Here is a 72089-nt window from a genome sequence, read left to right as displayed (position 1 = left end):
GGAACGCAATGTGCTCGTAAGTTGAAGTACCACTCTTTGTAATACAGTACAGTACTTGCAGATGAGACACAGAAGTGTAAGACAACAATACTGAACTGAACTGCAGCGCTTAGTATTAAATGTGTACTTAAAAAAAATAAACGGATTAACACAGACACAAAAGAACCAAAAATTGGTAGTTGAGTACCGCTATGGATTCATAAGTGAGAGGTTCCCATCCCTAACAGTGAGAAGTCACATTGCCTTTCATCTTGTACTTACACAATTAGATCATGTGACACAGGTATTGTATTTGTTTACATATTTGGTAACAAATAATAGATCACGTGATGCCAGTATTGAGCCTCAATTTCCCTGCACAATTATGCTATCTTTCTTTTATACCAGGGGTGCCCAAACTTTTTGACTCGGGGGCCGCATTGTGTTAAAAACATTTGGCCGGGGGCCGGGCTGTATATATATATATATATATATATACATATATATATATATATATATATATATATATATATATATATATATATATATATATATATATATATATATATATATATGTCACGTTATCGATGGGAAAATGCATTTTTAGACAATATGATTTGCCTGAGCGGCTATGAGACACGGAGAGTAACAAGCGGTAGAAAATGGATTAGAAAGGACAGATTAAAAAAAAAAAAAATTTAATGATTAGTTGTTGTTTTTAACTTGGGACTTCCCGCGGACCGGATTTTGGACGCTGGCGGGCCGGATCCGTCCGTAGTTTGGGCACCCCTTTTTTATACTTTCTTTTCATTTCTTTTTTGTTTCTTCCTTTTAATGTAAAAAACAAACAAAATACAACACTTTTTTTTTTCACATTTTGGTTCAAAATCTGCCAAAAAAAGAAAAAAAAATAGACCTACTAGTCAAAGCCTAAATGTCCACTGCAGAGGACGCTGGTTCTCAAGGGGATGTACGATCCTAATAGTGCAGTGGTTCTCAACCTTTTTTCAGTGATGTACCCCCTGTGAACATTTTTTTAATTCAAGTACCCCCTAATCAGAGCAAAGCATTTTTGGTTGAAAAAAAGAGATAAAGAAGTAAAATACAGCACTATGTCATCAGTTTCTGATTTATTAAATTGTATAACAGTGCAAAATATTGCTCATTTGTTGTGGTCTTTCTTGAACTATTTGGAAAAAAAGATATAAAAATAACTAAAAACTTGTTGAAAAATAAACAAGCGATTCAATTATAAATAAAGATTTCTACACATAGAAGTAATCATCAACTTAAAGTGCCCTCTTTGGAGATTGTAATAGAGATCCATCTGGATTCATGAACTTAATTCTAAACATTTCTTCACAAAAAAAAGAAATCTTTAACATCAATATTTATGGAACATGTCCACAAACAATCTAGCTGTCAACACTGAATATTGCATTGTTGCATTTCTTTTCACAGTTCTTTTTGACAGACATTTAAAAAAAATCTCACGTACCCCTTGGCATACCTTCAAGTACCCCCAGGGGTACACGTACCCCCATATGAGAACCACTGTAATAGTGGAACATGTCTTTTGAGCGGCACTTCGCAGGAACACACAATATGTTGAACGCCAGTACTGGTGGGTTGTGGTATGAAAATGCAAGTTAATGTTAAAATGATTTGCAAAAGTGCCCCCGAGCACTTATATCATTGGAGGGATGATATCATATCCTATTTGACTGACCATTTAGTACTTGGAGATTATGTCATCATTTGTGCCATTACTGATTTATTGACCAATGATCTCACCTTTGATTATCTTTCTGGACAATGTCCAACATTTTGGGAGTCATAAAATTGAGAGATGGTGCTTCTTTCAAGCACTTTATTAAACATTAAGAATTAGAAGATGATTAGATTTTATGACAGACTGCCATTATAGTGTGAATACTTTCCAATGCAAGTGACTAATAAAACATCTGTCTTAGCCCCAGCTCAATCAAATGCTGTATGTCTGCAAAATTAAGCAAGCCATTACAAAAAGCCTCTCGGTCCACCAGATGCTGTCTTTTTGTTTTTTCTCTTTTTTTTTGTAGATTTTATGCAGGATTTACTATGCCACAAAAATCAACATTAAAGGGGAACTGCACTTTTTTTTTTTAATTGTGCCTATTATTCACAATCCTTATGGAAGACAAGAACAAATATGTTTTCTTTCTTTATGCATTCTAAGTCATAAAATATGGCACATACAAGGTGGCTAATGCGAGTACATTATTCCTCCCATAAAGCCCTCTAAAACCATCCAAAAAACGCTAACAATAGACCATATACATCTCGTTACCTAAAGATGAACCAAGTATTAGTGATATTGTTATTATAATCGCTAATGTACACAAACTACTTTTTGTGGTGCTGTGATCAAAGAGCGCTAACTAGCTTGTGCTGCTATATTGACCTATTCAGCAGGTAAGCTCCTGCATCACCACTAAATGTCAGGACTTGGTCCTTGGTGTTTGTTTTTCCGGAAGGCAACGGAAAGTTGGCTCGAGCGAGACGGGAATGTGAGTACATGATTTAATATAACGATGATAAAAAGGAACAAACAAAAGGCGCTCACAGTGGAGGTACAAAACTTGGCTATGAACACAAAACTTGCACAAAGGCAGAAACTATGAACAATGAAACAAAAACACTAACTGTGGCATTAATAAACAAAAACTTACTTGGCATGGACTATGAAGCAAGCAGCGTGAACTGGGCATGAAACGTAAACATGGCATGAAGCAGAGTGGCAGGGGTGTGATGTTGCCAGACAGACAGCCTGGCAACTCGAAGCTTAAATAATAGTGACATGATTAGTGAAAACAGGTGCGTGACTCAAAACGTGAAACAGGTGCGTGACGTGACAGGTGAAAACTAATGGTTGCTATGGTGACAAAACAAGAGAGTGAAACCAGGAACTAAAAAGCGTCCAAAAAACAAACAGCACACGGCCAAACAAAAACATGATCAACACAGACATGACACTAAATTGGTGAAAGTTAACTTTAGATTATAAATCATGCCTTTCACTTGTGTAGTAGAAGGTTGTGGCCATAAACCAAAATGCGGGTAAACTTTGACATCCAATTTAGACCAGGAGATGGCAAGACAAACACAAAAAGATACTCGTTTGCGGTACTTTTTTTTAACCCTCAGTGAGGATTATGATCAATTCTTCAACTAAACGAGAACACATAAACATTCCTTCAGTCGGCATCCCAGTGAGAGCAGACATTGTACAGTAAGTGATGGTTTGAATATGTTCCTAGTTTGTGTTTCTTGTTTAGCACTTAGCAACAGTGCTACATTATGCTTCTTTAACTAAAGATGGATCTGCTAAGTACACAGCTTCTAAAACTTGTTGATCATCCTCCTTATATTCAGGCTCAAAAATACAAGGTTCTGGATCATTATTTGTCTGAAAGTAATTGTTGTTGGCTCTCATGAAGTCTGCATGAGTAGCGGGTTTGTTGAAGGGAAAAGCAAACCTTGGGATGCACCTGTGAAACTAATATGCCACCATATGCTTAAAATGACTAAAATACGTAAAAGTTACATGTCATGAATGTGCATGTTACTAGACAACATATAAACTCACAGCGTGTTTATAAAATATTGATGGATGTTTTTTGAGTGCTTTAAAGGTGGAAGAGCTAGTAGTGGGTTTGTTGAAGGGAAAAGCGAACCTTGGGATGCACCTGTGAAACTAATATGCCACCGTATGCTTAAAATGACCAAAATACGTAAAAATTACTGTCATGAATGTGCATGTTACTAGAAAACATATAAACTCACAGCGTGTTTATAAAATGGTGATGGATGTTTTTTCAGTGCTTTAAAGGTGCAAGAGCTAGCAGTGGGTTTGTTGAAGGGAAAAGTGAACCTTGGGATGCACCTGTGAAACTAGTATGCCACTGTGTGCTTAAAATGACCAAAACACGTAAAAATTACATGTCATGAATGTGCATGTTACTAGACAACATATAAACTCACAGCGTGTTTATAAAATATTGATGGATGTTTTTTGAGTGCTTTAAAGGTGGAAGAGCTAGTAGTGGGTTTGTTGAAGGGAAAAGCGAACCTTGGGATGCACCTGTGAAACTAATATGCCACTGTATGCTTAAAATGACCAAAATACGCAAAAATTACATGTCATGAATGTGCATGTTACTAGACAACATATAAACTCACAACGTGTTTATAAAACGGTGATGGATATTTTTAGAGTGCACAATGGAGCTACTTCCATTACCCCCATTATTATTAGCTTTATTTACATGTTAGAATGCATAAAAAAAAGAAAAACGTTTTCTTGTCTCACTGATAAGACAAAATTCCAAAAACGTGCAGTTGAGATTGAAAATACATCAAATGTACCCAAAACAAACAAGTGTGGAAAAAAAGATCAATGCATGAGGACTTCAGGTATAAGATGTAGTAATTCAAAGTTAATCAAGAATGCAAGAGGAGAAAAAAACGTGTCTGTTCAAAATCTAATTATTGACGATCCATACATGTGTCGATGTGTGAGGGTATCATTTTTCATTGTTGAAGCAAACAAAGTCTGAGGGGCAGAATCCATTTACAAAATCAATTTCATAGATTGATCCATAATTCATAGTCTGTGCTACATCAACAGATGGTTAGACAGAATATAGCTGGGACTGGAAACTTTCCAAATGTTATGGCTATTTCTAATGTTTAAGTTATTAACACTAATTCAATCGCATGAATGGTTTTGGCTTCATTTTTAAAGCGGACGCCCTTCCTGATGCAAAACTAGTCTGGAATCCAAGCCATTGCACCTTCAGGGACAGCAATTGTGTATCTAGTGTGTCTTAATACATATTATAAAATCATAATGTCCTCCAACAGGTTTTTGGTGAAAAGCTGACAAGTTTTCCTACCCCCTCAGCATCTTCTATATTAATGTATCCACCAACTTGCTGAAAGGCCAAGCGGATGTCAGGACAGATTGTCCCTGTAAGAAAGAGGGTTTAAATGTTAATGACTTCATTTAAATGTTGCATGTCAGAGCGAAGGGTTCCCTGAATCGGCGCCATAGATCAGTGTCGAGGGAAACGGCTCCATCGCCCTGCTGCCGCTGAGCACCGGCTCTTTGGAATAACAGCCACTTCACTGCTACAATAACAAAGCGTCTATTCCACAAAAACAGCCCGCGGCTTTTCTTTCTAACCGTCAATTTTGGAGTTGTGTGCTTGGAAGTGTTCATTCGTTGCCGCATTATAGCAAATGCCAGCAACAAACCTAGCGGAGCCGCACGTTCAAATACTCTATCAAACAACATTAGGGGTGCTTAGCCCCAAGTTGAGCACCTTGCAATTAGTGTATTAATAAACCAATGCTATAATAAAAAATATGCATACGTTTAAAACCACAAGATATTTTTCCCGAGAAAAGAAGTAGTGGAATTTGCTGCAACGTGCATTGTTACTTTTCTCGAGGGCTGTCAAAAATATTGAGTCAACTCATTAATCACACAGAAAATATTGCATTACCGTATTTTTCGGACTATAAGTCGCAGTTTTTTTCATAGTTTGGCCGGAGGTGCGACTTATACTCAGGAGCGACTTATATGTGAAATTATTAACACATTACCGTAAAATATCAAATAATATTATTTAGCTCATTCACGTAAGAGACTAGACGTATTAGATTTCGTGGGATTTAGCGATTAGGAGTGACAGATTGTTTGGTAAACGTATAGCATGTTCTATATGTTATAGTTATTTGAATGACTTTTACCATTATATGTTACGTTAACATACCAGGCACGTTCTCAGTTGGTTATTTATGCCTCATATAACGTAGCTTGTTGTTCACTATTATTTATTTATTTTAAATTACCTTTCAAATGTCTATTCTTGGTGTTGGGTTTTATCAAATAAATTTCCCCAAAAAATGCGACTTACACTCCAGTGCGACTTATATATGTTTTTTTTTTCTTATTTATTATGTATTTTCGGCAGGTGCGACTTATACTCCGGTGCGACTTATACTCCGAAAAATACGGTAATCACATATGTATGCACACTATTCATGCAATTTATTATGACCTCACGTGCTCTTTTATCTTAATCGCGGATGGTTACCTGAAAGGTGGCGTGGGTTGTCATACGGTCAGTGCAAAGATGAGCGAGGAGACACTCAAATGTTACCAAGTTGAGCAATTAAATGACCTGCATTCAAGGGAAACATGTTCAAAATGTTCCTGTATGACATTCTGACAATAAAATGACATTTGTGTCCAAATATTGGGCTTATTTAAAAATAATGCAATTGTGATTATCCATCCATCCATTTTCTACCGCTTCTCCCTTTCGGGGTCGCGGGGGGTGCTGGAGCCTATCTCAGCTGCATTCGGGCGGAAGGCGGGGTACACCCTGGACAAGTCACCACCTCATCTTAGGGCCAACACAGATAGACAGACAACATTCACACTCACATTCACACACTAGGGCCAATTTAGTGTTGCCAATCAAAGGAGGTATTTGACACCTAGAGAGTTTACATTAGAGATGTCCGATAATGGCTTTTTTGCCGATATCCGATATTCCGATATTGTCCAACTCTTAATTACAGATTCCGATATCAACCGATACCAATATATACAGTCGTGGAATTAACACATTATTATGCGTAATTTTGTTGTGATGGATGCATTAAATTGCTGGATGCATTAAACAATGTGACATGGTTTTCCAAAATAAACCAACTCAATTTATGAAAAAAAAATGCCAACATGGCACTGCCATATTTGTTATTGAAGTCACAAAGTGCATTATTTTTTTTTAACATGCCTCAACACAGCAGCTTGGAATTTGGGACATGCTCTCCCTGAGAGAGCATGAGGAGTTTGAGGTGGGCGGGGTTGGGGGCGGGGGGTTGAGTTGGGGGAGGGGTAGGGGGTGTATATTGTAGCGTCCCGGAAGAGTTAGTGCTGCAAGGGGTTCTGGGTATTTGTTCTGTTGTGTTTATGTTGTGTTACGGTGCGGATGTTCTCCCGAAATGTGTTTGTCATTCTTGTTTGGTGTGGGTTCACAGTGTGGCGCATATTTGTAAGAGTGTTAAAGTTGTTTATACGACCACCCTCAGTGTGACCTGTATGGCTGTTGACCAAGTATGCATTACATTGTCAAAAGCCGTAGGTATTATGTGACTGGCCCGACACGCAAAGGAAGTGCCTTTAAGGTTTATTGGTGCTCTGTACTTCTCCCTACGTCCGTGTGCACAGCGGCGTTTTAAAAAGTCATACATTTTACTTTGTGAAACCGAAACCGATAATTTCCGATATTACATTTCAAAGCATTTATCGGCCGATAATATCGGCAGTCCGATGTTATCGGACATCTCTAGTTTACATGTTGTGTTTTTTTTGTTCGATCCCAGAAAGACTGTGACTTAAAGTTTAATCCTGGCTTTGTAGATACACTATGACAAACTCTAAGCTCATTGTGTTTTTGAAAGTGCACCAATTTCCTCATAATTTTCAACAAACTTGAAGTGTTTTGTCTAGAGCATTAGTTGTGATTAATATGTTTTTATAATGTGCTTGTTCTATTTTGGGCCAAAGTAAATGTAAATGGTAAATGGGTTATACTTGTATAGCGCATTTCTACCTTCAAGGTACTCAAAGTGCTTTGACACTATTTCCACATTCACACATTCACACACACATTCACACACTGATGGCAAGAGCTGCCATGCAAGGCCCTAACCACGATACATCAAGAGCAAGGGTGAAGTGTCTCGCTCAATGACACAACGGGCATGCCGAGGTTGGTAGAAAGTGGGGATCAAACCAGGAACCCTCAGGTTGCTGGCACGGCCACTGTACCAACCGCCACACCGTCCCCAAAGTAAAACAAAGAAAACAACATGGAGTTGTCATTATTTTCAAGTTATCATGCCATGATTTTACCATTAAGGCCCACTTCCGGCCCCTGAGCTAAAATGAGTTTGACACCCCTGCTTCATTGGCTGTCTTTTTTACACGTAACTTTTGCGACACTTCTGCCGCGTAAGAGTTGTGTGTCTGTACAGCGATCTGAACGTGTACAAGGTTTTGTACATAATCTCCCCTTGCCTTTTCTTATACTCGCCACTAGTCGACGCCTTGCAGCCACTGAACATGTTATTCTGCATTGAAGTCAACAACAATGGACCACGCTGGAACACTTGGCATGGGTAAAAGTTCATGTTTTAGCTGTAACTTTGTTGTACTTTTGTCTTCTTCAAATAAGTAATTTCATATGTGAACAAGTTAGGTTTTCTCAGCGTGTGTGTTACTGAGCAAACACATAAATGTAACGTTAGCATTCAAGCAAACTTCTGAACTGCTCCCTTAACTTTTGGCTGAAAAGGCTGGAGCTTATATACGGCGTGTCAAATGAGGGTATTTTTATTATTGAGAGTGGTATCTTAAAGTGGAACACGCGGTAGACAATGGATAGATGGATTGATTTTATAGTTTGTTGATGATTTGGCTGATATAAATGTTGACCACACATGAGATGAATGCTGAAACAGGCCAGTCGCCTGGATCGTAGTTTTTTTTTTAATTAATAAACGTTATAACTCAACTGCTGTTTGTCTTGTACAGTGGTTCTTAACCTGGAATCGATCGAACCCTGGAGGTTCAGTGAGTCAGCCTTAGGGGTTCGACGGAGCCTCCGCCGCGGAGGTCAAGACACACCCGACTCATCGTGTAAATAAAAACTTCTCTATATCAGCGTATTGTGGATACCCCCAAACAATGTTCCCTCTAATTTTACATATGGTTTAGCAAACGCAAAAACTCCTTGTACATTCAGTGGAGCACATGTGAGCGACGTCAGATGTGCACATGAACTGTAGCCACACCAGCAGCACACCTGTCCCAAACCTGACTAAATAACAAGTTACATGTTTTATTATTATAATCAAATGACAGCAGTCATTTCCATGAAGATTATTTTCTTCTTTTGGCCCACTTACAATGACAATAACAAAAGATATTGTTTTTCATGAGCTGTGTACTAGGTCCCACTAAAACATTCACATGTTGCACAATGAGATGTAAACATGGGATCATGTATATATTCCTGTAACTTTGTTTGTAAAATACAGTATATCTTTATTAGTATTTCTTTAATATAATAACATCTGTTCATAAAGAAATATTTACAAATTAAGATTAAATTAAGAAAAAACATTTTATTTTTCACTAAAGAAGGGTTCGGTGAATGCGCATATGAAACTGGTGGGGTTCGGTACCTCCAACAAGGTTAAGAACCACTGGTCAAGTATCAGTCATCAACACACGTCACCTTAATCCAGTGCTTCTCAAATATTTCTGTTACGTCCGCCCTAGGAAGATAAAAATATTTTGTGTCCCCCACCACTCTCCACCGTGTCTATAAATAGTCTAATTTGTCTATAAAATTGTTATAACTATACCTCTGCATAATATTGTAAGCTTATTAACATTAAAGGAAACAACACACTGGTCTTTCCTTGTCTCCCACCGTGGTTACAGTTAAGCCAAGCGCTTCATACACTTCATCATATTCTGGTGCGGGAAAAAAAAGCATGTTCCCCGAGGTCACATTGCACTGCCTTAATCCAAAAAAACTGCCAACTTGTCTGTGGAATAAGATGCATACTGTATGTACATCATGACCAAGTCCTATTTTCATACAGCTAATATTCGTTGGCCCTGCGATGAGTTGCTGACTTGTCCAGGGTGTACACCTGTCTTCCTCTCGAATGCCACCCTGCGACCCCAAAAGGGACAAGCGGTAGAATATGGATGGATAATTCAATATATAACACACACAGATACATAGATAAATAATGGTATTAATTTATCAACAATCTAATTTAGATGCAGATTTCTTACAATACATAATTGTGGTTTTAATATAACGTATCCTCCGGACCATAGGGTGCACCGGATTATAAGGCGCACTGCCGATGAATAGTCTATTTTTGATCTTTTTTTGTTATATTAGGCGCACTGGATTATAGGGCACATTAAAGCAGTCATATTTTATTTTTATTTTTTCTAAATGGAAAACACTTCCTTGTGGTCTATTTTTGATTTGATTTTTATTAAGGATCCCCATTAGCTGGTTGCCACAACAACCCACTAGTCTTCCTGGGCTCCACAAACTTAATACAATTACAAGTAAAATCATATAATTATAACTTGCCAATACAGAAACAAATAAAAATCATCAACAAGCAAACAATTCACAGTCTCAGAATATTAATTACCATATAAATATAACTACAAAATAAAAAAACGAACAAATAGAGAACAAGAAGAAGCTTATCGACTACAAAGGCGGACGCGCACAATTTTTCAGGATTTATGCAGATCCCATATACAGATCAGCAGGTACCAGAAGGTAAGAAAAGTTGCTTTTTCACATACTTGTCAACCCTCCCGGATTTTCCGGGAGACTCCCGAAATTCAGCGCATCTCCCGAAAACCTCCCGGGACAAATTTTCTCCCGAAAATCTCCCGAAATTCAGGCGGACCTGAGTGACGTGTCGACAGCCTGTTTTCACGTCCGCTTTCTCACAATATAAACAGCGTGCCTGCCCAATCACGTTATAACTGGAATGATGGAGGGCGAGTTCTTGGTTTCTTATGTGGGTTTATTGTAAGGCAGTTTCATTAACGTCCTCCCAGCACGGCAACAACACACAACAGCAGTCACGTTTTTGTCTACCGTAAAGCAGTTCGTCTGCCGTAAACAGCAATGTTGTGACACTCTTAAACAGGACAATACTGCCATCTACTGTACATGCATATGTGACAATAACATCTAGGGCTTCTAGAGAGTGCAGTGCACAACTGCGCACACAACAAGGAGACGAAGCAGAATGCATCATCAGAGAGGGTGTGCAGCATGGTTAGAAAAATAGTGACAGAGAATAGAACAAGGATGGACAATTCAACCCTTAACTCAACAATGAGTAGATGAGTGTTTTGTGTGTGTATATGTGTAAAATGAACACTGAAATTTTATATGTATATATATATATATATATATACTGTATATATATATATATATATATATATATATATATATATATATATATATATATATATATATATAGCTACAATTCACTGAAAGTCAAGTATTTCTTATATATGTGTATATATATATGAAATACTTGACTTGGTGAATTCTAGCTGTAAATATACTCCTCCCCTCTTAACCACGCCCCCCACACCCACCTCCCGAAATCGGAGGTCTCAAGGTTGGCAAGTATGCTAAATACTGCGCATAGTGGGATGGCGGTAGTGTTACATGATGGGTATTGCCACACCGTCTGGTTGCTCCTGTTTTTCCATCTCTCTCTCCAGACGTACTCAGGCCTTCAGGACGCACCTGAGGCCGATTGTCTCATCAGCTTCCAAAGCCGGGGGGTTGCAGCTGGGAGACGCCCGTCTTTTCTCCAGTGTCGTCCACGCTTACTCGCGAACAACACTACCTTCCTGTTGCTGTTTTCAGCTCCACTGGCTCATGTATTACTGACTTCTCTTCGCTCCGGCGTCTCCCCTGCGTTGGTGCTGCTTAGACTCGCCTCCAGCCGGACTTATTGATTTAGGTTGTTTTGTGTCCTTTTGATATTCCTGAGTTTTTATGGTGCTTGTTTTTCTGTGCCATCTATTTTAGTTACTTGCTAACTTGTTGTCTTTTTCATGCATTATGACAGAGGTCTGCATCCTGCGGCTCTAGAGCCGTTTAGCGCCGTAGTGGCTCCCTGGAGCTTTTTCAAAAATGTATGAAAACAGAAAAAGATGGGGGGAAAAATATATTTTTGTTTTAATATGGTTTCTGTAGGAGGACAAACATGACACAAACATCCCTAATTGTTAGAAATCGTACTGTTTGTATTAAACATGATTCTCTGATGAGAGTATTTGGCGAGCGCCGTTTTGTCCTACTAATTTTGGCGATCCTTGGACTCACCGTAGTTTGTTTACATGTACAACTTTCTTCAACGATGCCAGAGAAAGACATATTTTATGCTACTCATTCTTTGTCTCATTTTGTCCACCAAACTTTTGATACTGTGCATGAATGCACAAAGGTGAATTTTGTTGATGTTATTGACTTGTTGGAGTGCTAATCAGGCATATTTGGTCACTGCATGACTGCAAGCTAATCGATGCTAATATGCTATTTGGGCTAGCTGTATGTACATATTGCATCATTACGCCTCATTTGTAGGTATATTTGAGCTCATTTAATATCCTTTACTTCTATCCTCTTTGTATATAATTTAATTTTGCATGTCTCATGACACATTACCTGTATGTAATATTGACTGCATTTTAGATAGTTGTTTGTGTGCCATGTTGTTCCAGACCACAGCAAACATGACCTAGCTTGCCAAAGATTGTAATAAATATATTAATAGAAGACAGCCTTAACTTGGACACACACATCTATACCTTTGACCATTAAAAGCCAATAATTTCCAGGACTTATCTCACTTTCTGAGTAGCCTCTGACTCTACTAATGGTTTCTAATGTTGTAAAAATGTGTAGAATAAATATTACATTTCAACATTTCTGTCAATGAAGATTTGCTTCAGCCTGTGACACATAGTTATTTTGATAGATGTGTTGCCTTTCATTATAACACTTTATACGGCTTTTCCGTTTTTGCGGCTCCAGACAGATTAGTTTTTTATATTTTTGGTCTCTTTCAACGTTTTGGGTTGCCGGCCCCTGATCTCGGTGCATAGCAGACTAGAGTCTTTTTATTGCTCAAAAACAGAAAACAAGAGCAAACACTCGAAAGATCGGTAACAAAACAGGAACCATTGATGGGGCAGGTTTATTTATTTATTTATTTATTTTATTTTTTTATTTTATTTTTTTTGTGTCCTGTCCAGCTTCTCAGGCAAATCATATAGTTGATGTAGATGCCCATGTCGGCTGTTCAGATTTACTTTACAAAAGAGAAGTGTAGGATACTTCTCTTGTTGCCTTATTTGTATTTGACTTTATTAAATGTATTTATATTATCATTTAGTGCAGCCGGGCCGGAGCAGGAGGGGATCGAAAGAGAAAAAAAAGAAGACAGAGGGGGAAATTGTGGGGACAAGAGGGGGATTAGACAGAGAGACAAAAACAACAACAGCAAACAACAACAACAACAACAATAGAGCAACATCAGCAAATACGACATGTACAAATATGATGGTAAAAGTAATAGCAAATAAGCAGTTAGCGAAAAATTAAAAATAATACAGAAATGACAATGAGCATTATTACACTACAAATGGATCAATACAAATACCAATAGAAATAGCGCTATTGATAATGAACAATACCAATAATTTACCTTTATTATCAACAATACAGTTGTTTAAATGCAACAATACATATACGTAATGATAACTTGAGATACGAAAGAATGCAGAAAAATGGAGGGGGAGAAAGAGAAGCAACCTACATTAACCTTGTAGATTGTTATAGTCACAATAGGTTAAGCTTTGTCAGTGTGCCATGTGTTACACCCAGTTTACCCTAGGGCAACAACATTAATATATGTTTGATGAAACGTGATTATGTGCATGAGTGTAAGTATGCATATGTACTTGTATATGTACAGAATGTGTATATGTGTTTGTACAATGAATGTATATGTACAGTATGTGTATATGTGTTTGTACAGTGAATGTATATGTACAGTATGTGTATGTGTATGTTTGTATATTGAATGTGCGTGTGGATGTACGAACTTTAGGTAGGTAAATATGTACTGTATTTGTGTATGTATGTGGGAGCGTAGGTACCTATGTACGTATGTGAGCATATGTGAATTTGTATGTACAATACATTCGACTCCCAGAGTGCGTGGGAGCCAGAGCACGGCCCCATCACCCCCGAGAGCCCAACCCACAAACAGTAGGCGTGGTGCCCAGGGAACCAGGGACCACCGCCCCCACGCAGCCAAGCCGGCCAGCGACAGGAACCCCAGAGCCCGGCCCACCGTACTGCCCACAAGGGCCAGCAGCAGGCCGCAGACAGACGCACTCGGCAGAGGACAGGGCACGAGAAAAGCAGGGGACAGCCAGACCCCAAGCCAGCGAGAGACCACACCCCACACGGGCAGAAAGGCGAGACGCCCCGCCCGAGGGACCCAGAGACTCCCCGCAATGGGGCAGGTTTAAGCAGCAAACTCGGCCAGACGGTACCACGGATAATGCTAGTAGAATGCAGTTATTATACCATGGAGCAGCAACAACGTAGCGAATGATCCTGGAAATGATTGGGCCGGCACAAACCGGTATTTATATATAGTGAGTGATGACAATGGTTAACAGGTGCGCACATGTGAAGCAGAAACAAACAGAATGAGTCATTACAACAAACATCGCAGAAAAACAGAACATAACACTAAATACACTATATTGCCAAAAGTATTTGGCCACCCATCCAAATGATCAGAATCAGGTGTCCTAATCACTTGGTGTATAAAATCAAGCACTTAGGCATGGAGACTGTTTTTACAAACATTTGTGAAAGAATGAGCCGCTCTCAGGAGCTCAGTGATTTCCAGCGTGGAACTGTCATAGGATGCCACCTGTGCAACAAATCCAGTCGTGAAATTTCCACGCTCCTAAATATTCTGGGTTTGGAGGTTGCCAGGAGAACGGTACATTTCGGACTGCATTGTGCCGAGTGTGAAATTTGGTGGAAGAGGAATTATGGTGTGGGGTTGTATTTCAGGAGTTGGGCTTGGCCCCTTAGTTGCAGTGAAAGGAACTTCGAATGCTCTAGGATACCAAAACATTTTGGACAATTCCATGCTCCCAACCATGTGGGAACAGTTTGGAGCGGGCCCCTTCCTCTTCCAACATGACTGTGCACCAGTGCACAAAGCAAGGTCCATAAAGACATGGATGACAGAGTCTGGTGTGGATGAACTTGACTGGCCTGCACAGAGTCCTGACCTGAACCCAATAGAACGGAGACTGAGAGCCAGGCCTTCTCGACCAACATCAGTGTGTGACCTCACCAATGCGCTTTTGGAAGAACGGTGGAAAATTTCTATAAACACACTCCCCAACCTTGTGGACAGCCTTCCCAGAAGAGTTCAAGCTGTAATAGCTGCAAAAGGTGGACCGACATTATATTGAACCCTATGGGTTAGGAATGGGATGGCACTTCAAGTTCATATGTGAGTCAAGGCAGGTGGCCAAATACTTTTGGCAATATAGTGTATGAATGTTGTCTGTCTATCTGTGTTGGCCCTGTGATAAGGTGGTGACTTGTCCGCCCGAATGCAGCTGAGATAGGCTCCAGCATCCTCCGCCACCCCGAAAGGGACAAGCGGTAGAAAATGGATGGATGTAAGTTCATGGCATTAATGTAGCACAGCTTTCATGTTGGTGACTGAGGTTTGAATGACACGTGTAGCGGACATATGTGTGTCACTTTATATGTGAAGGGTCTCATCAATATAACATGTGATGCGTGCTGTTTCTTCCATTTTCCACATGAAAGGTCTGAGATCCCCCTTCTTACATAAACATGCATTACCAAACCCCCTCCCCCCCCCACATCGTTATCACTATGCCGACTGGGCGCCTCGCTTGCTGTTAACACGGCACAAACAAATTGGGGAGAAATAATTCCAGCTCTAAAGCCTTAAATCCCAGCGCACGATAAGCGTTTTTTTTTTTTTCATTTTTTTTTTTTCATCTAAAGTACAGTGTTTGTCCTTCATGAAAATTCATCAGCGCCCCACAAGAGGCAAAGGCAACACCATAGGTGAACTAAGCTGAGATAAACACTCTAATTGGGAGGAAAATCGACACCACTTATTATGGATGCCTGTCTTCAAAGGTTGGGCGACGCTGGGAAAACGTTGAAAGGACTTCCAGTGTTGCTTTGAAACAGGAGAGAGTGACTATGTCCATTCAACTCAAGCAGAGCACTTTGCGTTTATTGTGCGACAAAAAAACATTTGTCTCCAACTGATAGCCTCTCATGACAAGACAAGAGAAAGAGGATTAGATTGGACGTTTCCCTTTTGTTGCTCCAGTTGTCAACTTAACGTTCAAAGTTAAAGTACCAATGATTGTCACACACACACTAGGTGTGGTGAGATTATCCTCTGCATTTGACCCATCACCCTCACCCCCTGGGAGGTGAGGTGAGCAGTGAGCAGCAGCGGTGGCCACGCCCGGGAATAATTTTTGGTGATATAACCCCCAATTCCAACCCTTGATGCTGAGTGCCAAGCAGGGAGGTAATGGGTCCCATTTTTTAGTCTTTGGTATGACTTGACCGGGGTTTCAACTCATGACTTACCGATCTCAGGGCGGACACTCTAAACACTAGGCCAGTGTTTTTCAACCTTTTTTGTGCCAAGGCACAATTTTTGCGTTGACAAAAATCTGGAGGCACACCACCAGCAGAAATCATTAAAAAAGGAAACTCAGTTGACAGTAAAAAGTCGTTGTCGCAATTGTTGGATATGACTTTAAACCATAGCCAAGCATGCATCAATATAGCTCTTGTCTCAAAGTAGGTGTACTGTCACCACCTGTCACATCACCCCCTGACTTATTTGGACTTTTTTGCTGTTTTCCTGTGTGTAGTGTTTTAGTTCTTGTCTTGCGCTCCTATTTTGGTGGCTTTTTCTCTTTTTTTTGGTATTTTCCTGTAACAGTTTCATGTCTTCCTTTGAGCGACATTTCCCGCATTTACTTTGTTTTAGCAATCAAGAATGTTTCAGTTGTTTTTATCCTTCTTCGTGGGGACATTGTAGACTGTCATGTCATGTTCGGATGTACATTGTGGACGCCGTCTCTGCTCCGCAGTAAGTCTTTGCTGTCGTCCAGCATTCTGTTTTTGTTTACTTTGTAGCCAGTTCAGTTGAAGTTTCGTTCTTCAAAGCCTTCCCTAACCTTCAATGTCTTTTTTTAGAGGCACTCACCTTTTGTTTATTTTTGGTTAAAGCATTAGACACCTTTTTACCTGCACGCAGCCTTTCGCTGTTTGCAACATCTACAAAGCAATTAGCTACCGGCTGCCACCTACTGGTATGGAAGAGTATTACACGGTTACTCTGCCAAGCTCAACAACAACACATCATTTGCAGACTATAATTACTGGTTTGCAAAAACATATTTTTAACCCAAATAGGTGAAATTACATAATCTCCCACGGCACACCAGACCGTATCTCACGGCACACTAGTGTGCCGCGGCACAGTGGTTGAAAAACACTGCACTAAGCCATTGAGCAGGTGATAACTCGCTGAGTCAAGTGAGCTCCAAAGTTTCCCTCTCATTGTCACAACAACAGGAATAAAGGCACGCATGACCCAGCTTTATTTTGTTTTGTCTAATAAATGTGATTACCGAGCAGCAGTTTAGGCTGTGGGAGAGTTTCCCGATGACATCCCATCTGTTTTCTCAGAAAATCGACTTAGTGACAAGTTATACTCTTCGCTCGTATTGTCAATTTCAAAACAAAGCTCAGATTTGATTCAGTGTTGTCAGATGGGAAATTACCTATTATCGCATTTTGTGGAAATGTATCGTATGTAGCCGATTTGACGTTGTTAAAGATCTTTTGCTACAGGTAAAACTAGGGGTGTCAAAAAAAAATTCTAATGAATTGCGATTCTTACTTGTAACGATTCTTAATCGGTTTAAAAAAATAATAAAATGTAAATGCCCATATCTGCTGTACAGATTTACTTAAGAAAAGAGAAATGTGGGAGACTTCTCTTGTTGCCTTATTGGTATTTGACTTTATTAAATGTTTTAAAGAATTGTATTAAACACAATCAGTTTTCTTTTAAGTATGGCAATCAGCATCAAGGGTTGGAATTGGTGGATAAATCACAAAATGATTCCCGAGCGTGGCCACCGCTGCTGCTCACTGCTCCCCTCACCTCCCAGGGGATGGAACAAGGAGATGGGTCAAATGCAGAGAATAATTTCACTACACCTATTGTGTGCATGACTATCAGTGGTACTTTAATTCAGTATATATACAATTATACAATTACCACTTAAACAAAAACTATTTATTTTATGGAGGAATGTACTTAGTCATAGAACTGGTACCCGATGTTAAAAAAGCATTGATTTTGAATCGAGAATCGCTTTGAATCAAGAATCGCTATGAATTGAGAATCGGTTCTGAATCAAATCGTTACTGTTATGTGTACACACACATATATATATATATATATATATATATATATATATATATATATATATATATATATATATATATATATATATATATATATATATATATATATATATATATATAATACATGATAATATGAATAAACAAGGGAATGGAGTGTGTGAACTAATCCCAAAACTATGCATTGTGTGCGACTATGTGTAGGAATTAATGAGTGTTACCGGGAGTGTTGAGTGAGAGGTGAGGAAATCCAAGGGGCAACAAGACAAGCTCGGAGGTCGGTGAGCAGGCAGGAAGTCGGGGGCTATAGCGAGGCCTCAAAGGTCCGTGTCCAGGTGGGAGGTCGAGATCCAAGAGGGGTAGCCAGAGAACCAGAGAGGAACAACAGGGAAGACGAGACACACAAGTCGTCATGCGGGAACGGAGGTTTGCTGCTGGAACGACACGATGAAACACGGAGGAGAAACAGTGAGAGCAGGATTGCATAGAGCATGATATACGGCTTACTGTACAGGACAGGTAGCTGCGTTCTGGCATGGAATAGCAGGTTGTGCAGCCTTATGAAAACAGGTCAGATCATCAGCTTCAGGTGTGCAGATTGCTGATTGATTTCAGCCGCTGGATGCAGAAGGAGATGAGCGCCCGTGGGCGTGTCCCGTGGTGCGCTCCGAGAGGCTAACTGAGGAATACGCAGCGGCATGCGCTTGCGCCGTGACAGTTACCCTCAAGAATCGAATCGAATGGTGTAGTGCCCAAAGATTCACAGCCCTAGTAAAAACACAAACTGTGTGTAGTAGAGTGTTACTTTGATTCCACGTTTCATAGGATTCAGTTGTGATGAAAATATTTTCCAAGAGTTTGCCTCGGTTTTGGTATACAGTTTGGTTATTGTAGCGCCAAATAGGGGTGCTGGGGGAAAAAAAATCGCAATTCTGAATAGATTCCAGATTTTTACCTGAATGTTTCAAACCACACATAATTTGTCCATTGCTTTCTTTGGACTTATGTGGAGCTAGTAAAACTAGAAAAATGCTGTAAAAAGGCTAAAAACATCTAAAAAGCTCACAAGGTAGCCCACAGTAGCTGACTGAATGAACTCCAGAGGGTGAGCAGCTTATCTACAATGTATGTGCTGCCGGGCACAAAATGGTTGCTGTATGATTCATTTGTACACTAACACAACGTTTCGTACAACAAATCAATTTCTTATTCAGCCTATGGTATGAAATCGTAACGTTTGTACAATAAGTCAAGGTTTCACTGTAGTTAAGATAAGGAGTAAAGCAAAATCTAACATTTTTCAAGGACTTATGTTGTTTGACTTATTGGTAAAGTCCAATTTTGAAAAGTAGGGACAGGACACATTGCTTTTTTTAGTGGTTTGAATTATTTATTATTTTAATAAAATGTATTAAATGTGTAATCAATTTGCAGGACACTTTGCTTAAAAAAAGCTTTTGACAGCTAACTGTATCATGCATTTATACATTTCCAGGGGAAGCACCGATTCGGTGAAATGGCCAGCAAGAACTCTGAAGTCAAAGGGCATATTCATTTCAGTACAATTTCCATGTCACTTCTTTACTCTCTAAGTTTGCACGCTTCTTCTCCAAAGTTTCACGAAATACTGCTCCAATGTAGAGCAAGAAACATTCAATTTGAATGTAATTGTGATTTTCAACCAATTTTTCTCAGCGCTAATCAGTGATGAGGACAACACGGTGTCCTCTGCACCACGAGTTCGGAAGAACATTGTGTGATTAGTTGATGGTATTTTCTTGTTGATTAAAGCACATTTTTTAGCTATGCTAGTGTCTAGGGGACGGTGAGAATAAATCAGCAGTAACTTCCAAATCAAACTGAGGCAAGCACAGATAAGCTTTCCAGGATTCCTGCAGCTTTCCACCCTGGTCACTTAACAGCAAAGCACTTTCAGTCAGTCACTAACAAGATGAAAACGAGCACTGCAGTTGGGAAGCAGCAGCAGTCACTTTGTAAAAACAATATTTAATAAGTCTTCTCAAAGTCCAAAAACTGAATTAGCCTAAAACAGGGCTATTCAACTGGCGGCCTGTGAGATAATACCATAAAAATTCAGTGATTTATAATTCAGTGTATACAAATTCAGTGTTTAAAAATGTACTGTAAAAAAAATATATTATATTATATTATATAATATTATATATATATATATATACATATATATATATATATATATATGTATATATATATATATATATAATCTTTTTTATATATATATATATGTGTATATATATATATATATATATATATATATATATATATATATATATATATATATATATATATATATATATGCATGCGCAGTTGGGAGAGTGGCTGTGCCAGCCACCTGAGGGTTCCTGGTTCAATCCCCACCTTCTACCATCCTAGTCACGTCCGTTGTGTCTTTGAGCAAGACACTTCACCCTTGCTCCTGATGGGTCCTGGTTAGCACCTTGCATGGTAGTGTGAATGGGTGAATGTGGAAATAGTGTCAAAGGTAGAAAAGCGCTATACAAGTATAACCCATATATATATATATATATATATATATATATATATATATATATATATATATATATATATATATATATATATATATATATATATATATATATATATATACATATAGAAAAAAAAATATTTTTAAAATATATATATATATTTTTTTAATTTAAAAAAAAAATATTTTTTTAATTGTTTTAATCTGGGACTTCCCACGGGCCGTCGTTTGGGGACCCCTGGTTTAAAGTGTTCATAAAAAAGGATCCAAGCACATACAAAAGATTCAATTACATTTAGATTGTAGTGCTGCATAACCTGCCTCCTATGTAGGACCCATGTCACGTGACTTCAAACCTGACACCTCATTGGCTGCTTCTGAGACAAGATCGATTGCTTCTGTCTTAATGCACCGGAATTGGGTCTTTCTTTTTGAAGCAACAATTTTTTATAGACTTAATTATTCAGCGCTGATGTTTTCTTTACGTCAAATTTGTATACACTGAAGTTTTAAGCACTGAAATTTTGAGCACTGATTTTTTTAAAACGCGGATTTTTAAAACACTGGATTTTTATACTTTAATTTTTTTAACACAGGCATTTTGCTAGCAAGTTTTTTTCAATGAATTAAAAAAATTCAGTTCACAAAATTCACAAAATATATTCACAAAGTTCACAAAATACTCAGTGTGCAAAAAAAAAAAAAAAAGCTTTCAGAATAAAGACACAGATTAACCACCATAGGAGACAAACATTTTTGCAGCAAATTTTTGAAAATCATAGAGTGCTCCTGTTGTGTAGAGGAACTTAGACCAATGTAAACACATTGGCAGATCCCTGCTTTGCCATTTTAACCTTGCTAGCAAACATAGAACACTGGGGTCCAAACGTATGATTTACTTAACTGAGGCGCTCCTCAAGGCACTCCTTTAAGCCCTCTTCTTTTTGGTTGTTACACTTGTTTTTTGTAATGTTATTTATGTAACTCAAGTGTTGCTGTAGCTTGTTTACTTCAGATGCAGTTAGTAGTCATTTGTTCAACGCGTTTAGTTATACTAGTAGTGTTCCTCAAGGTTCCATTTTAGGTCCCATTTGTGCTAAAAATTCGATGTTTACAGTAGAGGACTCTGGTTCGCTGTAAAATACAAAATAAGACTCGACAGCGCGCCTTATAACCCGATGCGCCTAATGTATAGAATAATTCTGGTTTTGCTTACCGAACTCCAAGCAATTTTATTTGGTACATGGTGTAATGATAAATGTGACCAATAGATGGCAGTCAAACATAAGAGATACGTGTAGACTGCACTATGACTCAAATAAACAACACCAACATGTTATATGTTCCATTGACAATATAGAACATTACACACGGCGCTCAAAAATCTATCAAAATGTTTTGGTAGGACTTTGGTAAGCTATGAAGCCACACCGCCTGATGGATTGTCGGCGCATTAAACATACGAGTGTTATTATGGTGTGTATAGGGTAAGACATATTATCTGGCGTTTTGTTTCGCAATATTATGCAAAAGCAACTTTTCTTACCTTCTGGTACCTGCTGATCTGTTTTTGGGATCTGCATAAATCCTGAAAAATTGTGCTCCTCCGCCTTTGTAGTCCGTGTCGACACCATAGTCGATAAGCTTCTTCTTTTTCTCTATCTTTTTGTTATGGGACATTCAATCTCCGCTGTTGCCATTTCTAATATAAAGTAGCATACAGTGCTAACTTATATCTGTCAGTAAACTCACCATGAAAGCGCTAAAACATACCGGTGTAGTGAGTTTACATTATTCACCCAAGAAACTTTTGTTATTAGAGTTCTGGTCGGACGGTTTTTCACGGGACACATTTCCGGCGTTGTTGTTGTTTCCGGATGAGGAGATGCTGCTCCGTTATTGATTTAAGTAAAGTCTGAATGTCATTAAAACAGTTAACTCCATCTTTTGACACTTCTTCCACTCCCGTCCTACGCGCTACACCGCTACAAAAAAGATGACGGGGAGAGGACGCTGTCAAAGGTGAGCCATGTAAAAAAGACTGCCCACAAAACGGCTTATCCGGAAGCGACTGTCAGAAAGCGGCTTGAAGATGATCTGTAAAACATAATCTATGCAACATTTTGACCAAAGAACTACCATTACATGTTATGTAGACCACAAGGATGTGTTTTCCATTTAGAAAAAAATAAAAATAATAATATGACTCCTTTAATGTGCCCTATAATCCGGTGCGCCTTAAATATGAAAAAAGATTAAAAAATAGACCATTCATCGGCAGTGCGCCTTATAATCCGGTGCGCCCTATGGTCCGGAAAATATGGTAGTTTAATATCCGTGGTCTAAAAGTTTTATACTTTGAAAACAAGAAATCAAACTTTTTTGGGGAACTTGAAAACAGATTAATTAAAAAGGACCACTTGCTAGTAAAACATCATGGAATGCACATGACTTTGCTTAAGCATAAAAGAACATATGCCAGTGAAAGGAGAATGAAGTCAACTCTAAACACAGCAGTTACAATTACTTTATCAGTGCCATTGTTGGAGTGCCGCCTGTCATCACAGAGCCAGGTTAAATTGCAGAGTGTCATTATGTTCACTTCTTCCGCGCCTGATGAAGCTCAGTGGTTTAGTCAATCCAGAGAACAACTGACAGAACAATGAAACAAAACGCCCTGATTGCAATGAGCATGACAGACACGACTTTTGTGATTTCCTATAAAATTGCTCTGCACGTGTTGGTTGTTTTTGTCATAAAGTTGTGCGGTTTTTTTTTAGCACAGCAACAAAGATGTAATTGCAATTTGTTTATGGTAAAATATTTTATATACTGCAGTGAAGTTGTTTGCTTTGCAAGGTGACACGATGAAATGTTCCCTTTTTTTGTACAATATTTTCATATTTCTATAGCCTGTAAAAAAATACATTGCAACAATCTTCTAGTTTGCTATTTTGTTTCAACCTATGTAATCAGTACAGTTAGTTATTTAGTTAGTTAGTTATTTAGTTGGTTATTTAGTTAGCTAGTTTCAATGCACAAGTACAACGAAACTGTGTTTTTAGCACTAACCCGTTCAAGATGAGACAAACAAACAGTGTACAGGGTTAGAGAACAGGAACGCTCATGGGTCGCCACAAGGCGCCCTGTAAAAGATGGGAAAAAGGTAAACACTGGGGGAGGATGAGTAAAAAAATACAATCTAGACTGGGCTCCTAAGGGGGCCCAGTCTGGAGTGGGAAAGAAACTCCATAGCAAAGCACATATACATATTACAACATACAACTCAAGACTTGCAACAGAGGGGGGGGAGTGGGGGCTTCGTTGGCAGGCTGCAGCTCTTCAGGCGCTGCACAGCCGTCCATCACCCCTAAGGGATTCGCGTCAAGGGCGTTAGATGGAGGGTGGGGTATGTGTGTTAGGCGTATATTTTTTGTGGATGCATGTGTGTGTGTAAGCCTGCCGCGTGTCTCTGTTCCGTGGCCTTGGTGTTCTTGTCAGTCAGTCCAAAGTCAACAACAACAGGTGTGTGTCTATGAGAGACAAGAAGGGAGCTTGCTGTGTCTTCGCCGCAGTGTCCTTCGGGAGAGTCTCGAAGCCAGGAAAACAATCCAAGTTAGAATGTTTTGTATGCGAGTGAAGATAAAATTTGCTTTTCACTCTAAATTGTCTAATACTGGTCCTCAAATTCATCCTGTACTTTAAACTTTCAGGAAATATTTGATATTGTATAAGAAAGAGGTGATAAGACTCTGGGCCTGATCTGGATCATTTCTACCACGTTACCTTATTACGTTTTACGCTTTTGTATGCGTTTGCTAGCGGGCCCAAGAGAGAAAAGGACTGACTGACAAGAGTGTTCACTTTATTTCTTTCATTTTGCGTTAGATGGCTCAAAAGGTTATGGTGAGATTTGTATATTGCTTTCAGGAAATGTTCGAAATTGGAGAAGGAATAAGTGATTATATTTTGCAGCTTATACTGATAATTTCTACAAAATTATTTTACTTTTACATTACGTAAATGTTTGTTTTTATACTAGCGGCCCCGCCTCCACCCACAGAGACAAAGACAGTGGATGACTGACAAAGGGCTTCGTTCTGTTACTGTAGGTCAAAAAGTTATGGTCACCATTTTTACTCTTGGTAGACCGGGCCTGGCGAAGGTCTGTGCTCTCCAAATGCTTTTATTGTGTTATCTGTTTACGATACAATAATGGAGAACACCTGACCTTTTAATGACTTCTTAGACAAAGATTGGGTAGCAAGCGCAGTGGTTAGTGCTCATGCTTAAATGCAAGAAGGTCCCGAGGTCGGGGTCTTTCTGTGTGGAGTTTGCATGTCTCCCCATGGGATCTACCCCATGGGTACTCCGGCTTCCTCCCACCTCCAAAGACAGCACCTGGGGATAGGTTGATTGGCAAACAATAAATTGGCCCTAGTGTGTGAATGTAAGTGTGAATGTTGTCTGTCTATCTGTGTTGGCCCTGCGACTGCCTTTCGCCCGAGTGCAGGTGGGATAGGCTTAAGCCCCCAACCCCACCCATTCATCAGTCAGGGACTCTTGGAATGCCCTTAAAATACGACTCCCCTGTGCTTGATCATATAACTAGGGTTGGGTCAAAGGCGATAAGGAAAAACGTCGAAAAGGAAAAATGTTTTTCTTGTTTCGAAAACATAAAACCCTGGAACTTCTTAACCAACCGTTTAAGCACCACTTCTCTCAAAAGTGGGAGGAGATAATAGATTTTTTATCAAGTTTGGTGCTCATAAACATGCTCCATGTTATTGTAAGAACATCATTAAAAAAGTCTATTTTGCATGAAAATGGGACATTCAAATCAAAATGGTTTCAACAAGTTTTTATGTATGTACCAAATTTTCCTAACTATAAGCGGCTACTTTGTTCCAACGCCATGAACCCTGTGGCTTATTAAACGGTGCGGCTAATTTATGGACTCTTCTTAGCTAAAGGTCTTAATGAGTTGTATTGTTTATACATAATACTTTTAATATAATAGTTATAATCGTTTAATATATAATGGTTTTTATATTACACCGACAGGAACACTGAAAAGGTGTGTTATTGTTGTTTATGCTATCTTTGGGACAAGTTTGCTTACTGCAAGTAGTGCGAGTTGAAAATATACTTCCAGTTTTGTGCCATAAGTACATTTGTCCATGGTGTTTCTGCTCGAAAAGATTCTTCATTCATCACTCTAAGCAGCATTTGTAAGTTTTGCAATATAAGCTGAAGAATTCATACTTACTAAACCGTCCCAAGTGTGATGCCTGTAAGAGTGTTTTCATGCATATTTGTACGTGCTATTTTAATTTAGCGAAGCTACCGTTGCTAGCATTAGCTAATATGCTAACACATTTACAAGTGTCTCTGTTAGTATGATTAACTTACAATTGCATTCTTTTTGTATTGTTTCCGTTTCGTAAATTTGTCAATGTTGAGTTATTGAGTGTCAGGACTTGGACTTTAGAGTGGTTGTTTTCCCGAGATGCAAGTGAACTTGGACCGGACATGGCGTGAAGGTAATGACATCTTTTAATTTTAACACTCAAAATGAACAAACAAAAGGCGCTCACAGCGGAGGTACAAAACGTGGCTATGAAAATAAAACACTAACACGAAGGCAGAACTATGGACATAAAACAAAACTTGCAAACTATGGCCTGAATAAAGAGAACTTACTTGGAACGAGAAAAGGACATGAAAAAGAGCAGCATGGATCATCAACAAGAGTGTGCAGAGAGTGAATGTGATGTCGCCAGGCCAACCAACAGAAAATGACAGGCTTACAAAGTCATGTGGTGATTGAAAACAGGTGCGTGAGTTCAAATGAATCAGGTGCGTGAGTCGTGAGGACAGGTGAACTGATTGGTAGTCATGGAAACAAAACAGGGAGTGAAAAAACAGAGACTGACAGAGTGCAAAAACCAAACAGAACATAGCCAAACTAAACATGATCACCAAGACATGACATTGAGCCTGTTTAGCTGATTGGAGAGCTTGCTTCCGCAGCTAGTGGGTTAATGACGATGACTTATGTTTTGTCTGTTCAGCCGTTTTACTGCCGTGCAACAGGCACAGTTTGGAACATTTACAAAATCTTTCGTACTGGTATTTATTTGCGGATTTTTGTCCAGTGCGGCTGAAATATTGTTTTTCTTCTAAAATGTAGTGGGTGTTGCGCTCTATAGCCTGAAAAATACTGTATACTCACTCTGGAATTTCCCTGGCACATAATTGTGGTACATGCACTGGTGGAGGTTTATTTCGCTGTGGTCATGCAAACCCACGCCTCTAATTAACAAAATGCTTGCAGACATTTCACTGAGTCCCGGATCAAACGCCTGCATGTGTGATAAAACCGACCACTCTGAGCAAGTTTTTGGCTGCCGTCCCTTAGCAGTGTCGCCAAGAACGATGCAGCAAACTTAGTAAAAAAGTCTGCTAAATTCCAACTCATGTGCTCGCCGCCTTTTTAGTTTGATTGTTGACAGCGGCGGGAAAGACTTACATCAGCCTGATTATTTTCCACAACAAACCTGAGATCGCATCCCTGGAAAAAATAGATGAGCTTGATTGCGCTCCAGCATTTTGGCTGTTAGCACTGACTGACAGCTCCAAGCTTCTGCAGCCCTGCAATGTGACTGAGAATCGTAGCCATAGCAACAGGCTGCATGGTAAATGAGGACCCAATCAGGTGGAGGGATTGTAGCTGTCACCCACGAAAATGTTCAGGCGTTGCTTAAGTTATGTGTCATCTAATCCACTCATTCACAGGTGAGGAAGATGCACCTTCCCTTCTTCTGTTCGGACATCGGAACATGCTTGTGAACATGTTCTTACCCACAAGCCATCATCCCCACTGAAACAAAAGCCATTACATCCAGCTCTCATCCTTCACCTAACAACGAAGCACGGCTGTCTAACCGCCCAAGCACGTGTTGGATTAAACGTGGCATGAACGGAAGATACTCACAAGTGGAGGAGTCGAGGAGTGTCCCGCTCCTTCACATCAGAATTCATTATTTTCTGCTCCCACCTCCTGCTCGTTATGTTAATGTATTAGATTTCCATAACAGAACGAGCATCGTGGTAGGCAGGAAAATCTCTTGAACGCAGCACGCAATTTTCATGTACCGTCTGACGAGCAATCATTCAGAGCTGATGTGTGGACAGATGCTGGCAGGCGCACCTGTCATTACCGCCAGGCTGATATAGGGTGAAGGACGTTTTAGCAGGTGGGCCAGAGTGTCTTTGTTGATTGTCAAGTCCAAATGCTTCCTGCTACTTATATGTGTGTCATCCTCATTAGTCTGAAAAGCTCAGTGATCTAATCCTTCCTTATCATTAAAAGGAAACTTTCACTGGAGACGAATACGCAATGTTGGTGTTGATTCATTTCTTCCCGTGCACCAGCTTTGGTCTTATTATTAAATCTGACTCTTTTAGCACCGTTTTCTAATTGCCTGAGTCAGGCGGCGAGGCGCTACGAATTCAAAGAAGCTGATCAAGGTGATTCATTAGATGGCGCTTTTGAAGCTTTCCTCTTACAGAAAGTGTCAGTGTTCCCTGCAAAATGCGACTCCAAATCAACGTCTGCGCATACTTTTTCCACTGCTAATTGTTGCACTTATTCCTTTAGAAATAGAGAGCAAAGGAGCTGAAATGAAAGTAATGTTTGTCATAGAGCAGTGTTTGTCAACCACTGTGCCGCGGCACACTAGTGTGCCGTGCAATACAGTCTGGTGTGCCGTGGGAGATTACCGGTATGTAATTTCACCTAATTGGGTTAAAAATATTTTTTGCAAACCAATAATTTTAATCCGCAAATAATGTGCCATTGTTGAGTGTCGGTGCTGTCTAGCGTTCAGCAGAGTAACCGTGTAATACTTTTCCATATCAGTAGGTGGCAGCAGATAGCTAATTGCTTTGTAGATGTCGGGAACATGGTTTGTCACGATCACAATATGCAGACGACAGTGGGAGGCAGCGTGCAGGTAAAAATGTATCTAATGCTTAAACCAAAAATAAACAAAAGGCGAGTGCCGCTAAGAAAAGGCATTGAAGCTTAGGGATGGCTATGCAAACCGAAACTAAAACTGAACTGGCTGCAAAGTAAACAAAAACAGAATGCTGGACGACAGCAAAGACTTACAGTGTGTGGTGCAGATGGCGTCCACAAAGTACATCCGTACATGACAATCAACAATGTCCCCACAAAGAAGGATAGCATCCGCACAACTAAAATAGTCTTGATTTTAAAGCAGGTGCGGGGGAATACGGTCAAGGAAGACATGAAACTGCGACAGGAAAATACCAACAAAAGAGGAAAAGGCACCAAAATAGGAGCGCAAGACAAGAATTAAAACACTACACACGGGAAAACACCAAAAAATTCAAAATAAGTCACGGTGTGATGTGACAGGTCGTGACAGTAGACCTACTTTGAGACAAGAACTATATTGATGCATGGTTGTTCATGGTTTGAATTAATATCCAACTATTGCGAGAACATTTTATTGTCCATATCGGCTAATGAGTTTCTTTTTTTTATGTTTTCTATTGATGGTGTGCCTCTGGATTTTTTCAATGAAAAAATGTGCCTTGGCTTTAGAAAAGGTTGAAAAACACTGTTATAGACGACATGGTACCCTTTGCACAAGCTGCAAGTCTCGCACTCCTTCCTTGGTCAATCGTTCTGTAAAAGTGAAAGTGACACAAGGCTGACCAAGTTGTCTCAGAATTTCATCTGCAGAGCCGTAACAGAGCCAGATGGATGTTTGTGTAATTTGCTGTATAGACCAATGTCCAAAATGACACTAGAAATGTGTGCCAAAACTCAGAAATGTAGAAACCGAACCAAAAAAATATAAGTAGCTATCAGTGCTCCATTTCAATGCTAAATAAATGCAGCCAACATCAACAAGGTGATAATGTGCAAGTAACGTGTTGTACGTAATGTGGCGTCCAAACAGAGGCCCACAGTGTCTGAGGCATCGTTCACACTGTAGGTCAATTCCAATTTTTTTGCCCATATGCGACCTGTATTGGATTTTTTCATGTCCGTGTGTACTAGTGTTGTCCCGATACCAATATTTTGGTACCGGTACCAAAATTATTTTGATACTTTTCGGTACATTTCTAAATAAAGGGGACCACAAAAAATTGCATTATTGGCTTTATTTTAACAAAAAATCTTACGGTACATTAAACATATGCTTCATATTGCAAGTTTGTAATTAAATAAAATAGTGAACATACAAGACAACTTGTCTTTTATTAGGAAGTAAGCAAACAAAGGCTCCTAATTTAGCTGCTGACGTATGCAGTAACATATTGTGTCATTTTCCATTCTATAATTTTGTCAAAATTGTTAAGGACAAGTGGTTGAAAATGAATTATTAATCTACTTGTTCATTTACTGTTAATATCTGCTTATATTCTCTCTTAACATGTTCTATCTACACTTCTGTTAAAATGTAATAATCACTCATTCTTCTGTTGTTTGGTACTTTTACCGGTACTTTTCAGAGGAGGTATAGTACCGAAAATGATTAATTAGTATCGCGGTACTATATTAATACCGGTATACCATATGACCCTAATGTGTACAGTGCAATCCCAAATTTGTCATATCCGACTCAGACCTCTGTCGTATGTGGCTATACATTGGATATATATGAGATGTGACTGTAGTGTGAATGCTCCCAGGCACCGGGACGTCATCAAAAAGCGATAAACATCATAATTCTTTGCCAAAATAGACTGTTACAAAATACAAAGTTGATAAATAAGCACAAAACAGGTGAAAATGTGTTGTAGGAACTCAACTCTCATCATCACTCATGTCTCTGAGTGCTCGCCGACGCGCTCTTCGGGGGAGACGTGAAAGAAAATATCCTGGAAACTGCCAGAGCAAAAATAATTGCCCTCTTCCTTCTTAATTCTCTACGGGCAATAATGTGGTTCAGAAAATGTTGACTAAAGCTACGTTCACACTGCAGGGTCGATCGGTTTTCCAATTCAGATTTTTTTGTCAAATCTGATCTTTTTAGTGGCCGTTCACTTTACCCCCAAAAATGGGATTTCTAATGTGAATGCAATCTGACCCGCATGAGACCAGGACGTCATGACATTGCACGCACTACAGTGTTTACGGACGTAAACATGACTTCCACTCTCGTTGGTATCAGTACTGGCGCTTTTGTGGCAATTTCAAGGATTTTGTACAATCAAAATCCACATTTTCTGAACCGAATTATTAAAAGATTAAGAAGGAAGAGGACAAATATTTTGGCTCTGGCAGTTTTACGGGATAGTTTGTGTTGATGTCTGCTTGAAGAGCGTGTCTGTGGGCCAGCAGTCGGAGACAGGAGAGGTCATTTTATACTTGAGTTCTTCAAACATATGTTCATCTGTTTTCTGCTCCGTTGTCAAGTATTTATTTTGTAACCGTCTATTTTGGCAAATATTTATGAGGCTTCGCGCTTTTTGATGACGTTCTCGTCGGATGAATCCGACCTGAGCGCGGGAGTGTTCACATTGAGGATGCATCGCATATATATACAATTTATTTCCACAAACGAAAGGAGCCTGAGTTGGATATGAAAAATTCGGAATTGCACTGTTCACACGGACATGAACAAATCCAATACAGGCTTTGGAATTGACCTGCAGTGTGAACAAGGCGTACAATCCTTGAAATTGCCACAAATGTTCCAGGACTGAGACCGACTCGAATTAAAGCCATGTTTACTTCTGTAAAAACTGCAGCACATGTGTGGTCATGTCTGTATGCAAGTCAGATTGCGTTCAGATTAGACAGACAACGTTCCCTCTAAGGTGCGCGCCTGAGCAATTGTGCACTGCTCAAGCGTCCTCTATGCACAGCAAATATATGCCGCTCACCAAATCAAATCCCATCTGAATTCTAAACAAAATAAACACATTTATTCTGTGTAATTTTGCAGTGCAACTCTGAGTGACAGTGACAACAAGCGGCCCTAACGGTGTTCGTCAACACCGTTCAATTGAACACCGTTCAATTATTGTAACGTCTATCGAGATGCTTCGAGGACAATAATTATATCGATCACTTTATTGAGCAAAACTGTTTATATTCGGCCATTACAACACCAAAAACATGAGTAAAAAACTTCTATCTGGAAAAACTAGTCATTTTCTGCTGTACAAACCAGGCCAAAACCAACTTGTCATCTGTCACCAACACGCATAGCACTAAGCCACTGGTGCGTTTATGGCCACACAAAAAGTCGGACAACTCAAACACCACACAAAGTTACACTGTGACTCCTCAGTCATACGTGTGCTTATTCTACTGTCATTAATGTTAATTTATTGATATTAATGATGGAATGCTGTTACTAGAGAAAGTTACAGGAATGCACACTTCATCCTATGCTTACATTTCATTGTGCAACATGAGGATGTTTAAGGGCAACTAAATGTGATCTCTGAAAGGGGTACAAATCATTTCCAAAGCAGGACCTCCACCCAGACATATTGTACAATACTAATCCATAGCTTATGAAAAACAAGATTTATTTTATTTTCATTACAAGTGGGCCAAATCACTAATATTACTAAATAATCTCATGGAAATGACTCCTCTCATTTGAGTGTTATTATAAAAGATTGGTTTGAGACAGATGTGCTGCTGGTATTGCCACGTGTGATGTTGCTCACATGTGCTCCACTGAATGCTCAGGGAGTTTTTGTGTTTGCTCAGACACATGAACGATTAGAGGGAACATTGGACATAGACTACATAAAATATTGGGTTTGCTAAAAAAAAAAAAAAGGATTTGGGTATGGCTACTCCAAACCAGGGGCGCCACTAGGGATTTTGGGCCCCATGAAAAGAATCTTTACAGGGCCCCCAACACAGTGTCATTATTTTTTCTGTATTATAATTTCATCATCATTAGGGGCCTCTCTGGGCCCCCCTCCATCATGGGCCCCTAGAATCCGTCTCCTTTACCCCCCCTTTTCGGCGCTCCTGCTCCAAACCAATACAAAATATTTATGTACCAGTCACACTCACGATGAGCAAGGTGCATTCACGAACACCGGACTTCTGAACATAACAATTACATTGCAAACAGGTGGTTACATCAACTTACTTTGCGCAATTAATACACAAATCGTGCATGTAGGGTTGATTAGCAAACACTGTAGTAACACTAGTTCAACATCGATTGAAACAATTGTGTATCAATTGTAAATTTTAGCTCAAATTGTGTAAAAAGTATGCACTTAGAGTACTGTATAAAATATTGCACATGTTGTTGTTTGTTCCGTATTCCTGCTGGTTAGCAGTGATGATTATGATCATTTGTTGATATTGGTGAATTTATAATTCATTCATAATTGTATTCATACTATTGAAGTATATTAATGTTTGACTTGCATGTCACAAAATCCCAATCAAAACATCTGTAGTATGTTTTCCTTGTTTTGAGTCACTGGACTATTCCAAAAGTGCCAATATGGCAATGTTATTAAATAATATTGCATGTAAATAATATCCAACCTGACTGTATACTCAATTGTTCTTACTGTACATCTGAACATTTCATTTAGCTTTGCAACAACTTGCTGCAGCAAAAGGCTGGAAAATTAAATTTCTGCGGCTGAATCACTTATTCGACTCGCCATTTCTTTGTGCATCTATCAGTTCTGCAATCTTTAAGTGCAGTCAGTCAAATATGAACTTAGGCCCGATTCACACTCCTGTGTGTGTGTGTGTGTGTGTGTGTGTGTGTGTGTGTGTGTGTGTGTGTGTGTGTGTGTGTGTGTGTGTGTGTGTGTGTGTGTGTGTGTGTGTGTGTGTGTGTGTCCTTGTATTTCTACCCTTCTTGAGACATCAACAAGGAAAAGTACCTTCCATATGACGACCGGTGAACAAGTTAGGGCCGGAATCATGGTCCCAATACGGAAAAGCATTGCATCTAATAGAGAGCCAAATACTAGAGTCCGTGAACATTGCTCCAAAGTCAGGAGTTTTTGTTGACTTAATGTGCATACAAAAATAAACATTGACAGGTGCAAAGGCAGCAATATGATAAAAAAAAAGGACTTCCCTATTCATCCCCAAAAAAATCCGCCAGGTGAACAGCTGATGACTTCCGGTCCTGAACAAATACACTACGGTACTAAGACTATAGTGGCCATTAACAGTTAGCTTCTACAGCTGGGTTGCCCAAAGTGCGGCACAGAGGCCGTCTGTGGTTCGTGACTCGTTTGTCATCGGCCTTAAGCACATTACAAAAAACAAAAAAATAGAGATCTCATTTGTACTCCTGGTGGTGAAATCTATCAAAATGAGGCTGGTCCCAAAAAGGAGGGATTTTTCAAATACTGTGTGTCGGTTTTAAAAGTGCTCCCCCTCTGATGAACATATGAAATAACAAGTGTGTGTAAAAATTTTAAGTGCTCCCCCTCTGGCCAACATATGTAATAACAAGTGTGTGTAAGAAATTGAAATGCGGCCCCTTTGGCCAAAATTGATTAAAAAAATAATAATAAATATGTATATAGAAACATACTGTAATAACTTGAAGTAAATAAAGAAGATTAAAAACCAATTACAAACAAAAAATTCCCCCCAAAAAACAAAACTAAAAGCTTACCTTTTTTCATATTTGCATAGTATGTATATAATATTAATGTTGTAAATACAAATCTTTATATATCTAGAAAGGGTGGTCCTAAAGAGGTAGGCATTTTTCGGAGGTCCCAAGAAGGTAACAAATACAAGAACGTGTGTGTGCGTGTGAGCCTGTGTGTGTGTGTGTGTGTGTGTGTTTGTGTGTGTGTGTGTGTGTGTGTGTGTGTGTGTGTGTGTGCGTGCGTGTGTGTGCGTGTGCGTGCGTGTGCGTGCGGCCGATTCCTTTCAGAAGCCAATTCAGAAGCTAACCACCATGTTCCAGACTTCTATCAGGCCATGATAACATGAGGTTTGACCATCTGCCAGTGTCACTAACTCTTGGCTATATACTTCATGCTCTGTCTTTCTATTCATCGGTTTCTTTGAGAGGGGATGCAGCCAGCACCTGAGAGACACAGGCGGCATCAGAGAGCAAGGAGAAATCAATTATGGCCTTTGCTTGTGTTTGACGCGAGTCATGTCAGAGTGCATCCACAAAAACGAGGAAGAAAGGACTGTCAAGATTTCAAACACGTACAGACAAGACGGAGAGCAATCTGACACACAACTGCCATGCCCAATAAAACAAGCTTTGTATTATACAATCAGGCCATCATCAGTGAGTGTTAAGTACATTAAGCAGAGGTGGGGTTTTTTACCTATTACCACATATAGAAAAATGAAGGGATGTAGTGGCTGCACCTAAACCAATGCAAAGTGCTTAAAGAAGAACATTTAACTGATTCCTTGTAAATAATGTATCGTGCACACTGTTCATAAACAAAAAACAAAAAAAAATAACTGCACTTTTTTGGGGAATTTTGCCCATCATTCACAATCCCAATGTGAAGAAGAAACACATATGTTTTTCTCTTTTTAATGCATTTGAATCTCTAATATACGACTCGTACTAGACTGCTAACAATGCAGCTATTTCGCCCATAAAACGCCCTCTAAAAAAACATCCAAAAACCACCAACAATACTCAATTTACATGTCATAACTTGAAATATTTACCAAGTATTAGCATCATTTTTATGATAAGAGTTATCGCCGTATCACATTGAGGTACGGTAACTAGTTTATGCTGCTATTGACATATCGAGCCAGTGGGCTGCTGCATTGCCTCTGAATTGATTATAATTCATGCCTTAGTAGAAAGTTGTTATCATGAGCCGAGAAGTTGGTCAACTCCGAAATTCAATTTAGGCCCAGAAAGACACAAAAAGACGCTTGGGAGGGTTAAGGAGTAAAGATTAAGATTAATTCATCATCTAAACGGGGAACATAAGTCTTGTGCCGAAATATATAAACATCCCATTAGTCGGCATCCCACGTAGAGCAAACCTTGTGCAGTAAATGATTGTTATATTATGCTCGTAGTTTGTATTTCTCGTTCAGCACTTGGCAATACTGCTACATGATGCTTAGTGTTTCACTATAGCATGATCTGCTTCTAAAACCTGCAGCTTATTCTCCTTGTATTCAGGCTCAAAAAGATAAAGTTCTGGATCATCATTTGTCCCAAAGTTGTCGCTGTTGTCTCTCATGAAGTCTGCCATGATTAGTAAGAGTTGTTGTTGGACATTTGTATGCTTCAAATGGCAAAAATACAGTACAAAATTATATTATGTATGTGCCTGTTACAACATTACATACTGTATATACTTAGTGTGTATATAAAACGTAGATGGAGGTTTTCTGGAGGTTTTTAGATGGCTTTATTGCTTGGATTTAGAATGACGTCAAGTCCGGCTCACTGAATGCGCGTTGTGGTCAAGCCAGTGTCTGTTCTCAATGGGTACTAGGCGCCATTTAGCCTTTCTCAAAAAAAAAAAAGCTCTATGCTTGTGTTGTTTTCGGCTGCACGGACCGTTTAAATCGCGAAAAGGATAAAAGTGTCTGCAGAGTTCCTCAAGAGGTAATCAAGAATGGCGAAAGAGTGCAAGATTTCATGAAAAAAAACGAACAAAATACTACGCACTCCAGTACAAGGCAGCAGAGCCGAATAGTGCACGTTTGCAGTGACCACTCAGTTAAAGATTTGTTTGACATACTTTTAATGTTTAGTGTTTCCCATTTAAGTATTATCTTGATACTACTTGTATTTCTTAAGACACACTTCTGCTTGGAGTGTTCTGTAAAGCACCAACTTGGTGTGTCTAAATAAAATAAATCAAATGTGAGCAAAGCTTTTAGCCAAGGCAACTCACATAATTGAATATTTCAGCACATACACAATGTTGAAATCTATAGTTATATGTTGATAACGACGGGGAAAAACATGGGGTGTGCAACAGCAACAAACATGGCAGTGGACACAAGGTTTAATCATGAAATGCAACCTCATGCCAGCAAAAACAATGCATATTTATCCGGGAGAGTCTTGATACCAATTTCCTTGACACAGACACACACATAGAAGTTGTAGATCTTCAAGCTTTTCCAAGTTTCCATCTGTTTTGTCGTGTATAATGAGGACACAATAGATAGATATGTTTGGAAACTATGCCGACTAATGATCCTTTATCACTCTACAATATTTTTTTTTTTGGTAAAGTATAGGGATCTATTCCATTGCATAGTTGGATATTTGGATATATGTCAGGAACCCGCATGGCTGCGGTAGTTGTGACCCCAAGATGCAGGAACCAGGAGGACGAAGGGCAGGTAAGAGTTTTTATTATAGTCTAAGTAGGGAGAAGCAGTCACGCATACAATAGGTCCTAAACATAATCAATCCTCGAGCCCTGAGGAACAGGCGAGAAAAGCATAAATGGCAGCCTGATTGGCAACTGCAACCAGGTGTGCCGGGCTGCCAATCAGTGACAGGTGAGGGAAGCGAACGTTTAGAGGAGACACGCAGGAAATGGAAATCAAATAAGAGCGCTGACAGGAAATAAGCACAAAAAGAGGAAACACAAACAAAAGTGAAGTGACAGATTGTCACAATATAGGCCCCGTGTGTACTCAGGTAGTGCATGCTGCTTGCTGTACAACAGCCATCCTCGCTTGGTTGACCACCACTGGTTTTCACTTCCCGGATGAAATCAATTGTCGGAATGCAAGCAATTGGCGGAATAGATCGACTCCCCATTACCTGCATTGTTTGCCACCTCTTGCTAGCCTTTATTTAAGTGTAAGAATGCATAAAATAAGAAAAACATATACATTCTTGTCTCATATAAGTATTGTTGTTGATAGGCAAAGTTTCAAAAAAGGGCCGTTTACCATTGAAGCACACTTGACAGCTTAAAGCATCGGTCCCCAAACTATGGCCCACGGGCCAGATACGGCCCGCCAGGAACCAAAATCCGGCCCACGGGTAGTCCCGAGTAAAAAATAAAATTAAACGTATTTTTATTTATATTATTATTTTTTTTAATCAGTTCTTTCTTTCTTTTATCAATCCATTTTCTACCGATTGTTACTCTCGGGGTCTCGTAGCCGCTCAGGCAAATCATATTGTCTAAAAATGTATTTTCCCATCGATAACGTGACGTCATCACGTTATTTTATATATATATATATATATATATATATATATATATATATATATATATATATATATATATATATATATGTCCACTGATGTTTAAAAACTCTACACGCGGAGTCTATATTACGTTTCCCCAACGGTTTCGCCATTTTTTCTCCTGATGCACTAATTGACTAAAAGAGTGTGCACGTGATGACGTCACGTTATCGATGGGAAAATTAATTTTTAGACAATATGATTTGCCTGAGCGGCTACGAGACCCCGAGAGTAACAAGCAGTAAATAAAAAAACGTTTTATTTTATTTTTTACTCCGGACTACCCGTGGGCCGGATTTTGGTTCCTGGCGGGCCGTATCTGGCCCGTGGGCAGTAGTTTGGGGACCGATGCTTTAAGCTGTCAAGTGTGCTTCAATGGTAAACGGCCCTTTTTTGAAACTTTGCCCATCAACAACAATACTTATGTGAGACAAGAATGTATATGTTTTTCTTATTTTATGCATTCTTACACGTAAATAAAGGCTAGCAAGAGGTGGTTAACAATGCAGGTAATGGGGAGTCGATCTATTCCGCCAATTGCTTGCATTCCAACAATAGATTTCATCCGGGAAGTGAAAACCAGTAGTGGTCAACCAAAATATATGTATATATATATATATACAGGTAAAAGCCAGTAAATTAGAATATTTTGAAAAACTTGATTTATTTCAGTAATTGCATTCAAAAGGTGTAACTTGTACATTATATTTATTCATTGCACACAGACTGATGCATTCAAATGTTTATTTCATTTAATTTTGATGATTTGAAGTGGCAACAAATGAAAATCCAAAATTCTGTGTGTCACAAAATTAGAATATTACTTAAGGCTAATACAAAAAAGGGATTTTTAGAAATGTTGGCCAACTGAAAAGTATGAAAATGAAAAATATGAGCATGTACAATACTCAATACTTGGTTGGAGCTCCTTTTGCCTCAATTACTGCGTTAATGCGGCGTGGCATGGAGTCGATGAGTTTCTGGCACTGCTCAGGTGTTATGAGAGCCCAGGTTGCTCTGATAGTGGCCTTCAACTCTTCTGCGTTTTTGGGTCTGGCATTCTGCATCTTCCTTTTCACAATACCCCACAGATTTTCTATGGGGCTAAGGTCAGGGGAGTTGGCGGGCCAATTTAGAACAGAAATACCATGGTCCGTAAACCAGGCACGGGTAGATTTTGCGCTGTGTGCAGGCGCCAAGTCCTGTTGGAACTTGAAATCTCCATCTCCATAGAGCAGGTCAGCAACAGGAAGCATGAAGTGCTCTAAAACTTGCTGGTAGACGGCTGCGTTGACCCTGGATCTCAGGAAACAGAGTGGACCGACACCAGCAGATGACATGGCACCCCAAACCATCACCCAACCATGCAAATTTTGCATTTCCTTTGGAAATCGAGGTCCCAGAGTCTGGAGGAAGACAGGAGAGGCACAGGATCCACGTTGCCTGAAGTCTAGTGTAAAGTTTCCACCATCAGTGATGGTTTGGGGTGCCATGTCATCTGCTGGTGTCGGTCCACTCTGTTTCCTGAGGTCCAGGGTCAACGCAGCCGTCTACCAGCAAGTTTTAGAGCACTTCATGCTTCCTGTTGCTGACCTGCTCTATGGAGATGGAGATTTCAAGTTCAGCCAGTGAGACCTGTAGACCGACCTGGACTCCCCGTTGCGTTGCAGAAGGTGCACATCATGCGTCGTGGTGCGTTCAGGTGCCTCCTGCGACCATTTAAGCGCCCTGCGTCTGGAAGGTCTTCGTGCAGACTAAGTTCTGGTCTCCAGGTGCACGACGTCGGAGGAGATGCAACGCAACTCGGACTTTGAGCCCACGTTTCTAAAAAAACGCACTCCGAGCATCTGTCTGTGCAGCTATTGAAACAGTCTAGGTCTGACTTGGTAGGATATGGACAGCAAGTAGTGGGCAGAGAGAGAGAGAGAGAGAGAGAGAGAGAGAGAGAGAGAGAGATCAGAAGGCATAAGAAAAAGTATCTGCATTTGATTGTTTACATTTGATTATTAACAATCCGGGGAGGGTGTTAGTTTAAGGTTGTAGCTGCCTGGAGGTGTACTTTTATTGCGGTTTTGAAGGAGGATAGAGATGCACTTCACTACATCAGATAATCCCAGGTAGTCTTCCCAGGGCTGGAAACTTATGAAACAGTCGATGGTGCCGCTGCCAAAATCGCTGGTCTCTAGTAAACTAGCAAACAAAACGCTGGCAAATGACAGCTAACAATGTAGGCAAGAGGAGTCACTCTATTCCGCCAATTGGATGCTTATTAGAGCCATATACCTCGATATTTGTTGGCATCACAACATCTTCTTTTGTTTTTTGTTTTATTTATATTATGTTTATAAACTCAGGAATTATGTCCCTGGACACATGAGGACTTTGAATATGACCAATGTATGATCCTGCAACAACTTGGTATCGGATCGATACCGAAATTTATGGTATCATCCAAAACTAATGTAAAGTATCAAACAACAGAAGAATAAGTAATTATTACATTTTAACAGAAGTGTAGATAGAACATGTTAAAAGAGAAAGTAACCAGATATTAACAGTAAATAAACAAGTGGATTAATAATTATTTTTTTTACAGTTTGTCCCTCATAATGTTGACAAAATATTAGAATGGAAAATGACACAATATGTTACTGCATATGTCAGCAGCTAAATTAGGAGCCTTTGTTTGCTTACTTACTACTAAAAGACAAGTTGTCTAGTATGTTCACTATTTTATTTAAGGACAAACTTGCAATTCTAAACATATGTTTAATGTACCCTAAGATTTTTTGTTAAAATAAAGCCAATAATGCATTTTTTTTGTGGAACCCTTTATTTAGAAAAGTATCGAAATACATGTTGGTACTGGTACCAAAATATTGGTATCGGGACAACAATACACTGGACTGTAATATACTGTATTGACTGTAATAAACAAATACAACTTAGTTGAACACTTAATTTAGGATAAAAATGTGCTTTAAAAAAGGTTGATTTATCCTCAAAAAAGTTTTTTTTTTTTTTTACGTAAATTCACAATATTTAAAGTGATATGTATTGAGTCCTTGTGCCCCACCTCATCTTCTCTACATCGCCTGACCCCCAACTTACTACTTGGAGGGGGTCTGCACAACTCTATGATTGTGTGAATGCTCCAAAGCATTCACACATTCGGTTTTCTACAACAAAATGAATCTATTTATTATTATTCGACAACTTCTTCTTCTTCTCCAGATTGTGGCACGCTCTACTTTCCACATTTTTCATCCGATTCAAACCGTTCCAACTTCAAACTGTTCAGCCTATTTGGGAATCGCGGGCTTTCCCTTGACAAATTCCAAAAATTCCCATATTCCAGGTTTTCCCAGGACATTTTTCCCATTCAAAATGAATTGGCCATTTTTCAAACATCCACCATTTCCACATTTTTCAACCAATTCAAACCATTCCACCATATTCCACCATTCTGGAGATTACAACTACCCTTTTTCAAGTTCAAAAAAATTTCAGGATTTTCCAGAATTCCTGGTTTTCCAAAGCCCTATTTCCGCCCTTTATTCTGGCGACTACTCCTTCCACATTTTTCAACTCACTTCAACTGTTCCACCGTCCAAACATTCCTCCTAATCAGGACCAAAAACAAAGTTGTTTTTTGAACTGGAAAAACTCCCGGTTTTCCCAAAATTCCAGGAATTCCGTAATACCAACCTCAATTCAACATGTTACTACTTCAACATTTTTCAACCGATTTGAGACATTTAACACCAACCATTTCAACTCATTCAGACCATTCAAGTTGATTATCATTTTTTTTTAAATTCCCGCTTTTCCCAAAATTCCAAATTTTGGGGAAATTCCCATTTAAATCAAAGGGACATTCTTCAAAGTTCCACAATTCCCACATTTTTCATCTGATTCAAACCGTTCCAACTTCAAAATAGTCAGTCTGTTCAGGAATTGTGTGCTCTACTTTAACAATTGTAAAAAAAAATTCCAGGATTTCAGTTCAATTTCAGCATTAGAGCATTCACACGCAATTCCTTCAGGAATTGCCTCATCTAGTTTGGATTGATATTCATTCACAATTATATCACTTCTTCCACTTGCTACTTCAGACTAATTTTAGAAGCCAGATGGAAGTCTGCAGTAAGAACGAACCCAATCCAATTTTATATTTTTGGGCTCCTTAGTCCAAAACATTTGTGACCTCTGTCTGAGTATGTGCAGAGAGCAGAGACGAGGTGTGTGTTCCCAACCAGGGTATGTGCGACCATCAGCCTGGCAATATCACGGACATGAGAGGAGCTCTGATTGTGGTGTGCTGGAGCGTGAAACCACTGGAGAAGAGCAGGGCCAAAGAAAGAGAATTGGGAGAATGGAGAGGGAAGCCCAGCTGGCGGCTGCTTCTAATTGGGCTTGCGCGGGTTTTCATGGATGTAAAAAAAAAAATGGCCACAAGCAAAGTTGCAGGGCTTGTAGAGCATGGTGGGGAGAGGGGTCTGCGGGTTGTAAGGCCGGCTCGGGGGTTTACAAGCAGGACACACCCCGGCAGGCGCAGCGCCTTTGGGACATAGAGAAGCAGCTGTCACACACACTGTCTTCTGGGGCGGTAATGGGGGTGGGGTGGATAATAAGGTGTGTGGGGTTGATGTTTTATTGGTACCCTGAGCACATGGGGGACACTTGGCTTTTGTCAAGTTGTTCCTGCTATTTAAATTGTAAAAAAAAAATGTTCATATCAATATAGCCGTGAAAGTTCAATAATAAGGTTGCTTGAATCAAATTAACCCTGTAAAGCCCATCCATCCATCTTCTTCTGCTTATCCGAGGTCAGGTCGCGGGGGCAGCAGCCTAAGCAGGGAAGCCCAGACTTCCCTCTTCCCAGCCACTTCCTCCAGGTGGTTCGGACATCTGGTCAGGATGCCACCCAAACGCCTCCCTCGGGAGGTAATTAGGGCACGACCGACCCAGGTAAAGTCTGAACCACTAAATAATTGACAGGAAATGCCATTTACTTTAAACTAGAGCTTTTATTGGTCCTTCTAAACAAACTATTGATTTTTATTTTTACAAATATAAATTTCCGTAAATGTTTTTCAGGGCAGCACGGTGGAAGAGGGGTTAGTGCATCTGCCTCACATTACGAAGGTCCTGAGTAGTCCTGAGTTCAATCCCGGGCTCGGGATCTTTCTGTGTGGAGTTTGCATGTTCTCCCCGTGACTGCGTGGGTACTCCGGCTTCCTCCCACCTCCAAAGACATGCACCTGGGGATAGGTTGATTGGCAACACTAAATGGCCCTATTGTGTGAATGTGAGTGTGAATGTTGTCTGTCTATCTGTGTTGGCCCTGTGATGAGGTGGCGACTTGTCCAGGGTGTACCCCGCCTTCCGCCCCATTGTAGCTGAGATAGGCTCCAGCGCCCCCCGCGTCCCCGAAGAGAATAAGCGGTAGAAAATGGATGGATGGATGGATGTTTTTCAATTGGTATCATATTTGACATGTGCTCATGTGTTATTTGTATAACAAACTAAAACATAATGTAATACAGCGAAATATCAATCATAGTTAGTTCCAAGCATAAAAAGAAAATGTCCCACTATGTTAGTGCAGCAATCATGCAGCATTGAGAAATCTACCAATTGAACTAGCAATGAAACTTTCCTTTTTTTTTCTTTTTTTTACTCAGTTTGTGGGTCATAATCTTTTTATTATGGATGGTGAAAGGCCTGAAAACAGTTTATGTCCTTGTTCAGGCAAAAATTCCCTTTTTTCATTTGTCACAGTAGACAAGGCAAAAGTGTCCTGTGTAGTACTTGTATCTTTGTTGGGTTTGCCATGTTGGGAAATAATCAAGGGTTTATTTTCTCACATCAGTGGTTACCTTGTTCTCATCTTCCAAAAGGCTGTTGTTCGTTGGGCATCTGCACTAACCCCATGTGCAAGTGTATGTAGACTTTGCTCAATTTATTTTGCATTTGTCACTGACTTTCCATCCTTTTGCACACTGTATACGTTTCTTTTTTCCGCTATTGCTTGAAGCATTTCATCTGTCACAAAGTCTTTAAAATTCAAGTACAGTGTCCAGTCAAGCCTTCCTTCATAGTCATTTTAAAACCATGCCGCAAAGTCAACAGCCTGAGCTTTGAATTGTTTTCTTTTTCGTTGATACTTATCAATTATCATTTTCAAAGCATCTTCAATGTTGTATGTTTTTGCCATCTAAAAAGTCAAGATTATTCTGTATTTTTTAATTGGATTTTTTTTTTCTCGTAAAAATCAGAGAGCAAAATCTTATTAACTAAGGCAGGGATCGGCAACCCAAAATGTTGAAAGAGCCATATTGGACCAAAAATACAAATAAAAAATCTGTCTGGAGCCGCAAAAATTAAAAGCCTCAAATAAGTGTTATAATGAAGGCAACATATGATGTAAGTGTCTATAATAGCTTTATTAGCCTACTATCAAAATGACTTTAAAAGCATTATACAAGTGTTATAATGAAGACAACACATGATGTAAGTGTCTATATTAGCCTACTATCAAAGGCTGACGCAAATCTTCGTTGTATTTGTTGTATTTTAATTTTTATTGTACACATTTTTGCAACATTGGAAATCATTAGTAAAATGGAGACTTCTCACAGGATGAGATAACTCCTGGAAATTACTGGCTCAGAATGGCCAAAGGTATAGATGTGTGTGTCCAAGTTAAAGAAAACGGCAGGCTGTCTTCTTCTGCGCACAGCATAAAACGTTTGGTGGACAAAATGAGACAAAGAAAGAGTGGCATCAAGCACGTCTTTCTGTGGTAACATCGGAGAAAGTTGTACATGTAAACAAACTACGATGAGTTCAAAGATCGCCGAAATTAGTAGGACAAAACCGGGCTTGCCAAATACTCTCATCAGTGAAACATCCATCCATCCATCCATTTTCTACCGCTTATTCCCTTTGGGGTCGCGGGGGGCGCTGGAGCCTATCTCAGCTACAATCGGGCGGAAGGCGGGGTACACCCTGGACAAGTCGCCACCTCATCGCAGGGCCAACACAGATAGACAGACAATATTCACACTCACATCCACACACTAGGGCCAATTTAGTGTTGCCAATCAACCTATCCCCAGGTGCATGTCTTTGGAAGTGGGAGGAAGCCGGAGTACCCGGAGGGAACCCACGCAGTCACGGGGAGAACATGCAAACTCCACACAGAAAGATCCCGAGCCCGGGATTGAACCCAAGACTACTCAGGACCTTCGTATTGTGAGGCAGATGCACTAACCCCTCTGCCACCGTGAAGCCCTCAGTGAAACATGTATAATATAAACAGTGGGATTTCTAACAATTAGGAAGGTTTGTGTCATGTTTGTTCTCCGACAGAAAATATATTAAAACAAAAAAAAAAAAAAATTCTTCATCTTTTTCCATTTTTACACATCTCTGAAAGAGGTCCTGGGAGCCACTAGGGCGGCGCTAAAGAGCGGCTCTAGAGCCGCAGGTTGCAGACCCCCAAACTAAAGTACAATCGCAACACCCACCGTGTGATCACCCAAAAATAATACAGCAAATTGGATATGTATATTTTTCCTCTAAATGTACCAATTCGAGTAATTTAAACATTTTATTTGTATATTAAGACTGAATTTTTGCTTGGTGGTATTTACAATGGATGAAATGCAATGAAATGACAGTTGACTAATTTTGAGTTATATTACCCTTAATAACTGCTGTTTCAAATTTGAAACACACATTTTCAACACTTTTTTGCTACATATTATATTATGAAACATTACATAATTTCACATTGCATCAACAGATTAACTGCTCATACTGTTGTGTACATAAAACATGTAAATGTTTCTTACCTTATCCCGTTCATATTTAGCAAAGGTTCTCTTAAAAAATCAGGTGTCTCTCGTTTCTTCTTTGTGGCAATCTTGCAGGATCACTGGACAGCTCTCTGACAAGTCATTTACTGCCCTCATGTGGATTATATAGTTAATGCATGCACCTAATCTGGTACATCAGGCTTTTTAGAGAAAAAAAACAATTACAGCGACAATGTAGAGAACTCAAAAGCTTATGTATCACTTATGATTCGTTTGGCGTCATAAGGTTGTCTAAGACGATATACCCTATTGCAAAAATACGATTTGGTTCATTCCACTTGGATAGCGGGAAACCAAACTCTCAACACTTCACTCAAAGATGTCACAAAGCCCACCTTTAAGATAGGGTTGTTACCGATAAACTGATGGGACCGGATAACCGGTTCGAGAGGTAGCCCCCTCAATCGATAAGATTGAAGTAGAAACCAGCTGACGGCTTTTGTCTTTAAAACAATGAAAAACGGGGTTGTCCGTGAATCATGCATTTGTTAAAGGGGAACATTATCACCAGACCTATGTAAGCGTCAATATATACCTTGATGTTGCAGAAAAAAGACCATATATTTTTTTAACCGATTTCCGAACTCTAAATGGGTGAATTTTGGCGAATTAAACGCCTTTTTATTATTCGCTCTCGGAGCGATGACGTCACAACGTGACGTCACATCGGGAAGCAATCCGCCATTTTCTCACTTTCGTCGGTGTGTTGTCGGAGGGTGTAACAACACGAACAGGGACGGATTCAAGTTGCACCAGTGGCCCAAAGATGCGAAAGTGGCAAGAAATTGGACGAAATTTGTTCAAAATACGAGGCTGTGGGGAAAGCCGACGAAATGGTCAGTCGTTTGTTCCGCACACTTTACCGACTAAAGCTATGCTACGACAGAGGGCAAGAATGTGTGGATATCCTGCGACACTCAAAGCAGATGCTGACATCAACTCCAAAACTGGACAGATCAGCTTTCAGGAAAAGAGAGCGGATGAGGGTATGTCTACAGAATATATTAATTGATGAAAACTTTATTCATTACTCGCGGTTTTACGTAAATTATTATACATAAACTGTGTTTACCAATAATTTAGCTTAAAAACATTTATTTTTTTCAATCATTCGAGTACATTCGGGTAGTCTTCTGTAATGCAGTATTTTGTGTCTATTTAGGTATGGTTAAGTGCTGAAATCGTGGAAAAATATATCTTCTTAACGCGCCTGAAATGGGCTGTCTGCACTCTCAAAGTGCATGTTGTTGCCAAATGTATTTCATATGCTGTAAACCTAGTTCATAGTTGTTAGCTTCCTTTAATGTCAAACAAACACATACCAATCATTGGTTAGAAGGCGATCGCCGAATTTGTCCTCGCTTTTTCCCGTGTCGCTGGCTGTTGTGTCGTTTTCGTCGGTTCCGCTTGCATACGGTTCAAACCGATATGGCTCAATAGCTTCAGTTTCTTCTTCAATTTCGTTTTCGCTACCTGCCTCCACACTACAACCATCCGTTTCAATACATGCGTAATCTGTTGAATCGCTTAAGCCGCTGAAATCCGAGTCTGAATCCGAGCTAATGTCGCTATAGCTTGCTGTTCTATCCGCCATGTTTGTTTGTATTGGCATCACTGTGTGACGTCACAGGAAAATGGACGGGTGTATATAACGATGGTTGAAATCAGGCACTTTGAAGCTTTTTTTAGGGATATTGCGTGATGGGTAAAATTTTGAAAAAAACTTTGAAAAATAAAATAAGCCACTGGGAACTGATTTTTAATGGTTTTAACCCTTCTGAAATTGTGATAATGTGCCCCTTTAAGTTTTTTACGTAACTGGAGACGAGAATAGACATAGATGTCCAGGTGTCACGGGAGACTAGCAATCAGTAGACAGTTTATCTTTAAAACAACGAAAAAGTCATGGGTGCCAAATAATTATCCGCAAGATACGTCACATCAAAACCACTGACAGTCTCTGTGCTGTACCGTCTGTCAATATTGTAACATCCCAAGTAATGGCAGCTCAGACATATTCACAGATTGTCTTTCTTTATTTCATAAAATGCAACGTTTTCATACAACGGGCTCAATCTCTGTGTCTCGCTCTCTTTTCCGGCAACGACCTTTCGCCTCCACAACAGAGGTCACTTTTACTCCTTTCCCCAGTCCAGCCATTAGCTCGAACCCGTTGGCGTTTGTGATGACACTGACTTGACTTGACTCGTGGAAAATAAATCTATTTGACATGTGACATGCGTTTGCCTTTTTTTTTACTGTATTGTAACATCTCTGAGGATATATATGCCCATCCATCCATTTCCTACCGCTTGTCCCGTTCGGGGTTGTGTTTTAAAATTTAAAAAATACTGGAAGCATGTCACATTTATACCATGTGCTTTTTTTTTTTATATATTTGAAGATGAATATGCCTCTGGGTGTTCTCATGTATCAGGTTATCGTTACTCTCATGGCATTCAACTGATCAGTTGTCTTAAAAGACGTTTGGCCTCTCTTCCGAGTAGTTTTCATCAGTTCATGCTCATAGACTTAACTTGGACAGATCTAGTCTGAGCGCTTGGTGCCAAGGTCCTAACTCAGGGGTCAGTAAGCCACGGCTCTGGAGCCACATGCGGCTCATTAGCACCGCCCAAGTGGCTCCCTGGAGCTTTTTCAAAAATGGACAAAGATGGGGGAAAAATATATTTGTTGTTTTAATAATGTTTCTGTAGGAGGACAATCATAACACAAACCGTCCTAATTGTTAGAAAGCGCACTGTTTAATATGTTTGTGTTTATGCTTCACTGATGACAGTATTTGACCAGCGCCATTTCATCCTACTAATTTCGGCAGTCCTTGAATTCACCGTAATTGGTTTACATGTACAAGTTTATCCGTCGCTGCCACAGAAAGACGTGTTTTATGGCACTCCTTGTTTGTCTCATTTTGTCCACCAAACGTTTTATGCTGTGCATGAATGCACAAAGGTGAGCTTTGTTGATGCTACTGACTTGTGTGTCAGGTTTGTCACTGACACTTTAGTTATGTTTTGGTTTTTCCTCTGTTTGTTTTTATTTCCTGTCAGCGCTCTTATTTTGGTTCAGTTTCCTGCTTGTTTCCCCTCAGCTGAGGCTGATTGGCACCTGGCCACACCTGGTGTCAATCAGCCAGCCATTTAGACCTGCTTTGCCCTCCAGTCAGTGCTGGATTATTGTCGTTGTAGCTACTACCTGTATACTGAATCCGGATAGCTGTTAGCCGTTTACTGTATGCTGTGAGCTGTCTTCTAGTTCCTCGTTTCCTGTTTTTCTGGTATCCTGTTTCCTGTCTCCTAGTTCCTGGTTTGTGTTGTACCTTTATTTTGGACATTAAATTATGTTTTCCTGCAGCAAGCCTGCCGTTTCTGCATCTTGGGGTTCGTTGCCTATACTTCGTGAGAGAGTGGAGTGCTAATAATCCATGCTAACATGCTATTTTGGCTATCTGTACGTACATATTGCATCATTATGCCTCAGTTGTAGGTATATTTGAGCTCATTTAATTTCCTTTACTTATGTTCTCTGTGCATGAATGTATATTTGCATGGCTCATGATACATTATCTGTCTGTAATATTGGCTGCATTTCTGATACTTTGTCATGTTGTTCCAGACCACAGCAAAACTATGTAGTTCCAGACCACAGCAAACATTACCCAGCTTGCAAAGGTTGTAATAAATTCATTAGAAGAAGACAGCCTGTCCTTTCCTTTAACTTGGGCACACACATCCATACGTTTGGCTGTTTTAAGCCAGTAACTTCCAGAAGTTATTTTACCCTCTGAGACACTTACTTAATGTGTTGCCTTCATTTTAACACTTACATTAGGCTTTTAACTTTTTGTGGCTCCAGACAGTTTTTTTTTTGTAATTTTTTTTTACTATGAAGCCACGTTGATGTAACACGTGGCTTGGCATTGTCTTGCTGAAATAAGCAGGGGCGTCCATGGTAACGTTGCTTGGATGGCAACATATGTTGCTCCAAAATCTGTATGTACCTTTCAGCATTAATGGCGCCTCCACAGATGTGTAAGTTACCCATGTCTTGGGCACTAATGCACCCCCATACCATCATAGATGCTGGCTTTTCAACTTTGCGCCTATAACAATCTGGATGGTTCTTTTCCTCTTTGGTCCGGAGGACACGATGTCCACAGTTTCCAAAAACCACAGAACACTTTTCCACTTTGTATCAGTCCATCTTAAATGAGCTCAGGCCCACCGAAGCCGACAGCGTTTCTGGGTGTTGTTGATAAACGGTTTTCGCCTTGCATAGGAGAGTTTTAACTTGCACTTACAGATGTAGCGACCAACTGTAGTTACTGACAGTGGGTTTCTGAAGTGTTTCTGAGCCCATGTGGTGATATCCTTTACACACTGATGTCGCTTGTTTATGCAGTACAGCCTGAGGGATCGAAGGTCACAGGCTTAGCTGCTTACGTGCAGTGATTTCTCCAGATTCTCTGAACCCTTCGATGATATTGCGGACCGTAGATGGTGAAATCCCTAAATTCCTTGCAATAGCAGGTTGAGAAAGGTTTTTCTTAAACTGTTCAACAATTTCCTCACGCATTTGTTGACAAAGTGGTGACCCTCGCCCCATCCTTGTTTGTGAATGACTGAGCATTTCATGGAATCTACTTTTATACCCAATCATGGCACCCACCTGTTCCCAATTTGCCTGTTTACCTGTGGGATGTTCCAAATAAGTGTTTGAGCATTCCTCAACTTTATCAGTATTTATTGCTACCTTTTCCAACTTCTTTGTCACGTGTTGCTGGCATCAAATTCTAAAGTTAATGATTATTTGCAAAAAATAAAAGTTTATCAGTTTTAAACATCAAATATGTTGTCTTTGTAGCATATTCAACTGAATATGGGTTGAAAATGATTTGCAAATCATTGTATTCCGTTTATATTTACATCTCACACAATTTCCCAACTCATATGGAAACGGGGTTTGTATAACACATTTATCTGTGGCGGGATAGGAGAAAGTTACATACAATTTCACTCTTGCGTCTCATTGCATTCAAGAACCCTCACTTGAAGTTACAAAGACAGGTGCAGACTGAACTTCCAGGAAAAGCACTATAAGGATAATACAATCATTGTTAGAGGAAAATGTTCCCTCCTTTTTTGGCAGAATAAGAACGCCTTAAGATTTGGTCTTTGTTCTGCTACAAGGAGATAAACACAATGAATACACCATGTGCATGTGTTATTTATGCACGCTCATACACATATATTAATATTAATAATGTTATGAGGTACAGGCCTGTGCAGAAAGCGATGGAGGAGAATGTGTGAGCGCTAAAGCACACACGTTAAGTTAGGTTTCGCTTTCAATTCTTAAGTTTCAGTTTTACATCATGCCAAGGCAGACAAAAAGCCCGGAATGACAGGCAGCCATCAGAGCACGGGTGTCAAAGTCATTTTAGCTCAGGGGCCGCATGGAGGAGAATCTATTCCCAAGTGTGTCGGACATGGCATGATAACTTTAAATTAAGTACAACTTCGGATTTTTTTCTTTGTTTAAAAATAGACCAAGCACATTCTGAAAATGTACAAATTACGTTTGTTTGTTTTTACACTTACATGTTGCGGTTAAAAGTATTCTATCTTCATGTGTGGTTATTTATACTTTCTGAATAAATGATGTGATAGTGTTCATCAGTCAAGTAGGTGGAATTGAGTCCGGCAGAGTTTTAAAATATTCCCATTGGTGTTCATTTTTAATCTACCAGAAGATTAAATGAATGATAATATTAATATGAAATTACAGGATATTAATGTAATTTACGAATTTTCCTCAACCGATGTACCCACATAATTTGGTTTATTCTGTACTAGTGTTGTCTGTGGGTGGGGGGCGTGGTTAAGAGGGGAGGTGTATATTGACAGCTAGAATTCACCAAGTCAAGTATTTCATACATATACATATACACACACACATATATATATATATATATATATATATATATATATATATATATATATATATATATATATATATATATATATATATATATATATTTATATTTATATATATATATATATATTTATATATATATATATATATATTTTTTTTATATATATATATATATATATATATATATATATACATCCTGAAAATATGCCAACAAAACTGTGTTTAGATAAGTGATACTTCAAACTTGCATAAATAAATCTTAAGGAATATAACATAACTTGGCTTCTGAGAGCTTCAAAATGTAATGAATAAAATGCTAAAGTTGTTGATAAACAAGCAATTATTTTAATAATTAAATATTGTCATTTTAAATGAATTATTATGATCATTTAAAATTAATTATTTCATATATGTTTATCTTAATGTATAATTCTATGGCTGGGTGTAATAAGGAGTCAGAAAAATTACAAATAAAAATACAATTAATTTTGATGTTTTTAGCAAAATATAGTAAAAATTTATTTAATTTTTTTTTTAATTAAAAAATATATTTATTTTTAGGTAAGATAAACATAATAATACAATTTATCTCTAGTCTGGATGATTTAGTTCTTGTCACCCTGTTGTCCTCAGGTCTGCAGCTCCATGCGGACCTGAGTGAGGACAGCCTTTTTTTTTAATTCTTCCGAAAATCTCCCGATTTTCAGCCGGAGCTGGAGGCCACGCCAAAATCGGTAGATTTTCGGGAGAATATTTGTCCCGGGAGGTTTTCGGGAGAGGCGCTGAATTTCGGGAGTCTCCCGGAAAATTCGGGAGGGTTGGCAAGTATGACCTGGGGATAGGTTAATTGGCAACACTAAATTGGCCCTAGTGTGTGAATGTGAGTCTGTGTTGGCCTTGCGATGAGGTGGCGACTTGTCCAGGTCGTATTCGGCCTTCCGCCCAAATGCAGCTGAAATAGGCTCCAGCACCCCCTGCGACCCCGAAAGGGACAAGCGGTAGAAAACGGATCTGCTTACTTTCCCTTTTAACATGTTCTATCTACACTTCTGTTAATATTTAATGATTTTTTATTCTTCTGTTGTTTCGATGCTTTACATTAGTTTTGGATGATACCACAAATTTGGGTATCAATCCGATACCAAGTCGTTACAGGATCATACATTGGTCATATTCAAAGTCCTTGTGTGTCCCGGGACATATTTCCGTAGTTTACAAACAAAATATAAATAAAACAAAAAACAAAAGAAGATGTTGTGATGCCAAAAAATATCGACGTAATCAGAGAAGTATCGACTAGATACGCTCCTGTACTTGGTTGTTCTAATTCGCTGCCCGGATCATAGTCTGTTTACGTTTTCGAGTCACTTGTGTTTTCAGCACCTCTTGAGTTTGTTTGTTTCAGTTGCCATGACGGCAGATTGCACTCACCTGCCTCTGGTTAGTGCTCACCTGTTGCCCGGGCACTAATCAGAGAGCTATTTAGTCTATGCCCTGGCCTCACTCGGTCTGGCTTGCTAATTTGCTATTTGCAACAGTCGACGACAGTTTTTGATTCCTGCTCTGTACCTGCTAGCTTCCACGCTAGGCCCTTTGACTTGCTAGCTCCCACGCTAGCCCCTTTAGTTTTGCCTTCCGCGCTATGAGCACGTTTTTCTTTGTTCCCATCTGATTTATTTTTAAAATAAATCATTTCCTACCTGCACGCTGTGTCCGAAGTCCGTTTGCATCCTGGGAGAACAAACCCCGCATCACGATGCGACCCGGTCGTCACACTTGGTATCATTACAGTGGATGTCAGGTGTAGATCAACCCGTGCCGTTTGTTTTCAATGTGACGCCGTTGAGCTACGGTGTGTAGTGAAGCATGTTTAGCTATTCCTCGTCCTGCAGGGATGATACTTGTAACAAACGTACTTTATTTGTCGCCGTGGAGGCGAGGATTAGTGATTTAGAAGTAGGAGGCTAATTTCAATCATTTAAAATCGCATAAGGGGAAGAAGATAAAGACACAAAACACATTTGTCAGTCTCATCTCGTGGCCAATACTACTGTAGTATTGTTATTTACATGCTTAAAATTGTTATGATCCGCTGCCCGGATCATATTTCTGTTTGGGTTTTCTGTTAGTCTTGGACTCATTTTGTTCCTGTCTGTGCACCTTTGAGTTGGTTACCATAGTTACTTATTAATTCCACCTGCCGCTTGTGTTTCTGACGCGCACCTGTTGTAATCACAGACGCTATTTAAGCCCACCTTTGTTCATCACTCGTTCTGCTTTCTTTGTTTTTGCATCACGCGACTGCCACATAAGTTCGTTCTTGTTTCCTAGACTCAGCTAAGTTCCATAGTTTGTGCTAAGTGTTAGCCTTAGCTTCCAGTGCGTTCGGCACCTCTTCCTGTCGGTTTGTTTTCTGTTTTGTACCAGTTTTGTGTTATTTTATTATTAAATCAAGTTATTACCTGCAAGTCCTGTCCGGATTCGTCCCTTGCATCTTGGGAGAACAAACCCCCGCATCACCATGCGCACCACACGTGACAGAAAGAAAGCAGCACCTCGTACTCCCGCATCGGACGGCAAGGAGTCTTCGCCTCGTCTTCAAGACGCGTCGCTCCCGAAAACTCCTCTTCCGGACAACAGCACGCCAAGAGCAGCCCAGTCTTCCCCTCTGATGTTTGGTAAATCCATTGAAGTTTGTGCCAAACAATTTTCCAACTGGGCTGTGAGCCAGAGGGAGACCCGCGCTGTTGACATTACGCTGCATACTTGTGATGACGTCATCCCACCCACTAGTGATGACGTCAGAGACCAAGATTTTTTTTTAGATTCTGTTTACTCCCTCTGTCAGCCCCCCACTAGGGACTTTGTTTCTAGAAGTAATCCTTATGAGAAATGTTTTTCTAAATTTAGATTTTTTCAATCTCAGTCTCCTGTTTTCCAAGCCCCGTCTCTAGTGTCTTTAGTTCCGCCCCCAGTGACTAATGCAACCAGAAATGGACTTGTTGGACAAGTGAGAGGGGAGAAGTCTACCCCCCTCCTGACCTCCCTCCACCCACCACTGAAGACGATTCCAGACCACAGGGAGCGCGTCTGGTATCCGCTTCTTGAGGGGGGGGCTAGTGCTGGGAGCTGTGCTGCTGGGGTAGCACAGCTGCGCCCAGCCAAGCCACAACCTCCAGCCAGGCCACCTCTGCCTAAGTCACGGCTAGCACCTGCCCCTAGGCTGGTTTCCGCACCAGCACCTGCCCCTAGGCTGGTTTCCGCACCAGCACCTGCCCCTAGGCTGGTTTCCGCACCAGCACCTGCCCCTAGGCTGGTTTCCGCACCAGCACCTGCCCCTAGGCTGGTTTCCGCACCAGCACCTGCCCCTAGGCTGGTTTCCGCACCAGCACCTGCCTCTAGGCTGGTTTCCGCACCAGCACCTGCCCCTAGGCTGGTTTCCGCACCAGCACCTGCCCCCAGGCTAGCTCTAAGGCAAGCTCTGGTACCCGCTCCGGTACCCGCTCCCAGGCGAGCTCCGGTACCCGCTCCCAGGCAAGCTCCGGTACCCGCTCCCAGGCAAGCTCCGGTACCCGCTCCCACGGCGACAGCTCCTCCTGCTTCCACGGCGGCGACGTCTGCTCCTCCTGCTTCCACGGCGGCGACGTCTGCTCCTCCTGCTTCCACGGCGGCGACGTCTGCTCCTCCTGCTTCCACGGCGGCGACGTCGCCTCCTCCTGCTTCCACGGCGGCGACGTCGACTCCTGCTGCGGCCTCGCCTACCTCGATGACGATGCCTGCCGCTTCCACGCCGACGTCTACTCCTTCCTCGTCTCCGGCGGGCCTTCCCACGGCGCCGCCACCCTCCTCGTCGCCAGCGTTGTTGCCTCCACGACCTCGGGCTGGCCAGCTGCGCAAACAGCCATCAGACAACGGCATGCAGCCCTCTCAGGGGTTAATGCTTGTACGCCCACGAATTGGGCGTAAGACTCAAAGACTGCTGAAGTTCTGGCGTCACTCCCGCCCACCTCGTCAGCCACGAATGTGGCCTTTCCGTGGTCGTCCGCCTCGCCTGCGGCAGCGGCGTTCCATTCGCCGCCGCCACCTGACTCGTCCCCGGTGGATTCGGGGACACGTGGTCTGGCAACCCTCCGCCAAGACCTCCCTCCGCCCTCCCTTGACTCTTGAACTGTTGTGTAGTTGGTGGGTTTTAGTTTTTCCAGGGGACATCTGGAATCTGTCCCTTAAGGGAGGGGTACTGTTATGATCCGCTGCCCGGATCATATTTCTGTTTGGATTTTCTGTTAGTCTTGGACTCATTTTGTTCCTGTCTGTGCACCTTTGAGTTGGTTACCATAGTTACTTATTAATTCCACCTGCCGCTTGTGTTTCTGACGCGCACCTGTTGTAATCACAGACGCTATTTAAGCCCACCTTTGTTCATCACTTGTTCTGCTTTCTTTGTTTTTGCATCACGCGACTGCCACGTAAGTTTGTTCTTGTTTCCTAGACTCAGCTAAGTTCCATAGTTTGTGCTAAGTGTTAGCCTTAGCTTCCAGTGCGTTCGGCACCTCTTCCTGTCGGTTTGTTTTCTGTTTTGTACCAGTTTTGAGTTATTTTGTTATTAAATCAAGTTATTACCTGCAAGTCCTGTCCGGATTCGTCCCTTGCATCTTGGGAGAACAAACCCCCGCATCACCATGCGCACCACACGTGACAAAAATGCTTAATTTATGAAAAAAAATTGTAAAATACACTTTAAATAAACAATATCAATATTGTGTTATTATATAATTGCAATTATTAATATTGTGTTAGTTTGTAGTGGTGGAGAGCTAACTTTTTGTTGTTGGAGTTGCATCTTTCAAAGCTCTTTATTTTGAAAAAAAAAATGTGTATTAATATAGCTACGTGTGTCAAATATGAGTCATTAAATGACTCCCGTCTCATGGTGGTAGAGGGCTCTAGTGATCCCAGGGATCATTCTTGCGAATACTCGGCTGCAGAAGAAGTGACAACAACAGTTTTCTAAACTGGACTTTCAATCGAAGCAGGAGGTAATAATTAAAGGAAGATCTCCATCGAGACAGAGAGACTTTTAAAACTGAAGAAAGATAAGGAAGACTTCTATAAACAAGTTATAGATGCTTTTGTTCAGAAGGAGCGGCGCATGGACTTCATTTATAAGTAAAGGTAAGACCATGATAAGGTTTTTTTTTTAATTAAATGTGCTTTTCAAGATGGTATCCTTACATAACACTCAAATTTACATCACACTAAATTTACCGCATGCCTTTGGTAAGCACCGGAGTGAGAAGAGGTTTTAAATTAATTAGTGCATGCTTACATTTACTGCATGCCTTTGGTAAGCGCCGGAGTGAGAAGAGGTTTTAAATTAATTACCGCCCCGGCGCTAATTCAAGAAAATACGGTAGTACCGAATATGATTCATTAGTATTGCGGTACTATACTAACACCGGTATACCACACAACCCTATTCTGTACATATGTAGCATAATCTACAACAAAACTTGTGAATTTGGACTTATTTCATTAATCACACATGAAGTCAGAAGGGGATACATGTTATTTCACCATATTTATGTGCACCCAGAAAATGTGTCCCCCAAGTACAACACGAAATGTACAGATTATAAAAAGCATGTACCGGTATTTGGGTAGAAATGTCACAGGTTACATTAGCAACAACATATTTGACTATAAAGGCATGAACGAAACAATCCACATTTTGTATACTATCACTAGTAAGCAGCGTAAATACGTAATGTCCAAACATGGCAGTGTTGCTTCTCTTATCTTAACACGGCACATAGCTCCGCCTCCTCTGAAGTCATGTGTGCTCTTGCAACAGGGGGACAATTGCTATTGCGACATCCAGTGGACACATTTAGAACAGCAGTTTCTTTCACGTAAAAATTTCAGCTCATTTTTTAAAGTTACCAAATTCATCTTCCAGGCGGATTAAACCTGATCACAGGCCGTATATTTGACACCTAATAGTTTTGTTGGTGTTCATCCAGGCCTGGTATCTCTGTTGTTTGTACTTTTTTCTATTTTGTAGAATAAATGGTTAATCTTCAGTTCTAGTCACCTCTCATCATTTTAGACAGCCTAATAAATAAAAGAATCTGGGAAGATACTGCATTTCTAAAGGGGAGAATCCTAATATCATAATACTAATAATATATTATTATGATTCTTATTATCCACTGATGAAAATGCAATGTGTATCAGCTCATCTCTACCTTACACTCTGAAGTAAAATAAAATTTGGATTTATAATGATAGGTTATACAATCGTTGTTATACTATCATCATCGTACTCTCCAGGAGTCTTGTGTATAGGGGCGCAACATTTGGTGCTACCAAGGGTTGGAATTGGGGGTTAAATCACCAAAAATGATTCCCGGGCGCGGCCACCGCTGCTGCCCACTGCTCCCCTCACCTCCCAGGGGGTGATCAAGGGTGATGAGTCAAATGCAGAGAATAATTTTGCCACACCTAGTGTGTGTGTGACTATCATTGGTACTTTAACTTTAACTTTACCCTCCTGCTTCCATGTGTACGCTCACAGTACACATCGAACCCAAAATTCTACAACTTGTACTTTATCAATTCGCTTGTAAACACACACAAAATAAAGCAGAGAAAGTGAAGCGATTTATATTTATATAGCGCTTTTCTCTAGTGACTCAAAGCACTTTACATAGTGAAACCCAATATCTAAGTAACATTTAAACCAGTGTGGGTGGCACTGGGAGAAGGTGGCTAAAGCGTCGTGCCCAAGGACACAACGGCAGTGACTAGGATGGCGAAAGCGGGGATCGAACCTGGAACCCTCAGGTTGCTGGCATGGTTACTCTACAAACCGAGCTATGCCACCCCCAAAAGTATTCTGATTAAAAGAGCCAGCGGGTATGTCTGTTTTTTTTGTTGTGCGGCAGTGAATATAATTAGAAGTGATGGAAAGTAAGGTGAATTCCCAGAACCAGCAGCACCTCCGCTCCACAATGCATCTGCATGATGGGGGTGTCTGTGCTCGCCGTGCTTCGCCGGTGAATCGATTCACTTCACATTTTCGGCAGCGTTAATTAATGATCTGCTTTATGTATTGTACAGTCACCGATGGCTAGTCATGCAGTAACTAATTTCCCATACTTCTTTCCTTGAATGAGCTCTTTTGATTTTTTATCGTACCGGCATGAGCCTAAACGTAAACGCTGACACGAACCATAAATGTACCAATAAGGATTATAGTGCGAAAACCAAAGATATGTTTGCATTGCACATAAATTATCGGTGCTTCATTCACAGGCCTTTGTTTTTATTTATCCATTCCCTTTACAGCCGACCAGATGTCTGGAGGGCAGGCCACAATCCTATTTATTAAAAGGGAGGTAGGGAGAATTACAGAATGGCACACTGCTGCCCCCTATTGTACAAGCAGCAGAATTCTGAGAGGAAATAGTCACCCACAGAGGTTTTAATATTACTAGTAGTTATTACCAGTAGTGCCAAACAGTTGTTTTCCTTGAGCATGGGGTCCTAATTTTGAGTCTAAATGCATCAACACACATCAGTAGCATTATGCATCGTCACAGTGGCGCTCGGTCTGGATAGTATGTCATTATCTCTTGACGCTCAAACACCCAAGACATAAACACATTTTGCAGAATTACAAGCGGCATCCCGACCCAATTTAAACTACTACAAAAGTGCAGAGTTTATATAATATAAATAGCCCGGCGTGTGTTATGTGACACCCATACCCACTCCCACTGACGTGCCTGTGGTGGCCCATGCCGAGTGACGGGAGTGACCGTGGGAACCCCCTTGGGAGAGCCGATGGAGACAGTAAACGAAACCATGAGAAAAAAAAATAATCACCTTGAATTTGCATGAATAGTCTTCAAATTGCTCCGCAGAAGGTAAATGTGAGCCATCCAAGCCTAAAAATCTCCCAGCCGTAGTCTAGTATTAGGTTCAGCCAGGTCCTTTAACACTTAAAGACAGTCTCCGGGGAGCCTATTCATGTCGGACAAATTGTTTTGCCTTAACAGCACGCCACCGCACTGGAGTGTGTGTTGACTTCTGAGGAGTAATTTGCCGCCCGCAGTGAAGGGAAAGTTTGCACAGTGCTCCTCTCCTTTAGGAGGAAGGGCCATATTAAAATACTAAATGGCAGCAGGAGCAACATCAGCACCAATTAGATGGAAATAGTCCCTCTCTGGGTTAAGGTCTTGCGGATAGACCTAGGGAGTAATGAGCGAGTTCTCCTTATTTGGTTTAAAGATGTGCTATAGCTCGTAAGAGTTGGATGAACTATGAAGCATGAGGCTTTGTCAACCTGAATGGAAATATTTTAAAAGTGCATATAACCTTGTTCGTTATTAAATAAATCACAAGTTTATGGAAGGAGTACCTTACATGCAGAATATTGCTTAATGGTGCATCCCAAAGGGATTCTGGGGTATTTTGCACTCCGTTCTATAATATGAGGGAGCAGTGATTATTATTCTAACATCAGAGGTCGGTAGTAACTCTCTACTTTTACTCAGTTACTTTTACTCAGGGGACCTACTATGCAAAACCAACTTTTCTTACCTGTTTGTAACTGCTGTGTTATGTTGGGGATCTGCATAAGTCCCGAAAATTTGAAATCAAATCGTAGAGGCATTGCAGAGATATTTATAAAATAATCTTGCCTTCCTTCCTACTTGCTTCAAACGAGACGTTTGGAATTTTCACCTTGTGTGACGTCAGCAGATTATCCATATACAGTAGAAATGTTGTACGGTATACCGGTATTAGTATAGTACCGCGATACTAATGAATCATATTCGGTACTATACTGCCTCTGAAAAGTACCGGTCTGGTGGATCTACACCTAACATCCACTGTAATGATACAAAATACAGTAGCGTATCTAGTTGTTACTACTATGATTACGTCACAACATCTTCTTTCGTCTTTTTTTTATTTATATTATGTTTATAAACTCAGGAAATATTTCCCTGGACACATGAGGACTTTGAATATGACCAATGTATGATCCTGTATCGGATTGGTATCCAAATTTGTGGTATCATCCAAAACTAATGTAAAGTATCAAACAACAGAAGAATAGGTGATTATAATATTTTAACAGAAGTGTAGATAGAACATGTTAAAAGAGAAAGTAAGCAGATATTAACAGTAAATGAACAAGTGGATTAATAATTCATTTTCTACCACTTGTCCTTAATAATTTTGACAAAATAATAGAATGATAAATGACACAATATGTTACTGCATACGTCAGCAGCTAAATTAGGAGCCTTTGTTTGTTTACTTACTACTAAAAGATAAGTTGTCTTGTATGTTCACTATTTTATTTAAGGACAAACTTGCAATACGAAACATATGTTTAATGTACCCTTAGATTTTTTTGTTAAAATAAAGCCAATAATGCAATTTTTTGTGGTCCCCTTTGTTTAGAAAAGTACCGAAAAGTATCCAAATAATTTTGGAACACTAGTTCTAACTTGTATCTGTCAGTAGACTCCATATAAGCGCTAAAAGCTTGAACAAAGTGGCCGTGGAGAAGACGCAGTCGAAGTGAAGCCACTTAAAGGGGAACATTATCACAATTTCAGAAGGGTTAAAACCATTAAAAATCAGTTCCCAGTGGCTTATTTTATTTTTCGAAGTTTTTTTCAAAATTTTACCCATCACCCGTCCATTTTCCTGTGACGTCACACAGTCATGCCAATACAAACAAACATGGCGGATAGAACAGCAAGGTATAGCGACATTAGCTCGGATTCAGACTCGGATTTCAGCGGCTTAAGCGATTCAACAGATTACGCATGTATTGAAACGGATGGTTGTAGTGTGGAGGCAGGTAGCGAAAACAAAATTGAAGAAGAAACTTAAGCTATTGAGCCATATCGGTTTGAACCGTATGCAAGCGAAAACGACGAAAACGACATGACAGCCAGCGACACGGGAGAAAGCGAGGACGAATTCGGCGATCGCCTTCTAACCAACGATTGGTATGTGTTTGTTTGGCATTAAAGGAAACAAACAACTATGAACTAGGTTTACAGCATATGAAATACATTTGGCAACAACATGCACTTTGAGAGTGCAGACAGCCCATTTCAGGCGCGCTAAGAACATATATTTTTCCACGATTTCAGCACTCAGGTTAACCATACCTACCGTATTTTCCGCACTATAAGGCGCACCGGATTATTAGCCGCACCTTCTATGAATTACATATTTCATAATTTTGTCCACCAATAAGCCGCCCCGGACTAAAAGCCGCGCCTATGCTGCGCTAAAGTGAATGTCAAAAAAACGCTGCGCTAAAGTGAATGTCAAAAAAACAGTCAGATAGTTCAGTCAAACTTTAATAATATATTGAAAACCAGCGTTCTAACAACTCTGTCCCAAAATGTACGCAAATGTGCAATCACAAACATAGTAAAATTCAAAATGGTGTAGAACAATAGCAACATAATGTTGCTCGAACGTTAATGTCACAACACACAAAATAAACATAGCGCTCACCTTCTGAAGTTATTCTTCATTCGTAAATCCTTCGAATTCTTCGTCTTCGGTGTCCGAATTGAAAAGTTGGGCGAATACGGGATCCAAAATGGCCGGTTCCGTCTCGTCGAAGTCACCGGAGTCAGTGTCGCTGTTGTTGTGCAGCAGTTCTGTGAATCCTGCCTTCCGGAAAGGTCGGACCACAGTTGTGACCGAAACTATCTGCCCAGGCATTTACGATCCACTGGCAGATGTTGGCGTATGTCGACCGGCGCTATCTGCCCGTCTTAGTGAAGGTGTGTTCGCCTTCGGAGCTGTGTGAAAAAAGCCACCCGGCCTCTTCGCGTAAACTTCCCTTAACCACTCGCTCATCTTTTCTTCATCCATCCATCCCTTCGAGTTAGCTTTTATGATGACGCCGGCTGGAAAGGTCTCTTTTGGATGGGTGGAAGTTAGCATGGCAAGCTAGAACCACAGTGAAGGATGACTTCTCATTCCCTGTGGAGCGAATATTCACCGTACGTGCTCCCGTTCCACAGTGCGGTTCAGTTGCTGTGAAATACGGTAGTAATCCGTGTGCGGATGGAGAGATTGCGTCTTTTTATGAACCGGATCGTTTTGTAGGAGCCATTTTGTGGTCTTTACAGATGTAAACAGGAAATGAAACGTACGGTGATATCCGCGCGTTTTTTCTTCTTCTTCCGGGGGCGGGTGAAGCGCTTCCTGTTCTATGGGGGCGGGTGAAGCGCTTCCTGTTCTATGGGGGCGAGTGCTTTCATTGGCGGTTGCTTGCGTAGAAGAAGAAGCGCTTCCTGTTCTACCGGGAAAAAAGATGGCGGCTGTTTACCGAAGTTGCGAGACCGAAACTTTATGAAAATGAATCGTAATAAAGCGCACCGGGTTATTAGGCGCACTGTCAGCTTTTGAGAAAAATTGTGGTTTTTAGGTGCGCCTTATAGTGCGGAAAATACGGTAAATAGACACAAAATACTGCATTACACAAGACTAGCCGAATGTACTCGAATGATTGAAAAAAATTAATATTTTTAAGCTAAATTATTGTTAAACACAGTTTATGTATAATAATTTACGTAAAACTGCGAGTAATGAATAAAGTTTTCATCAATTAATATATTCTGTAGACATACCCTCATCCGCTCTCTTTTCCTGAAAGCTGATTTGTCCAGTTTTGGAGTTGATGTCAGCATCTGCTTTGAGTGTCGCAGGATATCCACACATTCTTGCCATCTCTGTTGTAGCATAGCTTTCGTCGGTAAAGTGTGTGGAACAAACGACTGACCATTTCTTCGGCTTTCCCCACAGCCTCGCATTTTGAACAAATGTCGTCCAATTTCTTGCCACTTTCGCATCTTTGGGCAACTGGTGCAACTTGAATCCGTCCCTGTTCGTGTTGTTACACCCTCCGACAACACACCGACGAAAGTGAGAAAATGGCGGATTTCTTCCCGATGTGACGTCACGTTGTGATGTCATCGCTCCGAGAGCAAATAATAGAAAGGCGTTTAATTCGCCAAAATTCACCCAGTTAGAGTTCGGAACTCAGTTAAAAAAATATATGGTCTTTTTTCTGCAACATCAAGGTATGTATTGACGCTTACATAGGTCTGGTGATAATGTTCCCCTTTAAAGGAGTCCACCCACAAAGTGGCGCATCCTGAAGAGACGGTCAGAAAGCAGCTTGAAAACGGTCTGTAAAACAAAATCTATGTAAAATTTTGACCAAAGAATCACCATTACATGCTATGTGGACCACAAGGAAGTGTTTAAAATGTAGGAAAAAAATCATAATATGACCCTTTTATGTAACTTTTGGGATAAATTGTACTAGGCAGAGTAGTTGTAATGGAACATACTTTTTACTTTTACTTGAGTATTTTTGTGAAGAAGAAACACTTCTTTAACTTAGAGTTACAGTCGGGGGCCGAAGCCTTTCCCAGCTGCACTCGAGTGGAAGGCAGGTTAAACCCTGGACATGTCGCCACCTCATCGCAGGGGACATTTGTTTCCATCATCATTATACAGTATTTATTAATCTATTGATTACTGCTTGCAAAAATGTATTTATTAGAGAATCTTCTTCCAGCGGGCACAGTCACATGACTCTTTTTCACCAAATTCACTCCATTTCACCAATCAAACGCAACCTGGAGAGTGACAACTCGTCAATGTTTATTTACAAACTATGAAAAAAATTAGCCTGCAAGAATTCCCCTTCCAACTAGAGATAACATGTAAGCTGAAGTTGTTTTTTTATGCATTTTTGTTTGCATATGCTAACATTAGCCCTGTTATAACATCATTTGAGACTAAAAATGTGCATCTTTTCTGGGACATGTTGAAGTGTCTGTGTCTCTATATCTCACACACAAACACACCAACTGCCATTACTCACCAGTTACTCAGTACTTGAGTAGTTTTTTTCACTGAATACTTATTAATTATAGTAATTATTTGAATGACTATTTTTTTACTTTTGCTTGAGTCATATTACTCTAGAGCAGGGGTGTCAAACTCATTTTAGATCGAGGGTCACAGGGAGAAAAATCTACTCCCAAGTGAGCCAGACTGTAAAATCATGGCACGGTAACTTAAAAATAAAGACGACTTCAGATTGTTTTCTTTGTTTAAAAATAGAACAAGCACATTCGGAAATTGTACAAATTTATAATGTTGTTGTTTTGGGTTTTTTACACTTACATGTTGCAGTTTATGGTATTCTACCTTTATTTGTCATTATTTATATTTTCTGAATAAATTATGTGATCATGTGGCCATGAATCAACTAATTAGTGTTCATTTTCAATCTATCAAGATAAAAAACAAATATAAAAATAAAATTACAGGACATTATTTATGTAGTTTGCTCATTTTCCTCGACTGATGTGCCAACATCATGTGGTTTATTATTATTTACATATGTAGCATAATCTACAAAAATACAAAGAATTGCTATTGTGACATCCAGTGGACACATTTAGAACAGCAGTTTCTTTCATTCAAAAATGCCAGGTTAATTTTTATACTTAGCAAACTCATCCCGCTGGATGAATAAAACCTGTTCGCGGGCCTGATCCGGCCCTCGGGCCTTGTGTTTGACACCCCTGCTCTAGAGTAAGGGTACTCTTAATTGAGTACAATTTTTGGTTACTCGACCCACCTCTGTCCAACAAGAACAAACAACAGGGACGGCGTGGCGCAGTGGAAGAATGGCCGTGCGCGACCCAAGGGTCCCTGGTTCAATCCCCACCTAGTACCAACCTCGTCATGTCCGTTGTGTCCTGAGCAAGACACTTCACCCTTGCTCCTGATGGGTGCTGGTTAGCGCCTTGCATGGCAGCTCCCTCCATCAGTGTGTGAATGTGTGTGTGAATGGGTAAATGTGGAAGTAGTGTCAAAGCGCTTTGAGTACCTTGAAGGTAGAAAAGCGCTATACAAGTACAACCCATTTATAATTGATCATTTAAGTAAGATATGCTGTTGACTGATTATGTATTTCTTGTACCATTCATAACGCATCAATGTCTCCTGTTAGCACTTATAACTTTCAAACTGTGATTAATGGCGCCATGCAGGAGGCTGTAAGCCCACAAATAGGACGGGCAGAGTAGGAGTTTGCATTGCCTGCATCAGCAGTCTGAAGCAGTCAGCGCTGCTCTCCACAACTTCCCATAAAAGTAAAATGCAGCAGGTTTGGGGAAAACAACCATGTTCTGTTTGCACAGGGATTGTCGTAAATAATGCGCTTGCCTGGCTCTAGAGAGAGATGTTGATAACGCGGTGATAACACTCATCACCGCCATACCTGTCATCCGCTGGTGCCACTCACGTTTATGAACCATTGTGCCAGATGAGCATGATTTATTGTACTGCAAGGTAATAGTCATTTTCTGCTCATTAGTGTGGGAATGATAAAAAATCATTCTAATTGTGCATAATGTTTAGGGTCTTTTAACCACAAAAACATTTCCCATTTGATTACTCCTCATTCTTGTACAATTTGTTCATGCCTACATTCGGTGGCGGGCCGTGCGTTTCTCACCTAGACCTTCAGTGATGTCCTACTAAGTCCGATTTCACCTCTCAAAATATCGTAATTTATGTCACCACATGGACACAGCTGGAGATATAATACAGAAACACACTTGCACGCTACTGGGCATTGATTCCCCTCAACAATGTACAAAAGGGTCTATTTTTCAGCGCATTTAACATTCAATAAACCCGCTACAGCAATTAAAACATATTGACGTGGTACTGTCAAAATTAAAAGAAATGTATAAAACAAATGAAACGTGAAAACATAAAGAAATAAAATATTTGAACTCACAATTTGTAGCACCCATCTGACGCCGTATAAGCCAGTGGTACCGTCGTAGTCGGTTGATTTGTGTGAAAGTGGCGGGCGTTTCCCCATTTCATCGCCGGTGTTGTGCCAAAATGTGACAAAAATGCATTTCCTTCGCGGGAGCGCGCACCGCTCGCTAAACCTGCATTGCTTGGCTTCGTCTGTCCACAGAGGATTACTAGGTGTACGATAAACACTTTGTGGTTATTGTACCGGTGAGTACTCTGTGGCTTTCTATGGCTCGTGTGGTTCCGGTGCCACTTCCTGTTTTCGCAACTTATGATTGGATACTCACTTGGGACTCCCAAGTGAGTATCCAATCACAGCGTAAGGCCAGCTAGAAAGCCTTACTGACAACAACTCATGATCTGATTGGCTATCGCAAATGTCCATCAACTTCGTGTGTCCGTTCACTTACAGCCCAAAGACGCCTGCATTGTTGATTCTGAAGGCTCCGGGCAGATTTTGTACAGCATGGCAACATAAGCTAGCTGAATTCTGATTGTATACAAAGTCTAACCTAAAAACAACAGCACTGGAAGGAGCATAATATTACATGAAGAGAATATGAATATTTTTAGATATTTAGGGAAAGTAAATTAAAAAAATACTTTTATATTTAATTATGATCATGATTTCTGGTTATGTTAGGCCAGCAGAGAAGGCCTTGCTGGCCCTGACGGCACACCACTGCTTAATACCCATACCATGAATTTACATTATTCAATTTGAGAGACAACACCCTCTGATGGAGGGATATGAGTGTGACAATCTATCTTCCCTGATGCTAATACACACAGAGCGACCACGGGATGCCATAAAAATAAGCCAAATATGGGGATGTTAGCAAAGCATTAGTGCATTGTCAGTTTTTGCGAAATGACACCATGATTGGTTTTGATTCTAAAAAAGTGTTCAGAGGAAAATAAATCTTCTTTCCTGAGCAAGGAGAGCAATCTTTGTCAAATGCACAATTATGCAGTGAGTTGTTCCTCAGAAACTGCGTGACAAAGTCAAAAACTGGAAAAGCACTCAGAATGCAGACCCCGCCTACTTTACCTCTAAATAATACAAAAGTCAGGACCAGAAAGTAACCGGGAATGAAAGAAACAGAGTAAACCCTCTTGTTAGTTATCCACTCTCTTTGTCTATGTGAGTAGAGGCGGGACCAGTAGGATACACAAACACACTCAGAAGTGGAGGCTCATACCGTAAATATAAGGTAACATCGTAGAAATTATCCGGATCAGGCGAAAAATCTAATCCGCTGTTCATTATCCCATTTCAGACATCCTTATCGGGATGTCATTATCGTCCTAATCAGGATCTCGACCTGACTGCACTTTGTCGTCGTAACCGACTTGAGTGGGCAAATGCTCACAATCGATGGTGTCTGGCACATTGGAGAAGTATTCTCTTCACGGATGAATCCGGTTTTCACTGTTCAGGGCAGATGGCAGACAGCGTTTGTGGCGTTGTGTGGGAAAGTGGTTTGCTGATGTCAACATTGTGACTCGAGTGTCCCATGGTGGTTTGGGGTTATGGTATGGTTATTTGCAATCTCAAACATACCATCTTTGCCCTGTGGAGTGTCAGAACAACTGATGTCCTTGCATGTGCCCTTAGAAAAGAAAAACTTACTCACATTAATCTGTGTATACGCGCCTACCATGACTTACTCTGAGCAAGACAAGGAGGCACTGCATGAAGAGCTTGGCAGGGTCGCAGATGGCGTACCTAAAACAGACAGATTACTCCTACTAGGCGACTTTAATGCCAGAGTGAGAAGTGATTACAGAACATATGACGGAGTGGTTGGAAAAGCTGGTAAAGGTGGAGTAAACTCCATTGGTGTCCTGCTGCTAAATGTTTGTGCACAACGGGACTTGTGCATCACCAATACCTTCTTCAACCAACCCGATCACCACTACTTTTCTTGGATGCACCCCAGGTCGAAGCAGTTCCATCTGCTTGACTACACAATTGTTAGAAAACACCACCTATTATGTGCCGCAAGAACTATGAGGGGTGCTGAATTCTCTACTGACCACTACATGATAAAAACAAAAGTGAAACTTCAGTTAGAGAATCCTAGAAGAAAGACATCAGCAGCTATCCCTAAAAAGTTTGATGTAAATAAATTGAATTCATCTCAGTACTCTGTTGCTTTCAACAAATCCTTGCAAAAGCCTCTGAAGGAGCTGACCACCACATCTACAAATAATGTAGAAGAGTATTGGGCCACTCTAAAGACCACAATTCTGGATACTGCGACAGAGGTTCTCGGACACCCAAATTGTGCAACACCAGACTGGTTCAGGGACAGTCAGAATGATTTACAACCCCTTCTTGTGGAAAAACAGAGAGCACAGAGTCGACATTTGAGCAATAACTCAGACTAAAACAAACAATTATTAACCAATTCTAAGTCCAACCTGCAACGTGAAGTAAGGAGACTCAAAAATGGTTGGTGGGACCACAAAGCTAATGAACTACCGCAGTTTGCAGATGCCGGCGACTATAAAGGTCTATTCTCTGCCTTGAATTCTGTGTATGGCCTACATATAAACACTCTCAATCCTGTCAAATCAGCTGATGGGGGCCGTCTTTTAACTGACCAGTCTGAGATAACAGAACATTGGAGAGAACACTTCAGCAAACTGTTGAACCAAGATGGCTCTGCAAGAAGGGATGCAACATCCAACCTAGTAGTGCATTCGACATGATATGAACTTGACAAACCTATCACTGCTGCTGAAATAGTAAAGGCTCTGAAGGAAACCCGTTCAGGAAAGTCACCTGGCTCAGATGGCATCCCCTCAGATGTCTTGAAACACAGGGGGCAGTGTATTGTAAACCACCTGAAATACTTATACAACCTCTGTTGAGAACAGGAAAAGGTGCCACAAGACTTTAAAGATGTGCTAATTGTAACCATCTATAAGAAGAAAGGTGAAAGGAGGGACTGCGGTAACCATCGTGGAATTTCTCTTTTATCGATTGCTGGAAAAGTATTTGCAAAAGTCCTATTCAACAGACTGAAATAAGTTTCAGAAATGGTGCTTCCAGAAAGTCAATGTAGTTTTTGAGCTGGAAGGTCAACATCTGATATGATATTCACACTGCAGCAACTGCAATAAAAAGCTGTAGAACTGTAACAACCTTTGTTCATTGTGTTTATCGATTTCTCAAAAGCCTTTGACACAGTTGATCGATCCAACCTATGGAAGGTGCTCAAAATATATGGTTGCCCTGACAAGTTTACAAATATGTTCAAACAATTTCATGAAAATATGTCTGCAGTGGTTTCTGAGAAACCACTGCAGACATAAAGGTACTGGCAAAGTGCTCCTTTCTCAGTAAGTCATTGAGGTAAACAAGGGTGTCTGCTGGCACCGACTTTATTTGCACTTTACTTAACTGTTGAATATGTGAGTTCTAAAACCAAAAAAGGTGTGTACATTCGAACTTGGTCAGATGGAAATCTCTTCATCCTTGCGCGTCTGCGAGCCGCTTCAAAGACCAAGCTGGTCTGTGTAAGAGAATTATTATATGCAGATGACTGCACTGGTCGCTACAAGCCTGGAAGAAATACAGGAGATAACCACCTTTTTTGCGGAAGCTGCAACCTGCTTTGGATTACGAATAAACACCACTAAAACTGAACTTCTCTACCAACCGCCATTACAACATCAAGAATCTGAGCAACCTGTCGTTGAAGTAAATGGCGAGGCACTAAAGACGACAGACACCATCACCCATCTGGGCAGTACTGTCACAAAGAAGAATTCAAGTGATCTTGAGGTAGATAGGAGAACCCAAGCAGCTAGTAAGTCATTTGGTTCTTTTCACCAGCGGCTCTGGTCACGACATGACATCAAGTGATGTACTAAAATAAAGGTCTACAAAACAGCAGTCTTACCATCAATGCTATACCCTACTGAAACAATGGTTCTCCACGGAAGGCATATCAAGCAACTTACTTGTGTACAACTCTGCCATCTCCGCCAGATCACGAACATATCTCGCATGTCTGATGATTGCCTCCCCAAACAAGCGTTCTACAGCGAATTACAGCACGTAAAGCGAAAACGTGGAGGCCAAAAACTTCGATACAACAGGAACAATTTCCCTTGTGGATCATTAAAGCTTGTCTAAGTCTCAGTCTAAGTCTAATATAGGGATGTTCTAATACGCCATATGAAATGTGGTCACATCAACAGCAACACTTGGAAACAGCAAGCATCATGCAGACCATCCTGGTGTGATCATCAATAGAGTAGAGGAGAAAAGGACAGCAGAGTACCTAATAGGACATGAAAGGCGCCATTCTACTCTTCGTGAAAGTGACTATACCTGCGGCAAATCAAAGCGGCCATGCCGATCAAAAGCAGGACTTGCAGCTCACATGCAACTGACACACTATTTGACTATTTTACCTCTTCTCTCTTTTAACTGCTATCATCGAAATCGATGGACTGCCGATAGACATGGTCTGGTAGGTTATGGACAACGAACGGAAGTGCATTTTATTGATGGCATTTTGAATACACAGAGACATTGTGACGAGAGGCCCATTGTTGTGCCATTCACCCGAGTCCTTCACCTAATGTTGTAGCTTGACCATGCACGGCCCCATGTTGCAAAGATCTGTACATCATTCATTGAAGCTGAAAACATTGCAGTTCTTGAATGGCCAGCATACTCACCAGACATGTCACCCATTGAGCATGTTTGGGATGCTGTGTATCGGCATATATTACGTGTGTTCCAGTTCCTGCCAATATCCAGCAACTTTGCACAGCCATTGAAGAGGAGTGGACCAACATTCCATAGGCCACAATCAACAACATGATCAACTCTATGCGAAGGAGATGTGTTGCACTGCATGAGGCAAGTGGTGGTCACACCCAGTGTTGGGTTAGTTACTGAAAACCAGTAACTAGTTACAGTTACTAGTTATTTTATTTCAAAAGTAACTCAGTTACTTACACCAAAAAGTAATGCGTTACTGTGAAAAGTAACTATTTAGTTACTTATTTAAAAAAAAAAAAATTAAGGCTCCCATTAATGCCCTTTTAGCCTTCATTTCAGTACTGTTATTGCACTGGAGAATAATACAATCTGTTGATCAACTTGACATGCATTTGCATCACTGAAGTCTGCTAAGCAACGTGGTCTACATACAACACACAAAGACAAAGATATGTTTCAAAGGGACAATTGAACAAATTGACAAAACTATTTTAAATAGCTGCAACATACCATATATAAGTAACAAACTGCATAATAACAACATGTCACAACATAGCTGTAAACCTGGCTTCACCCAAGGAACATGATATGATTATATGTCATGTCACTATATACAGCACACAGTACAGT

This window comes from Nerophis lumbriciformis, linkage group LG02 (genome assembly GCF_033978685.3).
Source record: "Nerophis lumbriciformis linkage group LG02, RoL_Nlum_v2.1, whole genome shotgun sequence".
Taxonomy (NCBI): domain Eukaryota; kingdom Metazoa; phylum Chordata; class Actinopteri; order Syngnathiformes; family Syngnathidae; genus Nerophis; species Nerophis lumbriciformis.
Note: the sequence above shows the minus strand (reverse complement) of the source record.